The sequence below is a fragment of the Rhizophagus irregularis genome, chromosome 4, assembly GCF_026210795.1.
Source record: "Rhizophagus irregularis chromosome 4, complete sequence".
Classification (NCBI taxonomy): domain Eukaryota; kingdom Fungi; phylum Glomeromycota; class Glomeromycetes; order Glomerales; family Glomeraceae; genus Rhizophagus; species Rhizophagus irregularis.
This window is the reverse complement of record NC_089432.1, coordinates 1,632,864-1,704,952: the sequence shown is the minus strand read 5'-3', so window position 1 is coordinate 1,704,952 and position 72,089 is coordinate 1,632,864. Positions and strand designations below refer to the sequence as shown.

At 26.9% G+C, this 72,089-nt stretch overlaps 10 protein-coding genes across 10 annotated transcripts in view; 1 reads left to right on the top strand and 9 right to left on the bottom strand.

The window, feature by feature from the left end:
• Positions 1-707, bottom strand: part of OCT59_023742 (uncharacterized protein) — a gene marked incomplete at both ends in the record, with an annotated part of 1,789 nt that extends 1,082 nt beyond the window's left edge. Inside the window, 2 exons of the mRNA XM_066134925.1 lie at positions 1-479; positions 560-707. The exon at positions 1-479 is cut by the window's left edge and continues 970 nt beyond it. Coding sequence (XP_065991003.1) covers positions 1-479; positions 560-707 — 627 coding nt within the window. The remainder of the gene's footprint in view (positions 480-559) is intronic.
• Positions 708-7,849: 7,142 nt separating this feature from the next.
• Positions 7,850-8,526, bottom strand: OCT59_023741 (uncharacterized protein; the record flags this gene model as incomplete). The annotated part of the gene is made up of 2 exons (XM_066134924.1): positions 7,850-8,213; positions 8,297-8,526. 2 exons carry the CDS (start codon positions 8,524-8,526, stop codon positions 7,850-7,852), a joined length of 594 nt encoding a protein of 197 aa, XP_065991002.1.
• Positions 8,527-8,813: 287 nt separating this feature from the next.
• OCT59_023740 (uncharacterized protein) lies at positions 8,814-12,278 on the bottom strand (the record flags this gene model as incomplete). The annotated part of the gene is made up of 6 exons (XM_066134923.1): positions 8,814-9,414; positions 9,486-9,660; positions 9,727-9,858; positions 9,937-9,953; positions 10,216-12,118; positions 12,212-12,278. 6 exons carry the CDS (start codon positions 12,276-12,278, stop codon positions 8,814-8,816), a joined length of 2,895 nt encoding a protein of 964 aa, XP_065991001.1.
• A 3,571-nt stretch (positions 12,279-15,849) lies between these two features.
• On the bottom strand, positions 15,850-17,828 carry OCT59_023739 (uncharacterized protein; the record flags this gene model as incomplete). The annotated part of the gene is made up of 7 exons (XM_066134922.1): positions 15,850-15,893; positions 15,956-15,991; positions 16,059-16,097; positions 16,170-17,124; positions 17,212-17,225; positions 17,358-17,685; positions 17,775-17,828. The coding sequence occupies 7 exons, from the start codon at positions 17,826-17,828 to the stop codon at positions 15,850-15,852; spliced, it is 1,470 nt and encodes a 489-aa protein (XP_065991000.1).
• Positions 17,829-31,110: 13,282 nt separating this feature from the next.
• Positions 31,111-35,448, bottom strand: OCT59_023738 (uncharacterized protein; the record flags this gene model as incomplete). The annotated part of the gene is made up of 8 exons (XM_066134921.1): positions 31,111-31,453; positions 31,519-31,788; positions 31,868-31,992; positions 32,062-32,689; positions 32,756-32,930; positions 33,001-33,132; positions 33,193-35,208; positions 35,301-35,448. The coding sequence occupies 8 exons, from the start codon at positions 35,446-35,448 to the stop codon at positions 31,111-31,113; spliced, it is 3,837 nt and encodes a 1,278-aa protein (XP_065990999.1).
• A 10,362-nt stretch (positions 35,449-45,810) lies between these two features.
• OCT59_023737 (uncharacterized protein) lies at positions 45,811-48,087 on the bottom strand (the record flags this gene model as incomplete). The annotated part of the gene is made up of 1 exon (XM_025311430.2): positions 45,811-48,087. One exon carries the CDS (start codon positions 48,085-48,087, stop codon positions 45,811-45,813), a length of 2,277 nt encoding a protein of 758 aa, XP_025171661.2.
• Positions 48,088-50,226: 2,139 nt separating this feature from the next.
• On the bottom strand, positions 50,227-52,095 carry OCT59_023736 (uncharacterized protein; the record flags this gene model as incomplete). Its single annotated transcript, XM_066134920.1, has 5 exons — positions 50,227-50,276; positions 50,359-50,739; positions 50,964-51,025; positions 51,095-51,210; positions 51,853-52,095. The coding sequence occupies 5 exons, from the start codon at positions 52,093-52,095 to the stop codon at positions 50,227-50,229; spliced, it is 852 nt and encodes a 283-aa protein (XP_065990998.1).
• Positions 52,096-56,168: 4,073 nt separating this feature from the next.
• OCT59_023735 (uncharacterized protein) lies at positions 56,169-57,871 on the top strand. Its single transcript, XM_025320317.2, has one exon. It carries the CDS (start codon positions 56,319-56,321, stop codon positions 57,597-57,599), a length of 1,281 nt encoding a protein of 426 aa, XP_025171660.1. The 5' UTR covers positions 56,169-56,318; the 3' UTR covers positions 57,600-57,871.
• A 3,661-nt stretch (positions 57,872-61,532) lies between these two features.
• OCT59_023734 (uncharacterized protein) lies at positions 61,533-61,901 on the bottom strand (the record flags this gene model as incomplete). Its single annotated transcript, XM_025327369.2, has 1 exon — positions 61,533-61,901. The coding sequence occupies one exon, from the start codon at positions 61,899-61,901 to the stop codon at positions 61,533-61,535; it is 369 nt and encodes a 122-aa protein (XP_025171659.2).
• A 1,181-nt stretch (positions 61,902-63,082) lies between these two features.
• Positions 63,083-67,282, bottom strand: OCT59_023733 (uncharacterized protein; the record flags this gene model as incomplete). The annotated part of the gene is made up of 8 exons (XM_066134919.1): positions 63,083-63,416; positions 63,513-63,710; positions 63,786-63,910; positions 63,980-64,580; positions 64,643-64,817; positions 64,887-65,018; positions 65,086-67,056; positions 67,135-67,282. 8 exons carry the CDS (start codon positions 67,280-67,282, stop codon positions 63,083-63,085), a joined length of 3,684 nt encoding a protein of 1,227 aa, XP_065990997.1.
• Positions 67,283-72,089: the final 4,807 nt, after the last annotated feature.

Here is a 72,089-nt window from a genome sequence, read left to right as displayed (position 1 = left end):
TAATCGAAATTGTTTAATATCGGTTCCTAGAATTTTACGAATGTGAGTATATTCGTAATAGAAAAGAGTGCAAATGGTAATGATAACAAAAAACAGGTAAAAGAAAAGATTTGATTTATCAAAGGTGCTGTCAAAATTCAAAATAAAAGTAGGGATAAAAGTAGAGATAGCAATATATGAAATAAATAATAAGATTAAAAAGAGTTGGGAATCCCAGAATGATAATTGTTTTTTGATAAAAATTTGAAATGATCTATATAATTCTCGAAGACTGCCTTCCTCAATTTCTTTTAGATTTATGTCATTATTAGTTACACAAGAAATTGCAACCAAACAAGTTTCACTTTCAGTATCGATTATGTCCGAAACTGCTAAAGACCATCCAAGAATATTAGTTGGTTTTTTGAATTTATTTATATTAAATTGTTTATTTGCCTTGTAATTTGTTGCTACTTTTGCAATTGATATGGAAGTACCATCTGAAAAAAATAAGTTTAGAGGAATATAACTTCATACTTTTAATATAAAAATTGATACATAAAATAATATTATAACTTACCTGGATTAAACGTTGCTACAATCGAACCGTCTGGGCTAACTGCTATATGATTAATTTTTTCTTCATTTGTATGGTTCCCACTTTCCAGATCATCAACAGATTCACTTTCTTTTATGCGTTCGTCTATTTCAATCTCGATTTCGTCCATGTTTTCCTTTTCTTATATCACAATATAAAAAAATAAATTCACGAAGAAAATGTTGTCATACAGTATGTATAGATGGCCTTTAAATTGATTTTTGAAAAAATGTAATTTCGCAAGAATTTCGGATTTGAAATATTTTTTATATAAAAGAATTTAAAATAACTATGCAATTTAGTATATTTTAGGTTAAAGAATTCAAATAATTTTGGATATAATTTCGGCTATTAAGTAAATTAATTCATTGAAATAATTTCGGACTTCGGCGTTTCAGCAAGATACGGCTTTGTAACCATAATTGAGTTTACTTTTATAATTAACCATTAATTCTAAGAACAATTAAATACTTTGGTAATAAGTTTACCACTTTCTTAAATGGCTTTCCTTTTGTATCATCATTACGAGTTTTTTTTTTAAAAAAAGTTCGTTCTTTTTACTATTTCTATTTGATTAGGATGGACGTATATATATGGCTACACAAATTTGTTCATTATTAATTTCGGACCTGACTCTTTTCTATTGTAAAAAAAAAATCAAAGGTAACGTTGCAAAAGTATCGATCTTGATATAGTATATGCTTCTTGATAAACATATATATATATTTGATATATTAAGAACTATCCCGCGACACTTGCGACTATTTTATTTTAATTATTTATCGCAGATCATATCAGATTGACAGCAGAAATTTCCTTCTGTAATGGATTTATAAACCAGAAAAATATTAGTGGTATGATAACTTTTCAGAAATTGTCACAATATATTTATTTATTGCCTATATTGTATTTATTCAAAGGGTTTTAAATTAAAATATACAAAAAATAAATTGTAAATAATTACCATTATAATGATTCAAATAAAACTGCTAGTTTTCCAATTAACTATCAATTAAAATTTTACTTCATTTTCTTATAGTAATTAAATTTCCTCTTGTTAGTACATGTGAGATTTTAATATTTATTGGATTAATTTAATTAAATGCCAAGTTTGGAAAAATATTTAGCAATATAAATAAATCTCTTTTAGAAATCATTTAAATTATTTGTCGTACAAAATATATTTTCATGATATTAACGGTATACCTTATGGAGCACAGTCCGATGATTATCTTACATGTCAATTTTAGTGCAGTCATGTGAACTTGGGTCCGTTATTAAAATTATTTGAACTTAACTATTATGGTCACCTGATATAAAAAAATTTACACATTTATTACATTTATTATAAGGACATTTTATAAGGTATTCGAGTGAGTAAGTGACGTTACAGATTGACATCACTGAGGAAGTGTGATTTGAGTTTAATACTAATATTACTAACGGCATCGTTGAACGTATGAATGATTTGGAAACTTTAACTCCTCTTTCAATCCTTCCAAATATAAATCAGCTATACAATTTGTAGCTCATACAATAATAAAAAAAGCTAAAGAAATACATTAAGAAAGAATGAATACTCTGATAAATAAAAGAAAAATTACTAATCTTACGGAAAGGATTGAAGAAAATTTAAATTGAGTGTATTTTACAGTTTAAAAAATTATTTTTTGAAGAAGATATTGAAAGTTTTTAAACAAATAGAAAGTTTTATTGTACAATTGTATGAATAAATATTTGAATTTTAAAGAAATTTAAGAAAATAAATTCTAAGAACTGTATAATGAATATATTGCAAAAAATTTTGGTGAGATTATATAGAGAGAGTAATAACGAAAATAATTTAAAGAATATATAAACTTCTTATTTTAATTTAACAAATATTATTAGATTCCAAATTTATCTTTTTTTATAACAAAACAATGAAGTATCAAGAGGTGTCGAAACCATTCAAATTAGCTTATTATAAATCATGAAGAAAATTCCAGAGCCAATAAAGTACAAGTAATTTCAATATCTTGATCAAATGATACGATTAGGAAGGATAAAGGTTAGCAGAAGTGGATGTGCTATAGTTTCAAGAAAAAAAGCTGGTAGATTAATAATAAGTAGTACTAGTACATGATGAAACAATTCATGTAAGAGTTGAAGCATTTGAACATAGATGAATATAAAATTGAAAATTTAAAGATGATGACGATTTAAAACATCAGAATTACTTAAAAACAGAACAAAAAGAATTATATGAAGTAATGAGACGACATTTTTAATATTAAGAAATGTGGACTGTATTCTGTAGGGATATACTCATTTTAAACTCATCAAAGATTCACTTTGCTGTCTTAAGCAAAAAATAATGACCTTAATTTGAGGCGAAATTGAATGTTCAATAGTAAACATGAAATATATTTATGCCATAGGTATTTGTGTAATATTCATTTCACATTGCTTCTTTCAATATGTTTTAGAATACGTATAAGAACACAAATTTCAAAATTCTGGATAAATTAAGAGAGCGACCTCCGGAATTCAATATGCTGATTATGAGATAAATGGAAATGATGGAAATGATCGGTAATGATCGGTATATTAAATTTCCAAAAGGAGGTATCGCATGCGCGATTAATACTTTTAAAGTACCATAAATAAAAAAATTGAAAACTGAAAATTAAAAAATTAGAAAGTTAAAAATTATAAAATAAAGTTGAAAATTTTAAAAATAATTATTATATTTAAAAAAGTATACTATAATTTATTTGTTTATAAAATAGGGTTCATTATCTATTTATCTATTTTTACTATTTAATTTTAAATTTAATTACTAATAACTGTGTTATTATGCAGACGTCCAAGATCATGTTCCAATTGTTCCATAAGTAATAGTTATTTCACGGGGAGTCATGAATGTCAATGATTTTCACGGCGCACTCTTTTATCTCATTGGAGGCTACCGTCCAGTGATGAAGGAGTGGGAAAGGTATAAATAAACTATAAAAACACGTGAGCATGAAAAAAATCATCAGAAAAATTACAGGCATGAATAGATCATCAAAAAAATCACTGGCGACCAATTAGTAAACATGAGATAAAAAAAAATAATAAATGAACTATATAAGCTTATTTATTTACCTATAAAGATTAATATATGTGATATTTAATCAAATGACGTAATGCGTCAAAAATATCTACGCAATAATAATTTAATTAAGTTTCTGTAATATAAGAGTATTAGTAGTAATAATCTACTTATCTATTACATTCTTTTAAAATAATAATTTTACAATTTCTAATATAAAAATCATTTTATTATCTGTTAATATTATTTATGCATAAACAGATATCGCATGAGTAGTTATTTTACTTAATAATGCATCAATAACGTAACTTTTGCATCACCTTTCGTAATGATATATACAGTACTAATTCGGACGATTAAATATAGGTGAGACGAATAGTTGTGGAGTACGGTGACATTTGGCGGTGTGTAACATAAAGGGTGTGAAGCGTACTCAGGTGATGAATAGTATCTCGGCCACTCTGAATCACGTGTTTAGCCCATCGTGTTATTTATCACTTGAGTAAACTGTCACATAGGACCGTACTCCACTCATCATCCCCACCGGACTCCACAACTTTCCGTATCACTCATTAAATATATACTAGTATGCTTTTTATTTCTTTATTGATACTTCAATTTTTATTTTTTATTATATTAAATTAAAACAATTGTTTAATGTATGAGTAACAATACAATTTGCTTAGTATTAATATGTTAAGTTCTAGAATTTTACAAAGTCATACTGTACATAGATTTACAATTATCTGTTTTTAATGTGTATGAGATTAAAATTTGTAAATTTAGATAACAAAAATAATAATATTGCGTGCAATAATGATTAAGTCATCAAAATTAAGGATTTCCATTAATAATTCACAAAAGTTAATCGGACTTTTTTTTTAATGAACATAATTAATTTTCCTTTTATTTGTTTGTTTTAAAAATAAAATAAAAAATTTACTTAGAATAGCAATACATTAATTAATAAATAATATACAAATTTCTTAAATAAATTCTTCTAATCCATACTGGCAATATTAATGTTTATGATGAATTAAGTTTTGATGTCTGTTTAAACTTGCAGACTTTCTAAATAATTTTCCGCAATTACATTTGTATGGTCTTTCGTTCATGCGGTATGCTAACCGACATCTTTTTTGTGAACTCTCTCCTGTTGTTTCATTCAGTGATGTCCTATATGCATGTTGTTTAGTTGTAGATAATAAATCCCTACTATATTGTTCTTCATAAATATCATTTTCAAATTTCCTTTTTGAAGATTGTCGTGAAGCCGTAGAATATATATCAAAGAATGGTACATAATTCCAAAAGTGGTGATTGATTTCAAAATTGTCCATCATTTTATTGGCAATATTATTATTGCCTTCAAAACCTGAATATGCATTACCGCTATTATAATCAGGTAAATTATATTCCTTCATTTGCTTGTCTACAAAATCTGCGCAATTATCACTGCTTTCAACATTAACATAAGATAAAATGCTATCGTCAATATTTAATTCCTCACTTCTAATTAGTTTGTGTGATTTAATATTAACAGTCGCGCCGTCTCTCAAATTTTCGTTAAAAATCTTATAGTATTCACCATTGCCATTAGAAGATTCATAACTATCATCACTTAAATATTCCTCATTGTTAAAAAATTCACGTAACTCCTTTTCAGTGCTATCTACGTTGACATTGTGAAAAGATCCGTATGGCTCCATTTCAACTCCAATGATTTCATCATAACGTAAAAACTCTTCTAAACTGTCTTGAAATTCTTTTTGCTTAGTTAAATCAATTTTAGCTCGATAATTATCGCTTAAATATCTTTCGTTGGAAATAGGTTCGTATGGTTCCACCTTGATGTTAACAGTTTGGTTATTATCCCTTAACGTTAAGTTTCTTTCTGCTCCGTAAAAAGGTTCATATGGTTCCATCTTAATGTGAACAGAATTATTATTTCTTTCATTTCCATAAAAAGGTTCATATGATTGCATCTTAACGTGAACGGTTTGATTATTATCGTCTAAATTTCTTTCCTCGCCGTAAAAAGGTTCATATGGTTCCATCTTAACGTGAACAGTTTGATTATTGGAGCTTAAATTCCTTTCCTCATCGTAAAAGGATCTTCCACATGATTCCATTTTAGCTCTAATAGTTTCGTCATAACGTAAAAATTCTTCCAAGCTATCGAAAGATGGACAATACTCAGTTTGCTCCATTTTAATAATACTTTCACTAAACGGTTCATTTGAACTCATTTTAGCTCTAACAGCTTCATCATAACGTAAAAACTCTTCCAGACTTTTTAAATCTTCAAATGACTCAATTTTAATTTCGACGGATTGTTCATTTTCATGTACATCTCTTTTCTTGAAATTGGAATATTCACATGGCCTGATTTTAACTTTATGAAGTGTGTTGTCACATAAATCTTCAACGGGTCGATCATTTTCATGTACATCTCCTTTCTCACAGTTAGAGTATTTACATGATCGAATTTTAATTTTATTAATTGTGTTGTCAGGTAAATCATCTTCCAAACCGTTAAAAAATTCACGTGAATCCGTCTTGACACAAACAGTTTCATCACCACTTGTCTCCATCTTAATGCTGACAGTTTCATCACTCAACTCGCTATTAGGATTCTGAGCTTGAATTGTTCCAATGTAGTGATCAACAAAATTTGAATCCTGTTTCTCGGAGCCAAAAGGTAAAGAATTTTCCATTTTGATTATAACAGGTTCGTCGTAGATGTCAATATCGCTGTTATTATTGTCTACCATATCAAAATCATAGTTGGGAAAACTATTTCGAGCATATAAATCATCTTCAATACTTCTCTCCGAGAAATTATCATAGCTTCCTATATTGTCACTACTTGTATCAATAACTTCTTCTTTAATATAAACGTCGCTAATATCGTCTCTCTCGCTATCTTCTAAATCGTCGTCACTATATTCTCTATCAGCCTTCAAAAAATAAAAAGTATATGATAAATAAACCAAAAGAAAAGCGTAAAGATCGATTTGATCTACTTACATAATAACTAGTAGAATCACAATCACTTTCAGAGTCCATATAATCATAGTTATCGAAGTTTAACGTTCCAAAAGGTGCCATAAAAGACATATTATATTCAAATAATTTAGCAGTCATTTCGTTACCTTTTTATTTATTTATTATTATTATTTTTTTTTTATAGAAAAAAAAGAAAAGAAAAGAAACGCAATACAATAAGCTTCATTATTTGAGAGGCGACTAAAAATTTTATTTAATAAACAAACTTTACCCGATATTTCGTAAATAAACTTCGTCTTTGAATAGGAATATTTTTTTTTTGAAGAGAAAAAATATTTTTTTGAAGGATATATTTTTTGTCAAAGTATTTAAGTATTTTTTTTTTTTGATAAAAAAGTTTTCTTAAAAGATGACTTATATACTGGAAAATCTATTATAGCGTGATAACGTGAAGATATACCAATTATGGTTAACTAAATTTATAATGTTACATACGACGACTATTTAGATTATGAATTATGAGTAATAAAACGCGAAAATAGATGATATAATAAAATGATACAAAATTTAAACTCCTTATAACAGATAAATTTAATTCCAAGCCAAATTTTTAAAATTAGATAGGAAAGCATCTCATGTTATTACAATTAAGGAAGAATGAACAAATATAATAATACTGCTAATTTGGTGAAGGGTTTGAATGATTCAATATCAATATAACGAACCCTCCGGGTTCCGTTATAAGATTATTTCAAAGAATTTAAGAAATTTAATTGACCGATTCGTTATAATGAAGGCATTTGATATTTTGATTGGCTGATGTCACGTGCTAAGAAATTCGTTATAAAGCTGACTGTATTTATTATACATGTGCGTGTTATATATCATAATAATGTTTAAAATGTTGTATCTAATTACAAATTTGTCAAACTATAATCATCAAATAAAAAATTTTAAAATTTTAAGCAAAAATATGCAATAAGATCTTGGAAAATATAATGAAGTTACTGTAATAATAAACTTTTCATTCACTCATTGTATATATGAAATATACGTGTTTCAAATTAATTAAATAATGTCAAGTATCATTAATAGATTCTTTATTGAAATAAATAATTTAAAAATTAAAGATACATCAAAAGTAAATACATCCTAATATAATAAATAAGAAAAAATAAAAAAAAAAACTAGAACCAAAGTGTCTCATGATCTTCGAGTGTAGTAAAAGGAACTTGATTTTTACTACCTGAGATAAGTTCATACCAAGGTGTAAAATTAACTTTATCATAGTAAGTCCTGTTTTCTTTACTAACGTTGTCATTGTCAACACTCTCATCAAACCATGAATATAATTTTGATTCCCTAAGTTTTTGAGATTTTTCCATCCATTTTTTCATCAAGTCAGGATCTTGTAGATAACAAATATATGGTGAATTATATAACTTGAAATTAATAAATGGAATTTCAAGTCTTTCAAAATCATCAATAAGTTCTGTTCTATACATCATAAGTCCAAGATTACTATCTTCCTTAGCTTTATTAAATGTGTCGCTAAATAATTTTTTGTATAAAGGTTGAAGGTTAAATAAATATTTGTAAACAAATACATCTTAATAAATATTGCTGATACTTACTTCATTAATGCAATAATCATGTTTAATAAGACAAGAACTATAACAATATTTGCAGTAAAGACTAATAACTTGAATGGCCAATAATTACTATAATCATCCAAATTATTTGTGTTTAAATAATACATGGAAAGAACGGCATCCCATATTGTGTCAAGAGGTTTATCTTGACTCGCTTCCGTTGATGTTAAATCTTCTTTAGTAAGAAGTGATGGATACGCAAAAAAAAACATACCTATTTAAAAATATAAATAAAGTTAATTTCTTTTAACATATTTAATATATAAGAATAAAAGTAAAAACAAAATTACATTGAATAACCAAATCCGATTATAAGGATGATCATGAATGTAAAAAACGGTATGATCTTTTTAAAAATATTTCCAAAAATAAATATATTTATTGCTATTACTGAAAATAGTCGAAACAATAATAGCTTGAAGAAATAAAAAAATAGTTAGTAATATAAAATTGTTTAAAAAATTAAAGTTTATAAAGATTATTAAGCATACCATTTCAATCAAAGAATTAATGTAGTCGTTGATATTAGACCAACAATTACATCAGTATTAATTGTTACTATATTGATACTATAATTTTCAATGATGTTATTAGCTAGAATCATTGAAGCAACAATTATAGCAAAAATGATACTGCCTATATCAAATACATTAAATATCGTAATGTATTTGGTTCTATACTTTATTATTTGCCTAATTTCAATTGCTAATAAATACGTTCCAATATAATAAAACATTACCAATATGGATGCAAATAAAGGAAGATCATCACTTAAATAAAACCAAGAAATAGTGTCGAATAGAATTAAAAAAGCAACGTATAAACCTAAAGGTAACATCAAATATGTCATTGCCTGTGGCCATCTTGAATTTATAACTGCTTCCATAGCCGGAATGCTAAAAAATGCTTTTTCGCTCTTTTTAATTCGAAGAAATGGACTAAAAGATGTTTCTTCTAGGGACTTATAACCAGGTGGAAATAATATCATTCGTAATAAATGTATAATTTCTTTTTTGAATTTTACTTCGACTTTTGAATTATGATTATGAGTTGTAAAGTTTGTAATTGGAACCATATAAAGATTGTGTAATTCTTCATGTCTACATCAAAGGAAAAACATTATAAAGAAGATTTAAAATGATGAGATAGATAAAATAATGATATACTATACCTCACTTTTTTATATCGCAAAATATTTGAAAGATTTGTTGATATAAGCGCGGTGACTGGAACATATACTTTTAATGTATTTTCGCAAACTGATAATTTTTGAAATCTTTTAATCGGAAAATTATACTTCATTTCTCCAAAACAAGGTTTAAAGAGTAATGAATCCATATAATTACCTGTATAAACAAATAATAAAATTTTTTAATAAAAGTATAGTAATAACAAATTATAACTGTACATACCATAATAATCATGATTAGATAATTTTGATAAGTCTGGAAGTATTTTTGTAACATTAAGCATCCAACCTATATGAGACATAAAATTTTCAGAATAATATTCCAATAAATACGCCAACATCACAGCATCCCGATCTATAAAGAAAATTTGATTGTCATAATACAGTACACTAATTAATAAGAGTAAATAACAAAGATCTTAAAAATGTTAACCTTGACAAAATTTAAAGCTAATGTCAAATCATTAGCTGATTTTAAATAATTGTTTTGTAATTCCAAATCATTATGTAATTCCAAACCATCATAATATGGGTAAGAACTATATATACTTTGAGGTTTGTGTAATTTTCGAATAGAATGTATTTTATTAAAGGAAATGAACGTGAATAAATAAGATATGCCATTAAAGGATGTTGAACCTCCATAAGTTTCCAATTATCAGGGTATCTTTTAATAAAATCTTTGATAATATTTATGATTCCACTAACAAACTTTTGATTTTTTTTAGAATCGATACTTTTGGTACTTCTATATAGATAAGCAAGTGATTTACATGCATGAGTTATAACAGTAGTCATATCATCTTCAACTAGAAATTTAGTTTCCGCCTCCGGCCTGATATTGTCACTTATTAAAATATATACAAGATTGGAATCTTCAAAATTATGAAAATCGTTAAAATCTATAAAATATGGAGATTTGGATTTCCAGACTTGAATACTATTTTGACCAATAATAAAGAGAAATCTTCTGTCATTGTTGAGAAATCTACCATGAATAGTTCTTGTATCATTAACATTATTATTCCATGGTTCCAGATCACTTGATCTATATTTATGCTCATTATGCTCATCAGCCACAACGTCATTTTCTCTAAAGGCCGTTCTTTTTATAGGTAGTATATCTAATAGTACTTTAAATCGATCCTCATTATACTTTTCAAGAGTGACTATTTTTCCATTTGCTTTTGTTAAAGTATGATAGTATTCATCATATTTCAATAAAGTAGAAATATCATTACCTGATAATTTAATATCATCTCTAGAAACAGGAAAATCATTTTTAAAACATCCTGATATAATCCAAATGTGAAATTTCACATTATGCTCCTTGTCTTCTCCAATAATGAATAGTTTCTTATCTTTTTCAATAAATTCTAAAAATTTTATTTTATAAATTTTATCAAATCTTTTAGAAACAATTTCCAGACCATTTTCCATTAAATAAAGTGTAATAACGTTATTTCCATAATAAGAATAAGCAAATAATCTCGAATCAGTTGATATTGCAAAAATTCCAGGTTCTTTATCATTTGAGTTCAAACATTGTTCTCCACGATGCCTGTAAAAAACATTCACTAATTGTAAATTATTAACATCATATATTTCAATGTTTATTTTTTGATGGTTGCTTGTATCAATCATTAAAAATTCCTGATACCTAGATTTTAAAAGAAATTTCCAATTACGTTTTGCATCCTTGATACTCTCTAATTTTTCAAATAAATTTTCAGGTAATAGGTAGGTCCCATCTTTTGATACAGAAATATTTTTGCGGCAACCAAATTGCATCCTTTTTTGAATTGATTTTAACTTAATTTTAATCTTTTGTATTCTCATATAATCCATGCAGATAAGTGTTGCACTTTTCTTCTGGGAATTTTTAGTATATCTTAAAAAGGTAACGACTCCACCACGATGATTTATTGGAGGAATGTTTTCAACATTAATATCGTTACTATTGTCAAACGAAAATTTGAAAAGTTTTATCATTCCTCCACCAGAAGCATGAGATAGTTGAAATTGCTTAATATCGGTTACTAGAATTTTACGAGTGTAATAATATTCGTAAAATAAAAGAATACAAATGGGAATAGTAATAATTAGATAAATGTAAATATAACTACTAAGTATTATAATAATTATCGACAAATAATAAAGAAGAATCCAGTTTTGATTACTGATAAATGGTCGTAATAGAGTGAAATAAATTTGATATTTTCTTTGATTCATGTTTTTTTGATTCATTCCATCATCACCCTTTGGATCCATGCCTTCGCCCCCTTTTGGATTCATGTCTTTGTCAGTTATACAAGAAATTGCAACCAAGCCAATATTATTTTTATCGTCCACGATATCTGAAACTGCTAAAGACCATCCAATAATATTAGATGGTTTCTTGTCGAATATTTTTTTTATATCAACTTGTATTTTTGCCTTGTTATGCGTTACTGCTTTACTCGTTATCACTTTACTTGTAGCTGCCTCACTTGTTGCCACTTCATTTGTCACCACTTCAGTTGTTATTGTGTCACTTGTCACTGCCTCACTTATCACTGTTTCACTTGTTGCTGCATCATTTGTCACCACTCTTGTGATTAATATAGAAGGGTCATCTGAAAAAATAAGTTTAAAGGAATTTACCTTTTTATTTTCTTATTTTCTTTTTTTTTAAAAAATAAAAGATTGGATATATTTTTATAACTTACATGGATTGAATGTCGCTACTACCGAACCATCTGGGCTAATGGTCACATAAAGTAATATTTTCACCATATTTGTCCCCGAATTCTGGATCTTCTGTCATGTTTTTTTTCTTGTATCAAAATATAGGAAGAAATTTTTAAAATTTTCCTGAAGAGAGTATTTTTTATAAATACCAATGCCCAATATTTATAAGATAATTATGAATCAACAAATTGCATAATTATATTGCTACCCTTCTTATTATCAATGAAATCGTATACATTTCGTTTTAATCATTGTTTACGATAGATCATTCTTTACATTTTTCATTGTTATTATTATTATTGTAATTATTATTTATGGCAATCGTTATGTCACTTATGTGTTAAAAGGATCATCTTTTTGTACTCAAAACTTCAGCCACCCACCTATTTTTAACAAGTGCCCGACCCGACAGGTGATGGTATGCAAACAGATCGACATAAATTAATCGCCTACTTCTAAAAACGGGCGGGATGAAAATCTTGCAGTGCACAGTTAGTTGGTCCGAAAAAAGCTTAATATTGTTTTAAAATGCTATATTTATGTTTATAATTAAGAAGTGACGTTAAAAGTTATTCCCAATTTTCTTTTTATTTTATGTTTTCTCAATCGTAAATTTATTATATCATTTAAAACTTCCTAAATTATCTATGATTTTCACCCAGCATTGTAAAATGTAAATTTTGCGCCATGTACTTGCAGAAAATTGCAGTGGGCGGGTTTCAATATGAAAAAAATTTGATAATATTATTACAAATAGGGAAATTTTTAATAAAAAAAATTTTTGAAAAAATCTCATTTGGATCATTATGATTAGACAATAATTCTATCGTAACCTAAATAAACTGTCATTATATATCAGATTACATATGTTAATTATTTTTTAAATCTAGTAATGATAAAGGTCATACCATTAATTATTATAAACTTCAATCTCGTGGTTATATAATAATACTTAAATTGATAAAATTGGAAAAAAGTTTATATCAACCAGGATGAGAGTAAAAAAGTAATTTAAAAATTAATCCCGCGCTCATATGACTGATTTTACTTAATTTGTCTTGTGTAACTGTTACGTTTAGTATAAATAATTTTGACGTGTGATTCGTTTGCGCCTGATCTATTCCATAATTATTATCGGGTCATGTGTACGTTCCGATGGCCAATCTGAGAGATTTTCATCGCAGTTCCGGTTAATGAAATTTTAATTGGATATTTTTTTTTTTGCTATCAAAGTTAACTTTTTTTTTTTGATAAATTGGAAGTTCAAAATTAATATTATCGATGCATCAAACATAATTGCTATATAAATGAGATATTAATGTCATTTTTTAAAAGAAAAAGAGTTGGTGTACAGTTTATGCTGAATGAATAACTATTAGTCATTCCAATCTTTCAAAGGACTTTTTCTTAATATATTAAATAATGACGACGACTATAGTGTTATTATTCAAATTAAAATATTAAGGAATTTTGAACACACAGTTATTTTACGTGCTCGTTCTTATTTCAAAGGTACTCTTTAAGACGATTTGATTACAAAGAAAAAAAATATAATTTTGTTAATAAACCAAATGTTATCCTAATTATTTTGAGTGAATAATTAAAATAATTTAATATTAACATTATTTATTTAAATTATTTTAATAAAAAAAATATGTTAGTTATTTTAAAGTATATTTACGCTGATAAATTGATTTTACTGAGTAATTGGATGAAGACATTCTTAGATTATTGTTTGCTACTACTTGAATAATCATTTGGTTACGTACTGTACTTACGTTCAAGATTATTTAATTGAAGAACAAAATAGCAGGATTGATAAATTGTTCTTCTTGCTGTATTTATTCTTCCTACCTGGTTGCAAGAAATCAGTACAAGATTATTGTATTGATTCTATCTACAAAGAACCGCTACATTTATATTTTCAAAAGATTTTCTTTCTATAAATAAGGTGACCTTATCGTGAAATTCATTGTATTGCATAGACATTACATCAAATTCTGACTGTAATTACGAAAAATAAATCATGAGAAGCTTTAAGGACAAATTTCCATCATCAAAAATATGGATATAGTAATAATAAAAAAAAATAACATGAACAAATATAAAACCATTGATACAAATTAAAATAAATACTTTTTTAACCTTTTATTTTACAGCAGTTGAAATTGGTTAATTTTAATAAAGTTTTTCTTCTAAGAAGAGGGGATGTAGGATGTTTAGTTAATAACTTAAATCCGGGATCATTTTATTTCGCCATATAATAAATAATTATAAGTTCATTTTTTGATTCTATTGATACTTTTGTCTATTGATATTGATATTGACACTAATCCGATGGCTAATTCTTGACTAGTGAAATTAATTGGCCAAAAAATATTAATTATCACATAATTGATCATGTACTTAATCATAAGATTCGAGATAATTTGTATTACGAGTAGTAAACTTCGCACTATGATTAATTTCGGCCAGCATTAGGTTGATATTTAAAATTTACTAACATTGATCGATCAATTGATTGATTAAAAAATTAGTTTTCCTTTGAAATACTATTGTTTTACATAAAAAATATTGAATTAATTTCATCCACTTTCTGCTATAGTATAATTTGAACTTTGAAATATGCGTCAAATAACACAATTATTATACGACTACAAATGTTTGATTGTATGAACAAAATCTTGAAGATAACCAAAATGATTATTTTAATGTATAATGTTTATAATATCAAAAATTCCTATCGTTATCATCATGTACGGTATACACTGAGTCTATGACACTAGTATCCAAAATAATCCAATGCAATGTTCTTAATTTTCATATCCACCGATTTTAGCAAACCTATCTTTTTATATATACATACTTATATTCATGTATAATACTTTTTCCTCTGATAAAGAATTATTCACTAATAATGATGATTATGGTATTAATACTATAAATAATATTATTTGTTATTATTTACAAATTAATTTTCTAAAGGTATCTTTATTTTATTCATTCTCCTAAAAAAAAAAAATTTTTTTTGAACAAAGTTACCTTATTATGTTTAATGCAAAAGCAAAATGTGGTGGAATGATTTGAATGGAGGTAGTTGAAAGATTAGGATTTATATTACGAAATAAAATCAATTAGGTTAATTGCGGAAATCAAAAGTGAAGAAAAAAATAACATGTTTGCTTATTAACGCTTATATAATTTGATAGAATATCATGTGATTAATCGCGATATAATCCTTTTCATCTCAAAAAAAAATGAATTTTAGATAACTTGGTCTAACTACTTAAGTATTAACCAAACCCATTTATTACCCATAAAATGATATAATCAAATGAAATTTCACTAAGAATTTGTAACAATTATCATTGAGAATAAAGATACATTGAGCGGAATATTTGCAGTTGCAAATATACTTACTGTATTACAGTTTAATGTTTAAAATCTTTATTTATATAGAATATTCTTAAATATATATAGAATTCAATAAATCTATATGTACTATATATTATAAAAATTTATAAAGTATAAATGAAAGAAAATAGAAGTAAACTAACTTCAATACACGAATTAATATTTAAACTATTTAACTTTAACTTTCACATAAAAAGAAACTTCATTCAAAATTATCTTCACCATCTTGACAAATTTCATTTAGTTCTATAAAAAATAATAAATTAGATATAGAAATATCAATAAAATTACAAATAATAATAACTTACCTAATTCACTTAATTGAACATCTAAGCATTCTGAAACTGTATATTATATTTAAACGTTAATAAATTTAAATAAAATAATTATAATAATAAAGGGAATACTTACTTAGATTTGCTGATGTTGATTGAGCAGTATAACTAGTGTCTATTAAAAAATAAAAATAACATTAATAATGTAAAATGGATTATATGATAAAACAAAATTAAATTTAATTACCAGAACTGAATTGAAAAGATAATAAATCTGAAGAATTTACTGGGTTTGGAAGATTTTTGAAATTTAAAAGTCTACTAGTATAAATTGCTTGTGGATGCGTTTTGAAGCTTTTGGATTTATCTTCATTTGACCTGTTTTTGAATTTTTCTTTTCTAATTTTATCACATTCTTTTATTTGAAAATATAATTCACTTTTTTGACTATTGCTACCATTTTTACTATCTTCGTCTTCATTATCTTCACTATCTTCATTATCTTCAATATCTTCACCATCTTCACCATCTTCACTATCATCTCTATCTTCAATATCTTTAGTCTCAACATACCATTTATTTAATAGTTGATACAATTCTTTAGTGGTTGGTCTATTTTTTATTTCAGCATCCCAACATTTTATTATCAAATCTGCAAGTAACTTTGGTATGTCTTTAGAAATTGTTGGTCTAAGTCCTTTACATATTTTAATAGCTAAAAATTCATTATGAGGAATATCATTAAAAGGAATTTCTTCAGAAAGAAATTCATTCATTATTATTCCAAATGAGTAAATATCTGCTGCTTTTGTATATTGTTGTCCACGTAAAACTTCTGGTGCCATATATGGTAATACTCCATAAATTCCTTCTTCTTTAACTGTTTGCTTTATATTTGCTGGTTGACACATTCCTAAATCACTTATATATGGATCACTATGATTTATTAATAAATTGCCTGAATGAAAATCTTTGTGAACTTTTTCAGAATTATGAATATCTAAAAGTCCTCTTGCAATTTGTTGTAATTTATCAATTTTTGATTTATAATTTATATAATTTTCAGATTTATTTAAATAATTTCTCAAATTTCCATCATTACAATATTCTATAACCATCATATACTCTTTATTATTTGGATCTTGAGTAATTCCGAAACATTGAACAATATCATAAATATAAATCTGAAGATGAGATTTAATCTAATTATCATCAAAAAGGAAAAATTTTATTAATAAATAAATGCAAATAACAATCTTTATATATAAGATAAAGTAAGTTTAAATTACCTCATTTAAAAAATCTGAACATATATCAGAAGAATTATTCAAACTTTTCAATGCATATTTACTCCAACTATATCTATACCAATTTTGATTTTCAATATCCCAATAATTAATATCTCCTTCAGGCCATTCAGCTGAATAAATCTTACCAAAACCACCTTCCGCAATATAAGTGATATTTTGAAATTTTTCAAAAGGTATCCATTCAAGATATTTTTTATGATATACAGCATTAAGTTGTGATTGTTGTATAAATTCATCAATATCTTTATTTCCACTAGTCCAATTTTTAAAGTTATCTTTAAATCTTTTAGCATTACAAGATTGACACCATCGCCATCCTGTGCCAGGTTCTTTACATTCTCCACATATTCCATACGCTTGTTTTCTTTTTTCTAAATCTCCTATATAAACTACTCTTTCATCTACATTTTCTGATTCAATAGTTGAATCAATAGTAGGAATTGTAGCATGAAGCTTTTAATAGACAAAAAATTATTAATATTTTTAACTACAAAAATTCAATAAAATAATTATAATTATTAAAAATATTAAATTGCTATTACCTGATATTTATTTTCATCAGTATCCTCCCATAAATCTTTTGGGGTTTCATCCATATTAATTGAGCTGTGGATTATAATTTTAATTTTAGTTAATATAAATGTTACTCAAAAATAAATTTCAGAATTATTATGGGCAAAAGAAAAAAATTTTAAATTGAACGAAGTGCGCACATTTGTATTACTTATTTGTATTACTATTTGTACTACTATTGTATACAAAAATTGATATTTTTGTAACAAAGAAAATTCGTAAACAGCAGCTGATCATCATAAAAAATAAATCTAACCCGAAATGGTTAAAATGAAAAATGCGAAGTAAAATTATTTTTGGTAATGTAGATCATATAATTTTTTTTCTGTATTTTTCAAAAAAATAAGTCTATAATAGAAAAATCATTGCCAAATTATATATCAAAATAAATTAGTTTGGAATAAAAATTTTAATTAATATATTTTAATTAATGAAAATCAAGATACAGCAGATTATAGTTCGCACATAAGCTTTTTTTGTCTTTACGTTAGGAAGATAAATAATAATATTGTACTATGATTGGTTAAGTGAACCTTGTCTAGTAAATATGGTAAATGAAAGAAATGTAAGGTATTTCATACTATTATCCGTATGGAGATGATAATATTATGATGATGATCTAACATTGAAGTATCGAAAATTTTATTGTATATTCGTAAATCAATAATAATCTTGAAAAATTTATTACGCAATTTTAAAACAAGTAAATTTTAAAACAAAAAGAAAATTTATTTATCTTTATTCTTAAATGATATTTATTTAATTATGTATTAAGAGTATTAAGAGATATATTTTTTGAATTGAGACCATATCTTCCATATTACCTTTGCATTAATCTTACCAATCTTTGATGAGACGTAAAAAAATTGAGAATGAATAAAGTGTGAAAATTGTATTAACAAATCCATTTCTACAATAAATATATTATTAAATGTTTTTAAAAAGGACAATATAACGGACTGCAGGTTTCATAAAGATAAATACATCATTTTTTGAATATTGTATTTTATAGATAATTTTCAAAAAATGTCAAATACTTCACGCAGTACGATCAAAAGTTGGAGAATGTTGAGAATGCTAATAGAAATCCAGTTGTTTGGTAGGTGTATGTTTTAAATTTATTTACAAAACCACATTGCTATTAAACCCATATCAAGCATAAAACTATAGCTAATAACGACATAATTGAGTCACTTTTTATAGAATTCATGATAGTATGCAAATTCACCAAAATTTTAGGAAATATTTTATATTCACAATATCATAATTTGAATTTGGATTTCGCAACCTGCTAAAATTATATGGCGATCTTTCTTATGAAACACTTGTCTGAGATTTTGATTAATGTTGGTACGTCAGGTAGCTAAATACATATTTAGTATCAATTCTATTTTATTTTTTTATAGGTCTATAGAAGAATAGGTAAAATTATTTGATAAAAGATCATTACTTTTCAAAATATAAATTTGAATAATGAGTTACAATCAATTATGATTACAATTTACGGAGAAATAAATTATTTAAATTTTTATAGATGTTCAACATTTGTCTCAATTTATTTAGATATCTTATTATCATAATTTGTATAGTCTCTTTTATATACAGTACGTATAAAAAGATCAAATGTGCCAAGAGTATTATCAGTTTTTAGATTAATATAAATCAGCTTTACATTCAACTATTCAAGTGATCAATATATAAGAATTTGAATCTTTATTTATAAACATTCTTTATTTTTAATATTTCATACGCTTGTATACTTTTTATCTTATAAATACAATACATACATACATATTTATGGATTTGGGAATATTTTGATAAATAGTTAGGATAGTATAGAAAATTTTAGAAAATTTAAAAAAATTATATAATACTGTAAAATCCAAAATTGATATCCGCATAGGACAATAGATAGTGATAGTTTGTAATTATGTTTTATATTTTTATAAAAAGTTTGATTTAGTTAATCTATTTTAAACAGAAATTTAAAAATTCTAATAAAGAAAATTTTCAAAAATTCAATATTTCGTAATAAATAATCATCCTTACATATGATATAATATGATGGAGATTTTTAAGGGAATTGGTTTTGATATTGATCGTTTATACTATAAATTTGGCTTTATAATTGTATATTGTTATCCGCTTTATTTATTGAATAAAAAATAAATAAATGAATGAATGAATAAATTGAATAATATTATATACAACATAATGACGAAGATATATTTTCTTTTTCTGAAACATATGCGTAATATGATTTTTATTTGATTTTTAAGATAAACGCATCATAATACTATCATAATGTATAATATGTACTTATATTAATAATAATTTTAATGTAGTTGGATTAATTTGGCCAGGGAGCGCGAAGTAAATCCACTTTATAACGAAAAAAATAGTGTAAAAAATTAGATAATATTATATAATTACGTGAGAAAACATGATTTAATAAAATCTTTAGTATTTGTTGGTCTTTACTACCTTTAAGTTCTCTATGTACTACTCCACTGACATTAATACATTTTTTTCTTCATCTGCTGAATAAGAAAGTGGCTAAAAGTCTAGATTAAAAAGTATAGTCGATATTTACGAGAATTCAAATACTAACAATAATGGATTAATGGATAAACCAGATTTTTTGACTAAAACGATGATTAAAAAAAATTAAAAGTATTAAGTCATTTATCTAGTTAGAAAAATTATGAATTAATGTTTTTTTTATATTTCTGACTGATCCTGTAATTTTGAGATAAATCTGTATAATGGTTTAAAGTAATCTGTTCGTATTGATTTATTTTTCTTTGGTAAATACTTCAAAAAAAAAAAGAAAAAGATAAAAATTTGATCAAATTGTACGTAACTAGAAAGATCATAGTATATTTTACAACAAGTAAACATTAAATATCTTTAAGTAGTTTTATTTGAAGTGATTTTGAAGTTTTACCTTCAAAATTTCATCCAGGATCCAGTCCAGAAGAGCTCAGATCAGATCTGAAATCCGACCCAATATTTTTTTTCAGGCTATATCGGGCTACCCTGCTTGCCCCAACCTGATCTGTTTAATCCAAAAATTTTATATGAAAAATTAATAAAATAATTATAAAACAAAATGTTTCGGACGTTTTACTTGAAAAAAATGCTGAATTTAATCGTTTGTTTAAATTTTAAAAAACACTCCTTTTAAATGTTTATAAAAATATTTTTTTTATTTAACGGGTTTTTTAAGAGAAATTTTTTTTTAACAAATATATATATATAATTTGACGAATTTTATTAACAAATTTTTATTTATTGATTTTTTTTTTAAAAAAAAAGAACCGGGTTTTCTTTTTTTTTTTTAATAACGTGCATTTTTTTATTATGTTTAAATGAAAAATACAAATAAACTCATCTTACAAGAAATACACAGAAGTCCTCCCTAACCTATTATCACAATCTTCTTAATGATTGTTGTAACTTACTATAAAGCGGTTACTAAAAACGTGACTAATAAATAAAATGATATATACGAAACACCTTTAACTAAAATTACTATCTAGTAATTCAAGCCAAAAAATAAATCATTAACAAACTATAAGTGTTCAATTTTCTTTGGGATGGTTCCATAAATTCAAGAATCATAATGGAATTCCCCGCGAAAACTTGAAGGAAAAGCTTCATTTATTAAAAGAAAGTTATTCCAACTACCCTCCTGAGAGAATCTATATTATAGAATTATGAATGAAATGGAACTTTTTTATAAGTAAATTTGATAAATTTTTAATTGAAAAAAATATAATACCTCTATATATACAAATGTTTGATAATCTGTAGGTTAACCCAATCAAACAATTATCATCTTCTATACCCTTCTAGAATTTTCCTTTCTTTTTTTGGGTTACCATAACCCATTTTGATTTAAATTCTTACCATCTGTAATGTATCATATCCATAGTTTCTATCATTCTTTGGTCAAAATAAATTGTTTTTTTAAAACCGTTTATATACATATTTATTTATTTTTTTAATTTTTCTTTAAAGGTAACCTTTGACCTGACTTGGTATTCTGGTTTAAAGTCCAGTCCAAGAGCCGTTCCTAAAAAAAAAAAAATTAAAAGGAGCATTAGTAACATTCCTCAAATTAAAGAAACAGCAATTCCCCCTCCTCAACTTACAATTCCAGTATTCCGCTAGTTTGAAGTTCAAGCCTGAAGCTGTCCCTAAAGAAAAGAAAGAAAGAAATAATAATATATACGTTTTTTTTTAAAAAAAAGTTATTCAGTTTAAAAAACTGAAAAAAAGTAAAAATAAAACAAATTACATTATATTTATTTAAATATGATTCATATTTTAAAGATATGTCCTGATAAACAATTATTAGATTTATCAAACAAATATGAAGATACTAATTTTTCCATTTATAATGTTAACAACGTACTTTTGTTGAAGTCTTCTATGTAAAACAACGTAAATTTTTAGTATTAGCTACTAATGTATATTCTTTGTAAAAAAGCTGAAAACCATGTTTTTCAAAAAAAAAATAATAATAATAAATTGTTTGGTTTAGAAGAATAAAAATAAATAAATAAAAAAATAAATAATTTTTTTGCCAATTTATTCAAAAAAAAAAATAAAAAATAAAATTTTTTTTTCGTTTAAAAAAAGATTATCTACTGATTGGATAGGTATATCATCAGATCACTGAGATCAGAAAGTCATATGACCAAAACGTTTACCATTACGATCGTAAAAAAATGCTCTAGCGTTTTTCCATATAAATTTTGTAAAAAAAAGAATATTTAATATAAGAAAATTTTGGGTCAATGGGTCAATCGGGTCAGGTCAAAACTGTAACCTGACCTGATTCGGGTCATGAATTTGATGTGCCAACCCATCAACCTTGATGGGTCACCTGAATTGACCCTTACCCATTTGGAGTCTATTTAGAAGACTTTTGTACAAAGTATTTTTAAATCAGCAATTTTGGAGATTATCATAAAATTTTTATTATCTTTAAAGAAAATTTGATAAATCGCAATTGCAGTATTGCGCAAATTTTTGTCAAAAATTGCATAAAAGTAAGCAGTGATCGATTTGTTGATCATTTTTGGCTTAACGTACTTTGAAAAAGATTTTTTTTTTTGTGTTATAAAATATGATGATAACAAAAAAAAAATTAATATCTATTCATTTGGCTTAATTAATTTCAAAAAAAAAAATCTTTGTAATAATAATTAACTATAAATAACAATACAATAATAAAAAACAAATGGTTTATTACTTGATAAAGTATTGATTAAAATTTATCATCCAATTGTTGAACATCTTTGGTTTAATTGTTTCTAATGAAATAAACAATTATTAGTAATTCAATTGATAACTTTATTATAATCTTAAAATCTTGCATTATCCAATAATTTCCAATAAAAAAATTATTGTATAAGTACTCCCTTGCTCGCTTGGGTTTTGGCTAAGAATTGTTTCATGAGATACGAAATGAAACGTAATGTTAACGTTAACATTAACGTTAAAGTTAACTTTTTTTAACATAACAGATAAGATTATTTCGGATCCCCCATATTTGATACGATCGGCATCCAACAAATCTGTGTTTAACGAAAAAAAAGCTTAATTTGTCTTACTAAACACGTTTCATTTTCGGCCATTCAGGATAGGACCCAGAAATATATATAAAAGGGTCAGGTTTGAGTTTGCGTATTTTGAACTAAAAAAATCATGAAAATCTTTCCTTTTTGAGATAATTTTTGATAATGCCAGTCAGAATTTTATTTCCTATTATAGTAACCGACTGACATTATCATAATTCCGGCCCTGAAAAAATGCGTACAAATTTTTTCATCACCTGACCCCTATATATATTTATTTCTGGGTCCTTTCAGGATGATGCAATCTGCCACAGCAGATCGATTATTATCGTAGCTATTACCGTAGCTATTTGTAAAACCTTTTTTCAGTCTCTTTTTTTAGACTGGATCTTTAATATTTTTTTTTTCGGTTTTTAAAAACCGAGATTTTAATAATTTTTCTTTCCAATTTTTTTAAAACTGAATTTTTAAAATTTTTCATTCCGATTTTCTTTTTATAATAATCTATTAATATTTTTTTTTATGTAATTATATACAATCGGATTGATGCTACGGTACTACGGTAAGCGAGATTTTTTATTTTTATTAATATTTTCTTATTATTTCACTAATTTTTATTTCTATTTTTTTCTTTTTTCGTTCTTCAGTCTTCACCTCTTAGGTTTGCATCAACGATATAATCAAAATAAAATATTTTTTTTATTGAATAAATATGCTTGGTATAGTTTTTACGCTAGAATAAGTATTTTTTTACTTAAAGATAGAAAAACATGTTAATATTATATGATTTTAACTCATTTAATCCTGTTGCAACGCAAAAGGCTACAGTTAGTATATAACTAAATTTATTGATAAGCTTAGAGTTTTTTACATTAAGATATTTTAATGGTTCATCATAAAGAATTTTAATAGTAGACCAGAAATAAACTTAGTAAGTTAAATTTAGACATTTGTGCTTAATCTTTTTTGTCAGGTTTTGGTTTCATCAGATTTCCGAATTTCCAAATCTTAAACTTTTCACTTAATAAAGGTTTATTTACTAACAAAATTTTAAACAAATTGTATACATAATTTGATAATAAATAATTTAGTCAAATTAATACTTTTCGCCAGATTTGATAAGTTTCATCAATGTTGGCATGTTTTGGAAAATTAATGAAACGATTATATTACATATTAACTAGAGTCATACCCTAGGGCCAGTGTTGTCATAGGGACGGGACAATGTCCGGGACATTAAAATTTTGGCGGGACATGTACCATGTACAACACTGCCTAGGGCCGGTGACCGGCCCTTACTAAGAGTAGGATATATACCATAAATTTTAACACTTATTTGCAGAAACAATAATATTGGTAATAAATACAGTATATAATTTAATTTTTATTTGAAATAAATAAATAATTTATTTCATTTTTTTTTCTTCTAAAATAGTTTAATTTATTGTTTTTTTGCATTTTGATTTGTAATTGGCTTTAAAAGAAGAAATATTATGAATTTTTTTAATTTATAAAAAACATTTAACAATTTTTTTTAAAAAAATTTTTTCAGTTTCTAACCATGCTGTAGTAAACTTTTTAAAAATTTTATATAAAACGTATATTATAATTTATATTCATATTCAAAATAAAATTATTCAATAAAATTTATTTCACACGAATCAAATTTGGACGATTCCTATGTCCACATTTTTTTTTTATTTGTGTAATATTCATAATTTTTTTTAATAAATCAATTCATGTAATATATATTTTAATAAGTAAATTCATATAATTTTTTTTTGATAATTAAATTCATATAATGTTTTTTAATAATTACTAAATTTGTATCATATAATGCTTTTTAATTTTTATTTATTTTAATAAATAAATTCATATAATGTTTTTTTTTAATAAATAAATTCATGTAATGTTTTTTTTAAAATAAATTTGTATAATATTTTTTTAGTAAAAAAATTCAATAAATTCGGGTATAATTTTTTTAATAAATCAATTCATGTAATATATATTTTAATAAGTAAACTCGTTAATTTTTTTTAATAATTAAATTTGTATAATGTTTTTAAATAACCACTAAATTTGTATAATGCTTTTTTTTTAATAAATAAATTCATGTAATGTTTTTTTTAAAATAAATTTGTATAATATTTTTTTAGTAAAAAAATTCAATAAATTCGGGTATAATTTTTTTAATAAATCAATTCATGTAATATATATTTTAATAAGTAAACTCGTTAATTTTTTTTAATAATTAAATTTGTATAATGTTTTTAAATAACCACTAAATTTGTATAATGCTTTTTTTTTAATAAATAAACTCGTATAATGTTTTTTAATAAATAAATTCATATAATTTTTTTTTAATATATAATGCTTTTGTTCTTTAATAAATAAATTTATATAATGTTTTTTTTTAAAATAAATTTGTATAATATTTTTTTAATAAATAAATTTAATAAATTCGGGTATATGTATTTTTTTTAACAAAATAAAATTCGGATATATATTTTTAACAAAATTCGGATATATTAATAAAATTTGGATATATATATATATATATTAATAAAATTCAAATATATTTATTTTTAATTTGGATATATATATTTGGGTAACATTATTTGACGACCTCGCCATGGTGACCATATCACATGACTTAATAAAAATTTTAATTGGCTGATTTTCATTTTTGATCGGTTAATTTTTAAAGAATATTTTATTTACAGTAAAATTTCATTTGTTAAATACAATAAAAACTATAAAATTATACACTTAGTGGATTATATTTTATTGATTAGAGAAATAAAAACTAACAATAATGGTAAATAGTGATAAAAAAAAACATACAATGATAAAATGAAAAAAATGCTAATAAATAAGCAAAAAAAGGAAATAGAAGATATAACGTTAATAATTATAAAAGAAAAAAGGAAACAAAAAGAAATGACGTGAAATGAAAAGAAAGAAATGAAAAAAAGTGTAAAAAGGATAATAAGGACAAAAGAAAGTGTAATAAGGTGATAAGGATGAAAGGGAAGTGAAAGGGAAATGTAAAAGAAGTGAAAAGGGTGTTAGAAGATGAAAAGAGAGTGGAAAAGATGATAGTGAGCGAAAATGAAGTGAGAAGGAAGTAAAAAGGATGATAGGAGATGAAAAGGAAGTGAGAAAGATGATAGTAAACGAAAATGAAGTGAGAAGGAAGTAAAAGGGTGATAGGAGATGAAAAGGAAGTGAGAAAGATGATGGTGAACAAAAATGAAGTGGGAAGGGAGTAAAAAAGGATGATAGAAGATGAAAAAGAAGTGAGAAAGATGATGGTGAACGAAAATGGAGTGAAAAGAAAGTGTAAAGGGTGATAGGAAAAGAAAAGAAAGCAAAAATAATAATGATAAATAAAAGAAATAAAAAGATGATGGAGAATAAAAAAGAAGTAAAAAGGAGAAAGAAATAAAATAATAAAGGGTAAAAAAAAAGTGAAAAGAACGATAGAAAGACGAAAAAAAGTGAAGAAAAAATAATCAAAAACACCACCCATAAAAAAAGGAACAAAGAAATGACTGGTTAGTATTATTTCAAATAAAATGAAAAAGTAATAAAAACAGAAAGATATAAAAGTTAATAAAGCAAGAAAGACATACATTAAATAAAAAGAAGCCATCTCATTATCTAAAGAAAAAAATAAAGTTAGCGTTAATAATAAAGTAAAGAGTCATTAAATACAATAAAATAATGAAAAAAAACAAAAAAAAATTGCCTTAAAAAAAAGTCATTTTCAAGCCAAAATAGCACTGCAATAAAAAATAAGGAAAAAAAAAATTATCATTATCTAATAAACAAATTAACATTTATCAGATGACGCGATGATCATGTTTGTGTAGCCAATAAAAAATATAAATTTATTACATAATCAGGGGCCACCATGGCGACCCAGGTCGCCAATTACATTTTCCCTATATATTTTTCATAAAATTAAGATATATTTTTTTTTATATACAGTATATTTATTTTGACATTCAATTCCTATTATAATCACAAGAATTAGCCTCTTGGACAATGTATACGAATAATAAATATATCCTTGATGTTAATATATAGTTAGCTCTTAGATATTTGGCCAGTCAATTCATAATTCCTTGATGTCAATATATGGTTAGCTCTTGGATTTTGATCAACCAATTTCATGCTGCAGATCATGATCAATTTTTTTTTTTTATATAAACGACCATTGTTCGTAATATTGAACTCAATATCAACTCAATATCAATATCAATATCAATTCAATATCAATTCAATTTCAATTCAATCAATATCAATATATATCAATAATATAAAAAACGTACCCTATACTTAGCGCATAAGAGCTAACCAAATTAGTAAAATTTTCCTTCCTTTCCAGGATAGCACAATTAGCAGAACAACCAATTACAAGGAATATCACTATTAAAATGAAGATCACCTGATATCATTAACTATATAGCGTGATCTGTATATGGTGTCCATTATACTGAAATTGAAGACTTTTAAAATTGCTGGTGTATTGATTACAATAAGAATCAGGACGCTAGCTTGTCATTTTATTTCTTTTTAAAATGAACGTGTCAATATTTAGCAAAGACTTCCGCCGCCAAGCAAAATTTGTGCCGCCATATCCAACGTATTGAGTTTTAACAGTAAAATTATGTCACATGATTGTAACTCAAGTAACGGCTATTATATTACGTTTCACTTGAATCAACTTTGAATTTTTAAAAAAAAACCCAAAAATCTGGAACAAAAATTTTAATGTAGTTGGACGTTTATTTTTTTTATAAATACAATAAAAAACTTTCGTTTCCACTTGAACATATACCCCCGAAAGATTTTGCCAACACCCAAACCCTTTTTTTTCGCCATACTAACACTTTATAACAAAACTAGGAACAAACTTATAATAACACGGTACTATCAATATAGAACCAACTTACTATCCTAGTACTTCCATGGAGTCTTCTCAAAAAAAAAAAGTAACAAAATGAAAAAGCGTTTACCATCTTTACCACCTAATTTATACGACTTTATTATTACAACATTTACAATATAAACCTCTTTGATTACAAAGTTAGACGACGTTTTGACGTCAGTTAAATGCCCAATACAATTCAGGCTATGATAGAGTTATTCAACTTTACCGACAATTTCAACAAAGACGTTCTCGCCCTATATATTGAAGACGTTAGTTCGAAAGCGAATAACTCAGGATTTTTCGCCATATTGCAACAAGACCGAGAAATTATTAACAACCCTTCAATTTTTTTCAAAAGATTAACACCCCCTCGTGATGACAACGAAATGTCCGTCAACTCACAACACCCTCAAGCTTCAACCTCAACACTTACACATAACACCCCACCGGTTACCCCGGCACACGAATAGAAAAATTACATCCTTTAAAAACAATTATGGACCTATAACTGTACGCACCATTCTATACTTGAACAGTATTTACGTATAGTAACTATGTTAGTTAAAAGAAAGATACGGATGAATTGGCTTGAATTCTTTTTTTGAATTTTTATGTTCGCCCGGGTTTCATTGCACCCACATCTTATATATATAATATAGTGAAACCTTTCCTTTTTAATAATAGTACTATTCAATAATTGTATTAATCCTTTTCTTTCTTTTTTTTTAGAGTAGTTCTCAATTCCTTTTCTTTTTTGTATCTAGTGCTATTGTTGTTCCGTAATGGTTGTATTATGGTTTCCTTTTCGTACAAGTGTGGGTCTGGCTGTAACTAGATGTTAGCTGCCCTAATGTAGCGCTATACTTTCTTTGATTGTATTTTAGTTTTACTTTAACTGCTTCCTACTTGACATAAAATAAATAAATAATAAATAAATCGACTTTGAATTTTTAATTTTACTTACAACATTATCACTTACCTTTCAAATGAATCAAAGAATGGTCTAAGTGTAACCTAAAGTGTGATTTCTAGTAAATAAATTTTATTAGACGTTTCAATCTTATTCATTATTAATTTATAAAGTCCATATATTAAAGTGGTTTTATTGAATAAACTTTTGCATAAAGATATTAATTATAGGTAATTATCCTTAAAAGTTTAGTTAAATTTATCTTACAATGTTCTGTCACTTCTTTTGCTCAATTGTAATTGGAATAAAAACCTACTCAAAATTTACAGTTTTATACAAAAAAGGAATTCATTTAAAATAAATATCTCTTGATATAAAAATTTTTTAGACTTTAAGACCTTCATAAAAATTTCTGTAAACTAAATAAAAAAAAAGTAAAGAGCAAAAAAAAAACATAAAAATATTCTTATTCTTGACGAAAGATTGAATTTTTTATAGTTAAATTTATTTTTTAATATTTGTATTTATACCAATTACTTATTAATTATTTATACATGTCTGTTATTAATAATTTTAACTGATATAAATTTTTCAAATCATAATAATAATAACATAAAAATTGAAAAAAATATAATGCGATATGTATTAAAAAAAATGAAGTTTATAATAAAAAACCATACCTTATTTGTTCATTCCCCATGAAATTTATTGTACTTAAAATATTAAATTTATTAAAATATACTCAAAATAGGTGACAGAGAGTTAAAAATTAGTTTTTAAATGCCGGGTTTATATTTTTAAGAACAAAAATTTTTTATCATCTAATTATAAAATTTCACACGTTAAAATTTGTACTAATAAATATATACTATTTGGTTACAGTACATTTTATCGAAATCCATTTCACCAAAACACATTTCGCCGAAGCCGAAGGGACGTTTCGCCGAATCGTCCATTTCGCCAAATGGACATTTCACCGAAATGGTATCGATTAACATTTCAATAAAAAATATTCATCGCGCAAAATTAAATTATTTTTAGAGATTTTTTTTTCAGGATATTATAACTTTAACATTCAAGCAACTGATATTAATTGTTAAGAAATTAATGAATAACTTTATTTTCCTAAAAACATTTATTCCCGAAAAAGTTAGTAAAAAAGACTATTAATATACTATTATAAACAACGAGATAAATTTAATAAAAATCAGCTAATTCAAAAATTTTTCTAGAAAACATTTCTTCATGTATTTAGTATAAAAACAATAAAATAACCAAATGGAATAAATAATTTTTCGGTGAAATGTTCATTCGATAAAATGGCTTCGGTGAAATGGATTTTGGTGAAAAGTCCGGATACCATACTAATTAATAAAACTTATTAATAATCTTTTAACGATACAACAATTAGTATGTCACGTGATGTAATTTGGAGAAATTTGATTGGTTAAACATAAAAAAATAAAATTCGCTCCGTTGACGACCTGGCCGGGTATGATTTAATCTTATGTCGTCAAATAATTAAAAGCATACTTAATTAAAATTTAAGTACATTATAAATATATTTTTCTATATTCTAAAAATATACTTAAAATATACTATAGTTGTATATTAAAGTATATTTTGAAAGTACATTATATGTACTGCATATCGCAAATTTTAAAATAAGTATATTTCAAATATATCTTAAAATTATGTTTACTTTCATATATAGCAATATAGGAATTGAACAATAAAAGATCATTTATTTTATAAATTAATCAAATAATATCAAATAAGTAATATCAAAATAAAAAGTACATCAAAATAAAAATAAATAAATACAATATAATCTAAATATAAAATAAAAGTAATAGAAAATAAAAGAACTAGAACCAAAGTGTCATATGATCAGGAGTTGATATAGAATCTTGATTCTCATTACTTGAAATAAGTTCATACCAAGGTGTAATGTCAACTCCATCATAAGTTATATTTTCTTTATCAACACTCTCTTTAAACCATGAATATAATTTTGTTTCTCTAAGCTCTTGAGATTTTTTCATCCATTTTTTCATCAAGTCAGGATCTTGAAGATAACAAATATATGGTGAATCATGTAGTTGAAGATCATTAAGGGGAATATCAAGTCTTTCAAAATCATCAATAAGTTCTTTTCTATACATCAAAAGTCCAAGATTACCATCATTTTTGGCTTTTTTAAATATATCACTAAACAAAATTAAAGGTCAGATAAGCATTTAAACAAATACATTCTTAATAAATATATTACTTACTTCATCAATGCAATAATCATATTAAATAGAACAAGAACTATAACAACATTAGCAACAAAAGCAAATAACTTTAATGGCAAATTATCACTATAATTATTCAAATTAATTGTACCCAAATAGTACATGGAAAGTATAGCATTCCATATTGTATCAGCAGGATTTTCTTGAGTTGGACCTGTTAAATTATATTCTGCATCTTCATCTTTTAATTTATAAGTTGAACTTGATGAGGCTATAGCACTATATGACGCGTTTCCAAGAAGAAAAATTCTGCAAATAAATATAAAATAAAGTTAATTTTCTTTTAATATCATGCTTAATATATCAATAATAACAAGAACAATATTACATTGAATTCCCAAATCCAATTATTAAAATAAACATAAATGTAAAAAATGGTATGATCTTTTTTAAAATATTGCCAAAAATAAATATATTTATGGCTATTACTGAAAATATTCGAAGCCATAAGAGCTTTAGAAAGTAAAAGGTAAATTAATATAAAACTATTGAAAATTAGTATCTAAAAGTCATAAAACATACCATTTCAATCCAAAGTATTAATGTAACTATTGTATATATAATGCTTATTGCCTCATTACTGATTTGGTATACATTTGTATAATTTAACAAAGAAAAAGCAATTATACCCAAAATAATACTGCTTAGATCAAATAAATTAAACATTGTAATGTATTTGATCTTATACTTCCTTATTTGCATAAATTCATTTATTAATAAATATAACCCAATGTAATAAAATATTCCAATTCCGATTTGCTCAAGTGAGTAAGTTGTTGTATCAATTGTAAGTATAATTGTATCACCAGTTGTATCTACTGCAACTACTGGTTTAAACTGAGGAATAATGGCAAACAAAATTAAAAATATAGCATATAAACCTAATGGTCTTATCCAATATGCCATTGCTTGATACCATCTTGAATTTATAGCTGCTTCTATAGATGGAATAGTAAAAAATGCATTTTCATTCTTTTTAATTCGAAGAAATGAACTAAAATTTCCATCCTCTAAGTTCTTATAGCCAGGTGGAAATAATGTCTTTCTCAAAAAAGGTATAATTCCTTTTTTGATCTTTCCTTCAACTTTTGTATCATGTGTTGTAAAATTCGGAAGTGGAACCATATAAGTGTTAGGTGATATATCCTCTCTAAAATTAAGAAATAACATCAGTAAAAGATCTAAAATAGGAATTAATAGATTGAGTAATTTATACCTCATTTTATAATATAAAAAAATATCCGAAGTATTTGTTGATAAAAGATTAGTAAGAGGCACATATACTTCTAATGTATCTTGACAAACTGATAATGCTCGGAATTTTTTAATTGGAAAATTGTACTTCATTTCTCCAAAACAAGGTTTATATAGTAACAAATCCATATAATTACCTGTATGGATAAATATTAACTGAATATCTTTTAATAAGTGAATAGCAAATACATTTATTATTATATATACCATAATAATCATGATTAGATAATTTTGATAAGTCCGGAAGTATTTTTGTAACATTAATCATCCAACCAATATGAGTCATAGAATTTTCAGAGTAATATTCTAATAAATATGCTAACATAACAGCATCTCGATCTAATAATGAAATTGGTTGTCAAAATATATAGTAAATAACAAAGAAATTAAAAATGTTACCTTGACAAAATTTTAAAGCTAATGTCAAATCATTGGCCGATTTTAGATACGTGTCTTCTAATTCCAAGTCATCACATAACTCCAAATCATTATAGTATGGATAAGAAACGTATTTATTTTGAGGTTTATGTAAATTTTCAGTAACTTGACCATTAACATCAAACAGAATGTATTTGATTAAAGAAAACGAACGTGAATAAATTAGATATGACATTAAAGGATATTGAATCTCCATGAGTTTCCAATTATCAGGATATCTTTTAATAAAGTCTTTGATAATATTTGTGATTCCACTAACAAAATTTTGATGTTTTTCTTTAGAGTTGATTCTTTTTGTATGTTTATACAGGTAGGCGAGTGATTTACATGCGTGAGTTATTACAGTAGTCATATCATCATCAATTAGAAATTTAGTTTTTGTTTCTGGTTTGATTTTGTCGCTTATCAAAATATAAACAAGGTTCGAATTTTCAAAATTTCTGAAATTGTTAAAATCTACAAAATTTATGGATTTAGATTTCCATAATTGAATACTATTTTGACCAATTATAAGGAGAAGTTTTCTGTCATTATTAAGAAATCTACCACGAATAGCCTTTGTACTATTATTCCATGGTTCTAGATCACATGACTTATATTCATGCTCATCAGTCGATTCAGTCGCATTGTCGTTCTCTCCAAAAGTTGTTCTTTTTAAAGTTATCTCTTGTACAACTTTAAACTGATCCTCAAAAAATTTATTATGAAATACTACTTTTCCGTTTGCTTTTGTTAAAGTATTAAAGTGCCCATCATATTTTGACGGAGTAAGAATATTACTATCTGATAAGCCAATATCATCTTTAGAAATAGAAAAATAATCATTTAAACATCCTGATATAATCCAAACATAAAATTTCATATTATTTTCTTTGTCTTCTTCAATTATGAATAATTTTTTATCTTTTTCAATAAATTCTAAAAATTTAATTTTATAAATATTATCAAATTTTTTTGAAACAACTTCAAGACCACTTTCCATTAAATAAAGAGTAATAGTGTTATTTCCATAAGAATAAGCAAATAATCTTGAATCTGTCGATATCGCAAATATTCCAGGTTCAATTAAACAGTCTTCTTCACAATGCTTATAAAAAACATTCACTAATTGTAAATTATTAACATCATATATTTCAATATTTATTTTTTGATGACCTCTTGTATCAACCATTAAATATTCTTGAAATTTAGATTTTAAAAGATACTTCCAATTGCATCTTGAATCCTCAAAACTTTCTAATTTTTTAAATAAATTTTCAGGTAGTAAATATGTACTGCCTTCTTTTGGTATAGAAATGTTTTTGTTCAATTTAATATTAATCTTTTGTATTTTTACACAGTTCATACAAATAAGTGTTACACGATTCTTCAAAGAATTTTTGGAATTTTTTAAAAATGTAAGTACTCCACCATGATGTTGTATCAAATAGTTGTTATCTTTGTTGTTATCATTATCATTATTAAATGAAAATTTAATAAGTTTTATCATCCCTTCACCAGAAGTACAGGATAATCGAAATTGTTTAACATCCTTTATTAAAATTTTACGAGTGTGAATGTATTCATAATAGAAAAGAATGCAAATGGGAATGATAATAAAAAACAGGTAAAAAAAAAGATTTGAATCATCAAATTTGCTGACAAAATCAGAAACGAAAGTAAGGATAAAAGTAGAGATAGCAATATATGAAATAAATAATAAGATTAAAAAGAGTTGAGAATCCCAGAATGATAATTGTTTTTTGATAAAAAGTTTAAAAAGTTTTCGAAGACCGCCTTCCTCAATTTCTTTTGGATTTATGTCTTTGTCAGTTACACAAGAAATTGCGACCAAACAAGTATCATATTCGGTATTAATTATGTCCGAAACTGCTAAAGACCATCCAAGAATGTTAGACTTTTTGAATTTATTTATATCAAATGGTATTTTCGCCTTTTCATTTGTTGTTAATTTTGTAATTGATATGGAAGAGCCATCTGAAAAATTAAGTTAAATTTAGAGGAATTTATTTTCATATTTTTTTTTTCTAGTATAAAAATTGGATTTACAGCATAATATAATAACTTACATGGATTAAACGTCGCTACTATCGAACCATCTGGGCTAATTGCCACATAAGTAATGTTTTCTCCATATGTACGGTTCCCATTTTCTAGATCGTCAACGTATTCTTTTTCATACATGTATTTGTCTGTTTCGATTTCGATTTCGTCCATTTTTTCTTTTTTCTTGTATCAAAGTATGAGAAAAAGAATTAAATAAAAATTCCGAAGAAATTTTTTTTTTTGCCAAAAAACCACGTCTAAGATTTATAATAATTGCATATGTCGATCCCTTTTCATTCCATATACTGAAACACGTTACTCATTCACTCGGTACAACTGAGAATCCATAACAAATATATAATATCCATTTTGTGCTGTTTTATATTTATAAGGATTAACCGAGATATCCGAATAATATATAGTCAAATACAAAACTTGATTCAAATAAATAATGTCACAATCGAGTGTAACGAATAGATCTGGAATTTAGACTTGTACTACTATTTTTTAATATTCTACTATAATATCAACATTTTTTATAAGTAAACTTATCCAAAATTGGAATTTTTTGTTTTTAAGCTTGGAACACTAAATTTCAAATCTTTTTCCATATAAACACCGGGATTTCCGAGGATTCACAATATTCAAAAAAACATTAGATTTTTTTGTAATACATCCCTTGAACACAATTTTAAAAATGGCGATAATCGAAATTTAACGAGTGATTCTGTTATCATATTAATTCGAGAGCCTTACATGTAACAAAAGTAAATTAAAACACTACAGAAAATAAAGTGCAATTTTAATTGATAAGAAGATTAATTGGAGAGTGTTACATGGTAGAATTGGAATTTACTAGTTAAAGATTTTTCTCTTTGCTCCTTTATTTAATTAGTTTGTACATAATCAGATTATGTTATTATAGAACCCATTTGCCTTTGTATAACTAGGAGGATGATAAGACGAACAAAACAAGAATTTTTTTGTTGATAATATTGTGTACAATCTTGAAACTATCTAAATTTACACAAAAGTTATCCCGATACCTATGAGCTAAAGTAAATTTTGACACAAAATTTCAAATACCTAAATAGAAAAAGGTAACTAATCGGTATTATCCGCTTATACCATATATAATAAAAATAATATTCGGGTATATGATATATCCGAAGTACAATGTGAAGTTTTTTTAAAAATCTTTAAACGCTTTATTATTACAAATAATTTGAAATGATTGTATTGACATTTAAGGTTAATACTTTTTCAAATAAGATTTTCAAATAAATAAAGTTTTTACTACAGGAAGCAGATTACGATAAACAAAAACACTTTTATCTACCACAGACTAAAGATTTTTTTTTTTTTGCGACTTTCAAAATTAAAAAAATTGGAACCTAAATTTTTTTTATTGTCACAAATGTCACAATGATGCATCACTGAAAAACAAAATAAAATATATTATATTTTTGGCTTAATTAATGTCGTACAAATAGTCTCCTGATGTTATTATTCGTGAACTTAATGTATTCAATATAATTTTTTTTTACATTATCAATTCAAATACCAATAAGTTTCCTGTTGTTAGTGTTACTAAACATGTAAAAAATCTGAAATAGTGACACATGAAATATTAACCAAATTTTAATTATAATTTTCCGCTTGGTATTACAAAGCTGATCTATGTTATGTGACTAATAAATTCAAATCGGGAAATTTACAATAAGAAAATCTGAATAGTACAAAATCTAAATGTCTTCTATCAATCGTCCTGCATACCTTCCAAAATGTCCTGTTATAATGAGAAAGAACAAAAATTCACTAAATTATTGTGTGCATATTGTCGATCGAGTTTATGAAAATTTTTCATAAAAAAAATTTCGTCAAACTCTTTGGCTTTTATTAACTTCATAACCAAAGTATTTAAACTTTAAATGGCTTTATATATGAAATCAAAAGTAAAATTGATTAAGAATTAGATCCTCAACAATTTTTTACATATAGACCCATTTGGCTCTAAAAGCGCACCAAGCAAGTGCTGATCATTTTTGACGTCATCTACGAAAAATCTCGAGATTCCAACCCTATTTGTGGCTTCGCAAATGATTCCCAAAACTATAGTGATGCCTGGTGATTCCTGGAAATTTCTCGAGATTATGAGGAATTTTATTACAGAAAATCGTGAATACACTTTCTTATTATTGATTGTCCGATGTTCGCCTTACGTAATCAATGATGTGCCCACACACGTGATCGGTTTTAACATGATATTTGTTATGCATCAAACACCCAAGAATCGGAAAGTTAATAGGTTATGCCATGGTTTGTTTTTTTAGGGTGCGGTTGGGAAGACGATGTAGAAAAAAAGCCATTGAAGCAACGAGCGACGATTAGATATTCATCAATTAGCTTTTACCATTAGCTTTTTTAGACTTTAAATTAAACTCTCTTGATTGAGTTTAAAAAATATAATTATTTATTTGTATGATTTATTGACTGCGATGAATCATTAACGGTTAAATAAAATTTTATAAAAACGTAACAAAAGAAACATTATAGAAATTTATAGATATCCCCCCTACCTAAAATGAAAATAATAGTCTTTTTTATCGTTATCAAATTTATAATATAATATTAGAAATATTTCGTGCTTCAATTATTAAAGAAAACATCAAATTTATTTATTTATTTATTTAATTTTTTTGATGAGCTAACGAAAATAAATAAGAATTTTTTGTTATATAATTTTCTAATAAATAAAATTACCCATGATAATAAGCGGTTGGTTTATATCGTGGGTTTTTTTTAATTGATCGATAAATCACCTGATTCAATAAAAAAATTTATTTTATTTTTATTTTATTTCGAGAAGAGTAGTGGACGCGAGTCCATAACTGATAAAAGTAACTCGGTACGTGAGTACAAAAAACTAATATATCACGAATCCTCATCCCACACAGGACCTCACCCTTCGAAGAAGAGGAGAGCTAACCTAGGAGAAACTACGCCGCCTAAGATAACCTGATCAATAAAGCGTAAATGTGTCTGATATTTCACGTGAACGATGGTCAGCAACTGCTGACCACGCACGTGATCAGTCATCTTGGTTGAACCAATGCCCTATAAAAAAATTGGATACGTTTTTTATAAAGTTTTTATACGATTTTTTTCCTTAGAAATAACGTATCATAATAGGATACGGAAAAATGCACAATTCCGTATCACTAAAAATATGGTTTGGATACGGAATTTGCACGGAATTCATATGGAATTTACATGATTTGATCACTGATTTTATCACGAAATTTATACGATTTCACTGAATTTACTATTTGTATTACAGTTTACTATAATTATATTTACATAAATCTAATTTTACTTTATTAAATTAGATAAAAAATAAAAAATAAACAAAATACAAATACATTATGAAAATTCCTCCTTATTAAAACCACCTATTGCAACCAAAATTATCTATAAGTTCAGGTTCATTTGGAGTCAAACAACCTAAAAAAACAAAAAAAGAAACATAAGAACGTCTAACTTAATTGGAACAAAACCCCCCTTCATATAGTATCTGCAATCGTCCAAGTCACCAAAGGTCAGTATTCCTACAAAAAAAGAAAGAGAACTCCAGAATGTCTGACCTACATAAATGAAAAGAATTATGAAGCATCTGATGAAAAAGAAACCAAAACAACAAAATAAATCCAAAACTGACCTACAAAAAAAGAAGACTCTGAAGCAACAAAACCGAAACAACCTACAAAAAGAAAAGAATCTGAACCCAACTTACAAAAAAAAAAGAAAATTTGAACTGACCTAAAAAAAGAAAAAAATCCTGAACAATCCTACAAAAAGGAAAGGACTCCCAAACTGATCTACAAAAAAGAAAAAAGAAACTGAGTCTTCTCACAAAAAAAAATCTGCTGGCCTATGAAATAAAAAAAGAGATAAATATAAATAAAAAAGAAAGGGGAATAAAGAATAAATCAAAAAAAATATTTTTTTAAAAAGAGAGTAACGAAGTTAGGAAAGTTAAAAAAAATTTTTTTTTAAAGGAGGACGTCAAAGTTAGAAAAATAAAAATTTTTTATAAAGAGGAAATAGAAATAGAAAGAAGAAAATTTTTTTAAAAAAAAAGAAGAGTGGGAATAAAAGAATAAAATCAAAAAAAAAATTTTTTTTTAAAGGAGAGAGTGATGAAAAAAAAAAATTTAAAGTGAGGTACGAAAAAAAAATTTTTTTTTAAAAGAGGGGTGACGAAAAAAGAAGAAAAATTTAGAAAAAATAACAAAAATAAGACAAGAGAAAAGAGAAGGAAGGGAAAGACAGAAAGGAAGATCGGAAGATCAAACTCATCAAAGTAAGGGTTTATATTTATTTATTTATTTTATTTTAAGGCTAGCCAGGAGAAAACATTGAACATAATACAAACTAATAAAAACAATTATAAAATAACACAATGTCGAATCATCGCCCAAATAAATCGGGCCCTAACTAGATTATAAGAAATACTATCTAAAAACCCGACCGAATAAAGATAGTTAAAATATATATAAAAAGCACATAATCTAGCAGTAGGTAACTAAACCATTAAAATACGGGAATAATGAGGAGAAGAATAATAGGAAATATCATCTGATAAATCATAAGTTAATTGATTAAAAAAAACACTACTATGTAAAAAATTTGAAGATGCTAATATAATAAAAATGAGATCAGAACGATTATAATTATTATAACGATACTGTTTGAGGGCAAATATAGCCAATGTTACGACGTCTGGGCGCTCTGGTAGTCTTCATACGAGGATCACGTTGATAATTTTTAAAACTCTTTTTCGTTATCTGTAACCTACGTTTTTTATCTTTCCACGCGGCAGATCGAACTTTCCAAATATTACGTTTAATTAAACGTGTCGCTGTTTCCATAAATTTAAGTATGGCTTTAATCGTCGCTCCTTGTGTAAGAAAGTGGGTTCTAAATGTACGAAATAGGTCTTCTGATACATAAGATCGTAAAAGTAAGGTTGCATTATCCGTGATTGGTGCATCGTTGTAAAAGGACCAACAAAAAGTGTTGGAGTATTTGATAGAGTCAGTAATACATAGATTCAATTTATCTGCATATTTTTGAAGGAACGTCTGAGCTTGATCAGCTAGAAGTCTGAAAGTCGAACGAATATGTGGTAATAGGGTTGGACATTTCCAAATATGATCGTTACTCTCTTCTGCTGAGTTACAGAGCATACACTTGGTGTCATCTTTGATTAATTTTGGAAAGTTCCGATTTAAAAAGTCGAGGGTTGGTAACGTACCAGTTGACGATTTAATAATCCAACTAATATCTTTACTATGTTTGTCATCGGTATATGTGTCTCTTGAATTATGATGAAAAAATTTTGATGTCAAAGACCAATTGATCATATTATGTTGTGTGAACTTGTATATGTCTGATAAATTATTGTGATTCATGTGGTTATCTAACCATCTATAATCTATGATCTTGCCAACCGTCTTCCTAATATCTTTATCTATCGTGATCTCATTATTCCATTCCAAGGAAATATTTAAATTAGGGATACCATGGAGAGTAATTGACGTGGGAGGAGTTTTAAAATGACCCATTTTAGCTAGAGCATCCGCTTTGTCATTATCAGCTGAAGACGAATGTGCTTTAACTTTAATCAGTTTAACATTAAGCGATAATTTTTTAATAATGTGATGAATCGCAGACCAAAGAGACATATAATTAATTTTGTTGAATCGGCGTGGAGAAACATATTGTAAATGTGCAGATTTCTGGAAATTGGAAATCGCAGCTTGAGAGTCAGTGAAAATCGTGACGTCCGAACCACCAGGTAAAATAATTAGAGCGGTTAAAATGGCCATGATTTCAGCTTTTGTCGCTGAAGGAAAGTGTTCAATAGAACCACAATATGAGAAATCTTGATTTTGTATATTAGATATATGCCAACCATAGCCCATGTGAAATTCATTGATACCAGGGGTATTATTAAAGGATCCATCCGTATATAATTCAAAAAACGGGTAGTGATGAACTTGTTGTGCCAAACTCCATAGATTAGCTTGAATTAAACGATCTTTAATTAAAACTGTAAGTAGTTGGTAATTAAGATTTCCGGGAATAGCATTATCTAACGAATCAGCTTGGATAGAATCAGCTGTTATTAAACCCCCGCGGATTAAGTAATCATTATACGCTACGACCTTATAATATTCATGATTGTGTTTAAGAACTTTGGCTATCTTGAGTAGACGGGTAGGTAACCAGGAAGAGTACAAGTCTATATTAGATTTTTGTAGGATATATGCACGGATAATTTTGGAGTAAGGAATTTTTAGGATACATGAGATTCTATTATCACCAATATAATAAGGAAAGTGTAATTGACAACCTGGACATGGTTGGATAATGTTTGGACGTGAACGAGGTGTTGAAGTCGAAGCGTTTAGAGGAACTTTAATCCAATGTTCAGCATATAAGAAAGGGACGATATGTTCAAAATTGGTAGAAGTAATGGCTTTTCCATATACAACGTCAATGATATTAGGTGACCAGGTTGTAACCCATTTACTAGGTCCTTTGTGATGAAAAGCGTCGCGTGATATATTAGGTGGTTTGAGACGTTCCACATTATGACTTTTTATTATAGGTTGATCTAGTTCAATATTCAATCTATTATTGCTATTTATCGTTAAATTATCCTTAAGAAAGGTATACCATCTCGGAATTCTACCTTTTTTGCATTGCAGAGATTTTTTAATATCTTTGTAATCCTTTAAATAAGCTGACTCTTCAGTGATTATCTGATCCAAGAACATAATACCTTTAGTACGTAAACTCATCAAATGACTATATAAGAACGATTGATCAATCACATAGTGAGAAATAGGGTACACACCACCTCTAACCTTAAAATTAAAATGGGAAGTTACCGAAATATTATAAAATTTAAAAAAAAACAAATAAACTTTCTAATCTAGTGAAACGTCGTAATGGGGAATCAAATAAAGTAAAAAAATCAAATGGATTAAAAGGTAAATTATATTTTTGTTGTGTTAATAATAAAAGAAATTTAATAATATCACTGGTAAATGGACAGTTAGCTTGTGCGAAAAATAACGCTGATTGTGCTTTTAGTTGATTGTCGAAGATATTCACAATGTGAGGGTAAATCCTACTATGGATAACTGAGTTATAAGTGTTGCGTGGTAATTGTAAGGAATTTTTGAATAAAGAGCGTAATCGTGAGTTAAGTTTTGCACAATAAGAGGCTGGAAGAAAATATGTTGGGATAAATATTCTATCCGTGGAATGATCACTTTGTTAATAACATAGATCACGTGATCATGAGTGAGTTTCTTCCGTCTAATAAGGAATGATGTATAATTAACCATACTATTAATTTTTGAAAGAGTGGTGGCGTTGGTTCCATCAGCATGTAAGTGAACTCCAAGAATGCGTGTACCTTTACCCATCGGTTGTAATTTCACATTAATTGAGTCATTACCAAAGGAAATGTTGATAATATCCGATTGTTCTTTTTTATCGTTGGATAAAATTACCGTCTTGTCCTTATTAATTTTAATGTTGGCTAATTGATAAAAACTATCTGCAATTTCCAAATTCTTTTGTAGACAATTAAGGTCACTAGTCAACCAAGTGGTATCGTCTAAATATCCCAGAACCTTTGCTGAAAATTTTTCAATATGCCGATCATCTATATCAAAACGATGAATATTTCTAGGCAACGAAGTCTCAAATTCTATACCCATGTATTCCTTATCTGTCGTTTCATTAATTAATTGAAACATGGGATCATAATAAATGACCCATAAGAGCGGACAAATAGATTCGCCTTGATCTATACCATTAAGTACGTCATATTGGTCTCCAATAAAGTTTTCAAAAAGTACTGAATTCTTTCGATCAGTAAAGAGATTAATAATGAAGTCTATTAGATTATCAGGTATACATATACGTAAAAGGGCGCGTCTTAGTAAAGGAATATTAACCCGGTCATAAGCCTTTGAGAGATCTTGAATCATGATATAGAGCTTTTTGTTGAGTTGTTTAGCCGCAGTAATAGCGCTTTGAATCGTGAAAATGATTTCCATGCAGGATGATCCTTGAGTACCTGCTCTATTGTTAGGTTGTAGAATCTTATTTGAACTTAAGTAATAATTAAGACGTGCGTTAATAATTTTCACAAGTAATTTTCTAAAGGTGTCTAATAAAACGATAGGACGTGTATGTTTAATATCATTATCCCACCAAATTGGTTTTGGGATTGGATATAAAAGTGCATCTTGCCATGAATCCGGTAAGATACCAGTAGAAAGTATGTGATTATAAAAGTCTACAAGTTCTTTCAAGAACGATGATGGTAGTTTTTTTATCAATTCATATGATATGCCTGAAGGTCCTGGAGCTTTATGATTCGGTAACGTTTTGATCATTAATTGAAGTTCATCAACGGTAATTGGATCTATGAGTTTTTTGATGGCGTCCAGATCATTGATTGTCTTCGGTGAGTAAACGGAACGCCAGGGATGTGGCATTTCTATTAAAGGATTGTATACATTAGGTGATGTGTCTGAGGAACCTATATTTTGAAAGTGTGAGTTAACTTTCTCGTTAATGATCTGATGGTCTGTCATATATTGAATATCGCCATTTTCATAAAATTTAAGACGATCAAGGATAATCTTTCTGGGATTTCTTTCTAAAATAGAATTTAATGCTCTTTTCTGATTAGTTTTTAAGTCTTCGTTTCATCTATTAATGAAATATTCGATTTGCTGGACATCCCAAGCGTTTCGTTCTTTGACGATTTCATTGTTGATATGATCGATTAGATTAACAATATTGATATGGACACTCTCTAACTCTTCGACCGAATTTAAAGTTTGACTATATAGTGCAATCCCATTTCGTACATTATATTGGCGGAATAATTTGATAAGCCAATTTGATTTTCGTCTCCAATGGCGGTCAAAATTATTTTTTAATCCTTTATGTTGTTCAGCACTAGAGGGAATTTTTAATTTAAATTGATCTGATTCTATATATAACGCTTCTTTTACTGTAGCTTGTATAGAGTTGAGTTGGTGAATATGATTATATTTTTTACGTAAAGCCAGTGGTAAATTATTGCGCCTTGGAGTTACTTTAATTTTAGCGACCTTCATTTCGTTCAAGGAATCTGTGATGATGGAGTTGAAAATATTCATCGCTGCTGATACTTGAGTTTTAGTTGAATAATGTGGTATATCCTGCAACCTTATGAGTTTTTCATTAACTATATTATTAAATGTGACCCAGTCCTCTTTTTGAATGCTATTAAGGTTATATCTATTGTTGAAGGATTTTCCTGTATCACGTGACTTGTTGAAATTCTTTAAGTTAACAAAAGAATTGTTTGGATGTTCAAAAGTGAACATCAACATGGCGTGGTCTGAAGAGTAAGTTGTTCTTGTTAAATTAAAGTCAATGATAATATCATTAAGATTGTTAGATGCCCAGATATAATCAACAGTAGTGAAGGAAGCTGAACTAGTACAAGAAGAAAACCATGTTTTCTCCGATTCTTTTTTGAAGGTTGTCGCTATATTGGTAAAATTTAATAGTTTTAATATTTTGTAACACATCCATTGTTCTAGTTGGTTGTTTTTGATTTTGTCCATGGCGTCAATATATGAAATTGATTTTCCTTTTTTAAGGATCTCTTTGGAATAATTAATATTAAAATCCCCCATTATCGTGGTATAATTGTGGTCACGTGATTTTGTTTTAGCGATATCATCAAAAAGAATTTTGCAGATGTTATTAAGTCTCATTTTTTTAATGTGTTCATTTGACTTATCTTTACCACTTGGTAAATAAATTCCATAGATGTTGAATATTTTGTGATTTTTGAAATTAAGCGTAATCTTTATACAACGACCATGATCCAATATCTTTGTTGTTTGTAGATGTTTATGTAATTTCTCTGTCAGTATGAAAGTACTACCTGAACCTCTGTGTTCCAGATCTGGATTGTTAATAAAATAAAAGGTATTATTAGAATTATTATGTATTGGTGCTATAATTTTTTGCCACGCAGTTTTAAGTGTGGGTGAAAAATTTGGGTCTACAATGTTGGTCTCGCAAACGAAGAGACAGTCAATGTCATGTTCCATCATATATAATAACAAATCGTCTCTTTTTTGATTGAGGGAACCTTGAATGTTATGGGTAGCGAAAATTAAAGTGGGATAAGAATGTTGTTCAATTTGAGGGGTATCTGTATTGTCAATATTATTAATGTTATTTTTTTGATTTTGTAATTTTGAAGTTTTTTTAGTATTTTTAAAAGGATTATTTGAAGAAATAAGATGTTTAATTTTAGAAAAAGGAGAAAATTTCTGGTTTTCGACGCCAGAAGTGTGTGTATTATTACTGTTGTTAATCATTAATCCACCCTGATAGTTGAGAGATAATACTTGTGTATAGGGCAATAATCAATGATTATTGTTGTCTCTGGTTGAGACCGAGGAAACCACCTACTCTTGATGTTATAGAGGGGAATGAAGATGATGTGGGATGTGATGATGTATAATTATCATCATCAGGAAATATGCGGGTATTAATTGTATCTGAAGATTCGTAGCCATTATTAGAATCCTCGTATTCACTATAGATCTCTTCTTGTTGATGTACGTGTTCCTCGACGTATAAATTGTGAGGTGGATGGGCGTAATTATGTGTACCATATGCCTCTTGTTGTGGTTGGTAATGTGTTAATATCCCTGAGTTGTTAATGTTTCTCAGGATTGATGCCATTTCTGGGATGTCACTAATGATCTCTGACTGTTTAGTAATGGTTGTATTGGTTTTCTCACATTCCACTCTAATTTTTTCGATGTCCTCTGCATGACGACGTTCTTGTTCTTGTAATAATTTAATATCTTTATTATGGGTTTTTTGAGTAATATCTAGGCCTTTAATTTGTGAACTAAGGTCTTTGATAATAGTGTTGAGATGTGTGATTTGTTTTTTAAGTTCTTCGATATCGTTGTCCTGTTTGCGTCCTTTACCTTTATTTGAAGAATTATACCTAGATTCTTCGGTAGGATGTGACCATGATCCATGTGGGATTGATTGTGTATTATTGATACTTTTACCATATCTTGGTTGTTGATACTGTGTTTGATTATGATTATAATTGGTATTGTTAGGGTATTTTGGTTTTGAATGTAACGATTGATTAGGACCATTATGGTTGGGATTATGCTCATTGGGCGTAGATCTGGTGATTATTCTAATACGATTATATACGGATTTATTTGAATCATCCATCGTAAATTTGTTGGGTCTGGCCAGAAATTTTTTCCTAAAACGTCGGCCACGATTGTTTGGTAGTAGTACATAGTCTGTTTCTTTACAATCATTAATCGTGTGATTATCGTCACCACAATATCCACAAGTGTCTGTATACTTTTTCTGTGATGCCGGAAAAATAAAGAGTTTGGCTCCGTTAAATGGTGTGTCAAATTTTTTAATAATGCTAGATTGATCATCTATTTTACAATCCGTATAAATATATGCTACTTTGTGTAATGAATTCGGGTTGGTTGGAACGAATGCCAAGGATCTACCTTTGACGTGGTTAATTAGGGGTTCTAGGTCCAAAATATTGGCGTTAAGTGGTATACCTGTGACTACATATGTGGGAGTGTTTCGCTGTTTGTAAATTTGAGAATTTACATCTATTGGTAAAGTACGAACTAGAAAGTTTTCTATAAGTATTCCCCATTTATGTTGGGCGAATAAATATTCAACAGCTGATCTCTTGTCAAAAGTGATAATCACTTGTTTATAGGTAGGTGATTGAGTGCGTTGGGTATTCCTGTTGTCTAGTGGTCTTCTTCTTTTAAGATTAGGTTTGATTTCTTTAAAACTGGCAATAGACTGTTTTGTAAAATTAGCAAAGTGTTTGATGAGAAGGTTTACGTCATAGTTGAATGGGACGTTTGCCAATTTAACGGTACATTCTTCAATTTTATTAAGTTTGGTAGCGATCAATTGATCGATTAAATCTTTTGAGTATGGACGAGGGGTAATATTGTTAAGGAGTGCTATCGGTTTGTCAACTATATTGTTATAACATTCTTCGTTATTAATTTGCACCGTGAAAAATTCCAGGGTAGCTTTCTTTTGGTATTTGTAACCAATAGCGTGATGTATTGTAAGAAATGCATTTTTGATTGAATTTATAATTTCATTGTTAGATTTGTTGGCGTCAAATTGTTCCTTCGTGAAAAAAATAAAATATTGGCAATTTGTGGTGGAGGGATTTTCTTTAAAAATAAGAATGCTCCGTGTAATTTCGTCATTGTTTTGTTGTTGTGTATTTTGTGTATTGGATGATCCGGGAGCAAAAGCTCCATTAGTATCTTTGTTTGGAAGATCTGTGATCATGTCATCCGATTCTGTGTTGATTGGTGTTTGTTTATTTGCACTAATGGGATCACGTGATTCGGTGTCAGAATTCGGGGAAACAACAATTTCTTTTTCTAAGTTTTTGTCAATATCCATATCATTATTGACTTTGGGTTCAGAGTAAGTATCGTCTGATACTGTATCTGTTTTTGTTCGTTTTGTTAGCCCTTGATCAAGGGGTGAGTTTGAGTCGTCACTATAGGTCTCAGCGACTATTGCTTCATCAGTAAGACTAGTATGAGTTTCTAGTTGAGCCTTATGAGAGAATTTTCTTGAATTTTTTGAGCGAGTGTTTTGCGCCATCTATTATATGCTTTTCACGTTGGGAAGTCTAAAAATTTAATAATTTTTGTATGTTAATAAGTAGGAAAAATATTTTTCTATGTAGTGTTCTTTAGCTAATTTTTGGACAGAAGATCGACGTGGAAAAGCTCATATATTAAAAAAAAAAAGTAAGGGTTTATATAAAAACAAAAAACGTATCATAACAAAACAATAAACAATCACGTGATCTCGTGTTATGATACGAGATTTTTGTAAAATTATTTTCTAAAAATATTAAGTTTAAAAATTCCGTATACATTCCGTATGATTGATTTTTTCCGTATACATTTCGTATACATCAGTTTTTTTTAAAAAATGTTCAAAAATGAATTGCTTATTGGAATTTGTATACGGAATCTATTTTTTTTTTTTTTTTTTTTTCCCTGGCTAACAAACGAACTTTTATTAATTAAATTGATCAACGAAATTACAATTATGTCTTTAGTTTGATAACAGTTATAGTAAAAAAACTATCTAATCAATAATACTAAACTAAATATCTAGAATGAAATAATAAATTAAATCACCCCTAACAAACCAGATTAAATGAAAATAGAACTATATAAAATAAGAACCAAAATAAAACTCACCCTATCGGGCGAACAAAATAGAAAATAATAAAAAAATTAAAAAAAACTAAACATAATCCGGTTCACAAAAACTGTAAAATCCAAAGGCTTTTTATTAAAATAAATCCCAGCAAGCAAACCCTCAGCCCTATTATATAGTGGCGTGGTTAACCCGTCAAGCCTATTTTTATATTCGGGATCGTAACTTTTCGTTGACATTTTTTTCGCTCTATTAATTCGAAAAGCTTTTTCTTTCTTAATTTCTACTTCACATCTGTCCTCCCAAATCTTAAAGGTTTCATCGTAAACATATTCTAAAAATGAGACACTTAACGCCATTCGATGATCCTTATTTATCTTAATATCTATTAAGAACTTCGTAATATCTAAAGGAAATAACCCTTTAATAACATCTATAAACGTTAAATTATCTGTATCCTCTGATAATATACAATAAGTTTTCTCTTGAAAAAATTTAAGAAATTCTTCCTTTTTAATCTCATAACAATTTAAATCTGAAATTTCTTTGAAAAGAAATTCAAAAGAATTTTTTGTAATTAACATCATCATCTTTTTTTGAGATTTACATCTCCAAACATGGTTAAAAGTTTCTTTTTTCTTTTCACATCGTGGACATTTCCAATCTTTAAATAAATCAAATAGGGACTTTTTACAATGTTCAATTGTAGGTATTTCTTCTATCAGTTTTTGCATTTTCTTACGACGCCTTTTAGATGTCCACAAACTAGTCACTAAAGCGCCTTCTTTTTCTTTCAAATATTCAAATGTAATATACCAATCAATTTGATTCTTTCTGTATTTCGCATTTCGTTGTAAGTTTAAAAATTGTTCAAAATTCCGTACATCTGTATATTGACGAATAAAATGTCGCAGTCGTTTTTCTATCACAATATTATTCCAGATAACAACATAATTAATGTCATCAATATTACTATAATTAACATTAATCGAATAAACCCTATCAAGATCTCCATATTTTTCTTTAATATTTTTATCTAATAAATTATGATAAACATTATCGGCATGCGCTTTTATCTTGATTAGCGTTGGCACTATAATCTTATCTTTAACTAACATTTGTCTTATAAGTGCCCACATATATATATTATTTTCTTCTTTTAATATTTTCCTAGCACCGTAAATCGAATTTTCTTTAACGATATTATAATATTTTCTATAAACATTTTCGCTATCGGTAAAAATTTTAACGTTTTCAACGTTGAACGCAATAATTAACGCTATTAAAAATGCAGCCGTTTCCGCCTTGATTGGTGATATCCAATTTTCAATCGAAAAATACATTTCATCAATGAAATTATGCTCATTATCATAAATATTAATACCTGCTAACCCTTCTATATTCTCGGTCCCACTATTAATAACGGACCCGTCTATATAAATATATACCTTCTCTAAACTTTTTATCTTTAAATTGATACTCAATATTTTTTCTATACTTATATTATTATTCGATTTTTCTTTAAAAATATATTTTCTATCACATTATTAAACTCATAATTATTTTCGATTAATATAGCATCATCCCACCCGTGTAAATACGGATTACAAGAAAAGATACTATCATGTAATAAAAAACCTTCGAAATGTTCTTGTATAAATTCTGTTATTATATAAGACTCACTCGATTTCATTAAAATACCTTTCGAATTTTTTATATTTTCTAAATAAAATGTACAATCAGTTCTCGACGCTAATAAACAAGACGAATTCTTGTATAAATATTCGTTCGATAATTTATCTCTCTCATTCAAAGCACAACCTTCACATTTCCTCATCACTATGGACATATCCATTGGATTACTTAATACTTCAAAATGTTCCATTATTATCCATCCATTCATCGTATTATATTTTTTCCCATAAATAACTTTTGAGTTACTTCCTACTACAGCTACAAAGGATTTCCACGATAATGGATCAACTGCTACTGGTTTAATATCCGTTCCCTTTAAATTTTTTGCTAAACCATGCGAAAGTTTGTCATAAATTTCTTTTTTAATTTTTCTATTATTTTCAGAGTCTATTAAAATTCTATTTTCTAATTCTTCCCAAGATTTTTAATTAAACTCTTATTCCGCGATCCAAATGTATTAAATTTTTTATCAAATACTTCTTTAAATATTAACATATTTTTTCCATCTAAAGTCAAAATTTGATCCAAAAAAACGACATTCAATTTTTTCAAAGATAAAATATTTTTAAAAAATAATCTTTCACCGATAATATCTTTAATTCTAACGTTACCTCCTGGTACTTTCATTAAATTTTTTGTTGAATTATTATTATTTTTAACATCAAATCCATGGCTTTTCATTAAAAGAATATTTTCGATCAGAAAGGAATTTCTTAATTGTGCCCTAAATATCTTCTTATACCTTATGATATCGTTCACGGTTAAAGATGATAATGGATCATCTACTAGTAAAAGTAACTCTTGTAAATTATAAAGCCTTATTCTAGTAACTTGTCCTAACTCGTTATTGTCGTTAATCTGTATTATAAAATTCGTAATTTTAGCTTGTAATTGATTATCGGAAAAATTTTTTAAATTGTAGAATTCCCTCGTATGCATTAAAGCATTAGGAGCTGTTCTTGCTAATCCTATCTTATTCTTGTAAAGCATCCTAAAAGGGGCGATCAAGGAATTACATTCTTCTTCGGTCAATATAATCATTTGCGCATGATATTCTATTTTGGGTATTATCAGTACATTGAAAATAAAACTCATCTGTTTATCCGATAACTTTTTTCTTAATATCATTGTCTCGCAACAATTTCTAACTTCTTCACGTATTTGTGCGATCACGTGTTCTCGTCGATTATATGCATTGAACCATACTCCCAATATTCGGACTGATCCTTTCTTGTCTGCTGGTTTAATTATCAAATCTTTATTTCCAAACTTGATCTTTACAATTTCAGACATATTATGACCCTTTTTTGTTTTCCAAAGTAATTCTGATTTTTCTTTATTGATCTTAATATCATTTATATTATAAAAGGAATCAGCTATCTCCAATATTTTTTCTAAATCAGCCTTATTTTCAGATAAGAAATTTGTATCGTCCATATAGGACAAACCCGGGAAATTCAATTCTACTTTTTCATCAATGTTTTCATATAAATTTAATACCCTTTTACCGTCTATATTATATCCTAAACCAGAATTTTTAATTTTTGACAACAGAGGGTCGTAGTAAATTATCCATAACAACGGCGAGATAATTTCCCCCTGATCAATTCCACATTGAACATCGTATTCTTCTGTTAAACCACCAGGAGTAAACACCTTATTTTTCCTTTCCAAAAATAATTCGGTTAATAAATTCACAAGTTCATCTGGGAATTTGTATACGGAATCTATAGAAACGTACATAAAATGTATACAAAACGTATCCTTTCCGTATACATATTTCTTATAGGGATGGACTTTGTTTTCTTTGTTTTCGGTGCACTAAGAATATAAAGATGATCCAAAATTATGTACCTTAACAGAAATTTTTTCATTTTAATCATCAGTTTCGTATTCGATTCTATAAAATTTAATCAATTATATTAATATTATAATAAATTGTTCTTCAAACCTTCTATCGATACCATCACTAATAATAGTTGAAATTTGTTTTTTTGTAAATTTTATAGTATATATTTGAGAATTTTATATACTAATATGAAATTTTTAATTTATAGCAATAAATTAATCAAAATAGTTATTTTATTGTTCTTTTGTTATCTTTGTCAAATTTATATATATTATTAAAATATATTTTGTGCTCAATTACTAAAGGAAATATCATATTTTTTATTTAGTATTTATTTATTTATTTATTTAGTAAGAATTTTGATATATAATTTTTTAATTAATATAAATTGTTTATGATCATTATAAACGGTAGGTTTGCATTGTAAATTGTTGGTTTGTATTTTAGTAAAATTTTTTATTGTCTTTTTTCGACTTTTTTTGTGTTTTTTTATTTTTTTTATTTATTTTATTTTAAGGATGAGACCCGTACTAACTTTGTGTAGAATGCTAATTAGAGGTATAAATACATAGTAAGAAAAAGTAAGTTGACGAGCACGTACTAAAGGGAGTTTAGGCGCCACAAATTTCTGAGGAATATGTTGTATAGTTTTAATGAACTTGCCTTTAACAAGTATTTGACGAGTACATCGGGCGTGATCTTCATTGTTAGTGTTACAGTGAAACATTAACCCGAGTAATACGGTTCCCAACGTTCTTAGATTCTTTGTACGTACAAAATCATATGTGAAGGAACGGTAGAGTTTAAAAAAAGTAGCTTTCCGATAGGTTTCCTTTTCATAATTTCTAGATTGGTGATCCGTGTATCTTTTGATAGTGCAACTGTGCAAGTGTAATTAATACCTAAACGGTTGTTGTGAATTATTTTCTTCTTGTTTAAATTATTTTGTAAATAATTTTTATAAAATTTGTGATCGCGTAGAATATGTTCCCTAACGTAAGTTGAAAGAATGAAACTATGGTTTTTAGTACAGCGCCATCGTTTTTTCGACATAGTATAAGCCGCAGGTTGAGGACATTTGACTGTAAATATATGACGTAAGTCTTGAATGAAAATCTTACAAAAGTTTTTGTTTTTCTAATACGATCACGTAATGCAACCAGTTTGTCTTTTAATAGTCAGTGAAACCGTTTAAAGTATTTGCTCACTATTTTCTTCGAAAATTGGTGATTATCATCGTTATGATAAAATTCATATTTGGTCGTGCAGAAGTCGATGAAGAATACTGTAGCATCATTTGACGGTAAAGCTTCATGATGTAATATTGATTGTCATAAGGGTAAGCGTAGCCGGATTAATCGTAAAAGGTAATATCGCCCAATATTGCGTTCGTACAACATTTCACTTCCTCGGCGATCACAACCTGCAGCTATAGGAAGTACGAAAATTGAAAGTGGGTGGGATTTTAAAGGTTTGTAAAAACGCAAAATAGCCTTGGTGGCCTCTGTGTGTGTAATTGTAAATATAAATATTTACGCAGTACGTTATAAAAAATAATTGTACTAAAAATTACGAGAAAGAGTCACTGGCTTTTTTGTTTTCAAATCACCTGATCACGCTATTTCAAAACCGGCGACAGTTTCTCGTTATGTAAAATATTTATTATATAAACAATAATATTATATAATACAAAATCTATACAGTTATATTCCAAATAAACTTTTAATTTTACTTAAGTACTATTTAGTATAATTATGAAAAAAAGTTTGATTATATCGATCCGAAATAGTGATTTATTAAACAAAATTCAAATCAAATTTCTGCTGTTTTCAGTTTATAAAAATTTTAAAATAAATAATCATTTCTGAAAGAACTCAGACATAAGATCGAATTTTCTTAGAAACTTTTATAGAGCATAGTTTATGTAATTTTTGAAATAAATTATGATGGTAAGTTTCACCATTTCAAAAATTATCACAAAAAGAATTTATTATTTTTATTCATCCAAAAATTTTCTTTAAGATAATTCAAATTTTATAAGCGTTAAAGGTATTAATAAGTTACTCATCAATTTAAATAAAAAGTGAAAATGAAATAAATACTGTATATATTTTTAGATAAGAAGCGTTATCAATATGGTCAATAGGGATTATATTAACACAAATATTCTCATGATAATGTGATTTTTTTGTATCATTGTAAAAGTATCATTTTTAAAATATATTTATCACATTTTACAATAAGGTATATTTTTTTCACTAAGACGAAAATATTCAAAAAATTAAGTTTGTATTGCTTTGTAAGTAATTTATTCGCTAATTTGTGTTAACAACCCTAAGAGTCACCCGTGAAAAATTTATTTCGACGGGTTATGACGTTATGTGGGTTTGGATAACACGACTTAAATTTCACCGCATTAGAGAATTTTGGCCAGAATCATGGTTTAATCGATTAACTGATTAACCGTCTTAATAGGATAATTAATTAACCAATTAATGCTAATCGGTTTCAACTTCTGAAAGATGGCATTGATTAATGATTTTATCTTTAAATAAAAATTTAACTTCATCCAATAAACTTTTTTTTCAATTCTGGAATTCTAATCAATCGACGCACCTGGCAGCTGACACTTCGTTTGCCATAGACCGGTCTAGGCCTTTCTTTTTTTGATATAAAGATATATGTAGATCACTGGCTAAATATATGTCGCACTTATCACCTTTGGTCAATTGGGCATTATCCTATGTGTGACAGGTTTAAATACTTTTTTGGAATGATCGACAAATGTGCCACAGACAGTTTTTTACAAAATCTTTTCTTTTAAAAAAAAAAAAACCTTAATGAACTTGTGTTCAAAACCTTAAAATTATATGTAGAGGTGTAATTTTGTCTGCTCAGAAATTCCATTTAGAACGACAAACGAGGTTTTGGCTGAAAAATTTGAAACGCGATTTTATTAAAAAAATACGCCACATACTTTAAACAACATATTCGGCGTAACCTGTCACACATTTAGGACGTGCGTCAATTGCAAAAATGGCTGATAACTCGTTTATTACTAGCATTTTTCTTTAATATTATGTAAAAATATAAAATAATAAAAAACGAGAACCCGTGTAACTAAACAGAGTGGACATACTTTTTATCACCTTGTCGGTCACATATAACAATTTATTAAACGGATGGGCGAAGGTGAATGCGCGTGGGCGAAACTTGAAACTTTGCATAAATATTCTCTATATTATATACAATCTATAGTAAAAATAATACAGACAAATACAGTAATCCGTTACAAAATACAGGTTTTTAATTATTGGAGAATTTTTTGAATTAAATATGAAATTAATAGGTTGTACCATAAAATTTAATAAATTAATGCCACAAATTAATATACAAATTGTGCCACAAAATTTTTTGAATTTAATTCCGTTAAATTTCTAACATTTAACAGAAATTAATGATATGAAATTTTTAATAAATAATGTTAAATCATTATTTATATCAGTAAATTTTCAATAATATTTCGATTTTGCAAATACATATACATATATATATATCACATTTTGGAATAATATCTGTAGAATTTTTCTGAAAATGTTTCCATTAATATAAAAAATAGACATTTCTTTTTTCTAATGTGACATCATCATAAATAAATGATCGGCAAATGATCTGCAAATTCGAGGGACGTCCGCCCTGTTGTGTGTGTGCAACATAACAATTTTGGTAAATAAGTATAAAATTTGAAACAAACTTACAGTACATTAAAACCGAACAAGGATCTACGGCCGAGTTTAATATTGCTTGAAAATCTTCACTAAAAACGTAATCGTTAACAACAATGCGTAAGTAAAATTTATTTTCCAAATTTGAGAAATTTTTGTATATAAATACAAACCAGTTTTGCTTTACAATTTTCTTCATCCGAAAAATCAAAAATCAAAATAATAATAAAAAATCCTAACCAGAGTCTAATCTCTCCTTCCCCTCATTTTATAATACAAATTCTTTATCCACCGTGTGGATAGAATAAATCATTAAATCATCACCCTCCTCTTTTATTATATTTTACCTAAAATTCTTACCTAAAAAACTATTAATTATCAAAAAAAAAAAAATGGTTGCTCCACGCTTCACTAAAATATTCTCTATCGCTGTAATTGTTACTTTCTTGCTTTCCTCGGTTGAATCAGCAAAAAATGAAACTGATTGCCCTAAAACATTATCAATCAATGCCAAGTCTGATGGTAAAGGGAAAAAAGTTATCGTTGTCTTTAAAGACGAGCAAGCTGCTAAAAGACAACATGAGTTGTTTAAAAATTGTTTTGATGCAGAAATTGATAGTTTCGAAAAAATTAAATCTCTTAGCAATAAAGGAAAACCCACTTTCGCTAGTTTCGGAATTGTTAATCTTTTTGGACTTACTGGAGAAATGACACTACAATTTGCAAAGGAACTTGAAAAAATGGATGATGTTGATTATATTGAAGAAGATGGTATTGTTAAGACACAATATGTAATACCATCTCAACTTACTAGACGTGCAGTAGACAATAAACCAACTTTCAACATTGATCGTATTGATCAAGCTAAACGACCTATAGATGGAAAATATACTTTCCCCGATTCTGCTGGAGAAGACGTAAACGTTTTTGTTGTCGATACTGGTATTCGAATTACACATGAAGAATTCGGTGGTCGTGCCAAATTCGGAGGATCTTTCTGTGATGGATGCAATGAAGAAGATGAAAATGGTCATGGTACCCATGTTGCTAGCATTTCATGTGGAGAAACTTTAGGAGTAGCAAGAAAAGCCACACCAGTTGCTGTTAGAGTTTTGGACGCTGATGGTTCTGGATCAAATAGTGGAGTTATCGCTGGATTGAACTTTGTAGGAGAAACCCACAGTAAGAGTAAAAATAAGAATTCAGTTGTCAACATGTCTCTTGGAGGTACTCAATCAAAAGCTGTAAACGATGCTGTCAAACAACTTACCGATGCTGGTGTTCACGTAGTTGTTGCCGCAGGTAACGAAAGTCAGGATGCTTGTAATACATCACCTGCATCTGAACCTAGCGCTATCACGGTCGGTGCTACCGAAAAAGATAGTGACGCAATCACAGATTTCTCAAACTTTGGAAAATGTGTTGACATTTTCGCTCCAGGTCGGGACATTCAAGGTGCTAGTTTTAAAGACGATAATGGTAGTGTAGTATTTTCCGGCACCTCTCAAGCCACCCCACATGTTGCTGGTACTGTAGCTCTTCTAATTGCCAAGGATGGTAACAAATCACCAGCTGAAATGGCAACGGCACTTAAAAATTTATCAACAAAGGGAGTCGTCGAAGGTCTTAAGAATGGATCTCCAGACAGCTTTTTACGTACTCCAAGCGCATAAAATATGTAGAATACTTTAAATAGACATATAGTAAAATTGTATTTAATCACTTTATCTTTTTTTTTTTATTTAATTTTTAATTTTTGACTCTGGTTAGGTGTATTTTAATTAGAAATTCTAAACACTTTCTTTCAAAATCCGCTTAAAATCCGCTTAAAAAAAAAAATAAGCGGTTAATAATTGTAATAATTGTAAAGAATATAATAACTAATACATAAATAAATAAAATAATTTTTCAAAAAAAAATAATGTCTTTAATTTATTTTTAATTCAATAAATTAAAGCGGCTGTTATACGTATCCCCTCCCCAATGTGATTGATGATCTACGTTAAACATAAGGTTATATTATATAAGCATAATTTATTTCTACAAGTACATAAAACGAAATGTCAAAGAATATACATTTCTTACTCTTTGATCTACCAACTCAAATCCAGAAGGATCTTTTCTGGTTGTGCTAGTTTGTCACAATAAAATTAATAAACCGACCGCATAACAATCTTAACATGTAGATCGACATAAATTAACCATTTGATTAACTTTTTAATTTTAATTAAATTAACTGTTAATTAAATTAACTTTTAATTCAATTTACCTTTAATTCAATCGGCTTTTAATTTTTTAATTCAATTTACTTTTAATTATTAATTCATTCATAATAAATCGTTACGACGTTACTTGATAAAATTTCATTTGATATTTCACCTATCATAAAGATAACGGATTGTCATAATTATGTCATTATTTAAAGTAAACACACCTCCGTTTTTGTGGGCGTGATTTTTTGGGGTGACAAATAGGCATCAGACCACTCAAAAAACATATAAAGTCGCTTAGATCAATATATACTTTACTATTAAAAATTATTAATAGGATGTAGTTATTTTATCTAATAGTATTTATTTTTTTATAACATGTAAAGTTGTAAACTGATACAAAATTTTAATTTCTTGATGTGTGATCAGATAATAAAAATTTTTGTTCTTAAAAAATAAAACCCATGTGGCTAGGTCAAATTAATGTAAGTTTTGAAGAGAACTAATTTTTTTTACTTTACATTTTGGGAAAAAATTTGAGAAAAATGAATTCAAAACTTTTTAAATTTTATTTTTCATTATATAAGAACAAAAGGTTGAATTATTTTAACAATTTCCAAGTTTGCCTCGATCCACTAGTGATATTGTGTAATGTTGTGCTTGCAACGTGCCATGCTTGCTCTCAGTACTTCACTTTTTTGGCAAGGGAGGATTCATAGTTCACTAAAGATGTATTAATAGATTCTTGGCGCGACGAAATCATCTTTTTTTATTAGTGATACCAAGTCTTCTTTCCACTTCTATGAGCTTGACGCAGCGAACTTTCCAAACACGTTTCTTGAAAGATCAATGGAAATGTTTAATGACCTTTCCTGCAATAAGATTGAAAGTTTTCTAGAAGTTAATTTTCGCATTTTCGTGACTATAGTATTGGAAATTAATCCGCAAGTTAATTCCAAATGGTTGCATGTCTTGGAAGATGATTTTTTCGAGTTTAGTAAAATGTGTAGGACCCAGATATATATATATAGGGTCAGGTGATGAAAAAAATTTTTTTATTATTAGCCGTACGCATTTTTTCAGGGCCGGAATTATGATAATGTCAGTCGGTTACTATAATAGGAAATAAAGTTCTGACTGCCATTATCAAAAATTATCTAAAAAAGGAAAGATTCTCATGATTTTTTTAGTTCAAAATACGCAAATTCAAATCTGACCCTTTTATATATATTTCTGGGTCCTAAATGTGTAATGTCTTTAGGATTCAATTTTTTGATGTATTTGAGGACTTTGTTGGTAACTTCTCTTTCTATTTGTTTGAATCCTGATTCCGAACCTGGACACGTCACAAGATGCGTAATGTTTTCGTCTTCAAGTGAACATTGCAGACATTTAACTTGATCATAGTTTTCGTTGCGAATCCTAAGATTATCAATCGTTGGTAAAAGATTTTTCGAGCATTTGATAAAATGAATTAAATGATCGTTAGTGGCGAAGGTATCGCACCGGTGTCTATTGAAGCTGTTTAAATATTGCCAGAAAGAGTTCCAGTTCTATCCAGAACCCTCTGCCCATCTTCGAAATAATTCGACTAACATTTGTTAAAAGACTTAAAAGTCCACGTTACTTCTTCAAGCGAATATGAGACAAATCTAGTAAATTTCTAATGTTTTTATCTATAATAATGTTATTCCATAGTGGTAAAAAATTAAAAGGAAACTAAAACTACATAAATATTTTAAATCTATAATTCTATTATTATCTATACTAGCTATATCTTTTCCTTGCTTCGCGATAGTATCAGCTGCATCATTCCATCGACAACCTGAATGTCCTTTGACTTTAACGATGTTGATCAAATTTTTCGTTGTTTTAAGGTCGTAAATAGTGAATAGCGGGATGTAATTATTAAGTTTCATGAAGCTTCTACCCATTCGATTATGTGGTTGTATGATATACTTAATACCATCTATAGCCGCCTGACTCTCTGTATGTATTGTAATATTACTCTTATATAGCATAGCGGACATGCTCATATCACCTTGCCGATCATTTGCTGATCACTAATTCCAGATTTTAAAAACTTATTGCAAAATCACAAATATTTTTCAAATAATGTGGCAAAAAAATAATGGAAATCTAAGTAAAAACACTAAATTATCATATGACTTTAATTATGTAATTATTAGCACAATTTTTAATAATATCATAAATATATTATTTGTATATGATAATTCACTAATTATTGCCGATCATCAGACAAAAATTGAAGTGCGAAGATGAATTTGCGAGTGCGAAACTTAAGAATTTGCACAAATATTCTTTATATTATGTAGAATCTATAAAAAAAATAATGCAGTGATCTGATTCATAATGCAGGTTTTTTATTAGTAACATAATTAGTGAATAATTTCGTAAAATGAATAAATATATGCCAAATAATAATAAAAGCTAATAAAATTTAATACACAATAAATTAAAACTAAATTTAAGTTATTTGTGAAATTTGAGCATATATTATTATGTAAATTTTTTTAGCAACGGTATTTATATTATGTGATAATTGAATAAATGATCAGCAAATGATCGACAAATGATCAGTCAGTATTGTGATAAAATAGGGATGTCCGCTATGCTCTCTTATATGGAATTGCTGAAAGGGCAGTCATGATTGCTAGCAATTCTGGACGTGTAGAGGACGGGTGATGTTTCATCCCACATGAGAATCTAATTTCCTGATGTTTGATAATCCATCCGGCACCCATTATAACCTCGTTATCAGATATAAATTAAATTTTGCACCAACTCTGATGAATTAAACAACCTTGAAATTAAGTTATGATCTAATATTGGGATATCTACTGAAATAAGCGTATTCTCATTATTCTGGGCCGAAAGTGAGATCAAAATGCAAGTTTTTACTAATTCTGTTGAAGTGATGATTTTGTACGAGGCGCCGCTAATGGTACGAATTAAAATTTCTACTCTAATGACTGTAGCTTTACTATGCAGAGCTCTTTTGATGCAAGTCCCACTGTTCGTATTATTGCCATTTGAGGAATTATCACATCCTGTACATTTGACAAGTAAATCTGAGCCATCCAATTTGTTTCAATGCTGATATGTGAAGCATCGTAAGGATATCTTTTTCAATATTTTTCCATATCGAATAGTTCCATCAGATCTTATTATCACCCATTCTTTATTGCATCCGTCAATGGAAGGGTGTGTAGGTTTTATGGAGAGAATCTTTTCGTTGGTGTATGGATGTGTGATGGCAGGATACGTCGATCTGTGGTACAGCTTGATTCTCATATTAGTTTTTCTATGTATCTATAGAATAGAGGTCTAGGTCCTTTTAGAGAAAGGTTTTCGAGTGTTTGATTTGAACCTATGTTAGCAAACTGTTTCCTTAGTTGTTCGTACACTAATTGTTTCAAAAAAATGAGGTTCAGGTACGGCCTCCGGTCTATTAATAAAGTTATCTATTGCTTTTTTCCTATCTTGGTCCACTATTATATGGTTCGGTTTCGTTACGTCAACCTGTTGTTGTAGTAAATCCATAATCGATGGGCCTTCCATGTTGAGTTTCCAATCAGAGATTTCTATAGCTTCAAAATTGAATAATTGATCTTTCATATCTTTAAGCACGTTGAAGTTAAATTTGTGATCTACAGCAATTGTGTTGGATTCATTGTAGGTATGCATCCCGTTAATATTTCTCAAAACTGGATTTGCGGAGAGATATTCGTGTGTTGATGCCATCCCAATCTTTAGAGTTAATCCTAATGATGATTCTGCGAATTGCGCATTTCCTAGGTGTTGTGATAGGGTGACCAATCCTACGATTCCCTGATGTGTGAAAATATTATAATTTGCTGAAAGACTTTCCTCATTTTTTCTTTTAGCGCGTCAAGATACAATTATGAAGATGATTACATTGTGTAGTACTATTGCACGAAGTTTTCATTCTATATTCCAATCTAGCCATTAGTACTTTGTTGTTTATGTATGTGATTTGAGACATTGTAATTTTCTTATGTCTTAATATATTAGCTATCGATTTGATGTCCTAATTGAGCTCTTTTAACGACATGTGCGTAACTCGCTCTACTTTTTATGTATATACCCAGATTTTGATTCTTTGGCACGTTCCAAACTAACAACTCAGATTCATCGCCGTTGAATTTTATATCGTTCAGTTTGTAGAAAGAACCCGAGATTTTGATGATCCTAGACATTTCAGGCAGTATCATCTGTGTAAGCCGTACAAGCTATCTTCAATTCATGTTGTTGTTGAACCGGCTTGTGTATTTTTCATTGATGGCTAATTTGTTGTCAAGTGTTAACCAACGGTTTTGTCTTCATTGATTCTCATTAGTAGAGGGTCATAGAAAATTCTCCAGATTAGAAGTGAAATAGTTTCCTCTTGGTATATGTCATCACCCGCTTGGAATAATCTTGATAGACCAAAAACGGTGATGACTCAAGTTTTCTATTTTTAAAAAGATTGATAATAAAATTAATTAAAGTGGGTGGACCATAACGGATATTGTCAATATTATCAAAATCATATTTATTATATTTTTGGCTTAAAAGAAGTATTTATCAAATTATTGTATAGTAAAACCAAATAAAATTTTTTTTTAATGATCTTACTACGCCTTATGTAATGCTTTGTGTAACAAAAATATAACACGTTGATTATAGGATAATCTGGCAATATTATAAGAATTAAAAAAAAAACGAAGTTAATAATAAAGAGATCACTCTAGCTATTCATTCAGTTGAACAATATAAAAACATTTACTTCATTGATTAATCAAATAACATTGTGTTAACTAAGTCTTTACCACTATTGATGAATAATATCAAAGAAAAAGAACATCAAAAGAAAAATAAATAAATATAATCTAAATATAAAAAAATAATAAAAAATAAAAGGTCTAGAACCAAAGTGACATCATATTGTCAGATGTAAGATCTCCATTGCTTGAAATAAGTTCGTACCAAGATATAATGTCAACTCCATCATAAGTAATAATTTCTTCATCAACATTCTCTTTAAACCATGAATATAATTTTGTTTCTCTAAGTTCTTGAGATTTTTTCATCCATTTTTTCATTAAGTCAGGATCTCGAAGATAACAAATATATGGTGAATCATTAAGTTGAAATTTATTAAAGGGAATATCAAGTCTTTCAAAATCATCAATTAGTTCTGTTCTATACATCAAAAGTCCAAGATTACTATCCTCTCTAGCCTTATTAAATGTGTCACTAATAATTTTTTTTTTTACAAATTTTAAATATTAAATAAATATTTATAATAGATGACAATCATAGTATCTAATAAGTGATATTATTAATACTTACTTCATTAATGCAATAATCATGTTTATTAAAACAAGAACTATAATAATATTAGCTATGAAAGAGAAAAATTTTAATGGTATATAATTGTAAGTACTTAAACTAATTGAATTCAAAAAGTACATGGAAAGTATAGATTCCCATATTGTATGAAAAGGATAATCTTCAATTTTGCGCAATGAAATTGGTACCATCATATGTCTATTATAAATATAAATAAAAGTTAATTTCTTTAACATGCTTTAATGTAAGAATAAAAATAAGGAAAAAATTTACAATGAATGTGCAAATGCAATTATTAGAATAAACATAAAAGCAAAAAATGGTATAATCGTTTTTAAAATATTTCCAAAAATAAATATATTTATGGCTATTACTGAAAATATTCGAAGCCATAAGAGCTTTAGGAAGTAAATGATAAATTAATACAAAATTATTAAATTAAAATTTAAAAATATCATCAAGCATACCAGTTCAATCCAAAGTGTTAATGTAGTTATTGATCTTAAAATAAGATTTATATCTTCTCCAATTGCAACAATAAATCCAGCATAAAACATAACACATAAAGAAAAAACAATTATACCCAAAATAATACTGCTTAAATTAAAAATATTAAATATCGTAATATATTTGATTTTATACTTTCTTATTTGCATAAATTCAATCATTAATAAATATATTCCAATATAATAAAAGATTGCAAATCCGATTATCTCGGATATCTTATACATTTCAGTCTTATTATTAATAAACACAGGAAGAGATGCAAATAGAATAAAAAATATAGTATATAAACTTAAAGGTCCTATCCAATATGCCATTGCTTGATACCATCTTGAATTTATAACTGCTTCTATAGCTGGAATAGTAAAAAATGCTTCATTACTCTTGTTAATTTGAAGAAATGGACTGAGATATTTATCTTCTAAATTCTTATAACCAGGTGGAAATAATGTCTTTCTCAAAAAATGTACAATTCCTTTCTTTTTGGATTTTCCTTCAATTTTTGTATCACGAGTTGTAAAATTTGGAAATGGAACCATATAAATATCAGGTAATATATCCCCTCTATATTAAGATATAGTATTAGTTAAAGAATTAATATAAGAGTCAGATTGAGAAAATTTTACCTCATTTTATTATATGAAAAGAAGTCCGAGGAATTTGTTGATATAAGATTAATAAGTGGTACAAATACTTTTAATGTACCCTGGCACACTGATAATGCTCGGAATCTTTTAATTGGGAAATTGTATTTCATTTCTCCAAAACAAGGTTTATAAAATAATAAATCCATATAATTACCTTATAGTTAATTATTAGCATCTTTAATAAAAAAGTATAAATAATTTAATGAAAAATAAAAATATATACCGTAATAATCATGATTAGATAATTTTGACAAGTCTGGAAGTATATTTGTAACATTAATCATCCAACCAATATGAATCATAGAATTTTCAGAATAATATTCCAGTAAATATGCTAACATAACAGAATCTCGATCTATTAATAAAACTGTTTGTTAGAATATTAATTAATAATAAAATAACAGAGAACTTAAAATGCTAACCTTGATGAAATTTTAAAGCTAATGTCAAATCGTTAGCCGATTTTAAATATATGTCATTTAATTCCAAATCATCACATAATTCCAAATCATTATAATAAGGATAAGAAGCATAATCATTTTGAGGTTTATGTAACTTTTCAGTGGTTTGACCATTAACGCCAAACAGAATATATTTAATTAAAGAAAATGAATGGGAACAAATAAGGTATGACATTAAAGGGTATTGAACCTCCATAAGTTTCCAATTATCAGGATATCTTTTAATAAAATCTTTGATAATATTTGTGATTCCACTAACAAACTTTTGATATTTTTCGATACTTCTTACATGTTTATGATTATAAAGATAAACAAGTGACTTGCATGCATGAATTATCACAGTAGTAATATCATCTTCAATTAAGAATTTAACTTTGGTTTCTGGTTTGATTTTATCGCTTATTAAAATATAAACAAGATTCGAATTTTCAAAATTTTTAAAATTATTAAAATCCATAAAATTTATAGCTTTAGATTTCCATAATTGAATACTATTTTGACCAATTAATAGAAGAAATCTTTTGTCATTATTAAGAAATCTACCGTGAATAATCTTTTCATTATTATTCCATGGTTCTAGATCACATGATTGATATTCATGCTCATCAGTCATCACGGGGTCATTTTCTCCAAAAGTTGTCCTTTTTATTGATACCTCGTGTACAATACTGAACTGTTTCTCATCAACTTTATTATAAAAAATTACTCTTCCATTTGCCTTTGTCAAAGTATTATGATGCTCATCATATTTCGACAGAATAGAAATATTACTATCTGATAAACCAATGTCATCTTTAGAAATAGAAAAATAATCATTTAAACATCCTGATATAATCCAAATATGAAATTTCACATCATGTTCTTTATCCTCTTCAATAATGAATAATTTTTTATCTTTTTCAATAAATTCTATAAATTTAATTTTATAAATGTTGTCAAATATTTTTGAAACAACTTCAAGACCACTTTCCATTAAATAAAGTGTAATAATTTTATCACCATAAGAATAAACAAATAATCTTGAATCAGTTGATATCGCAAAAATTCCAGGTTCGTTATTATTTGTAATAAAAAAATTTTCTTCACGATGTCTATAAAAAACATTCACTAATTGTAAATTATTAATATCATATATTTCAATGCTTATTTTTTGATGATTGCTTGTATCTACCATTAAATAATTCTGAAATCTAGATTTTAAAAGATATTTCCAACTGCATTTTAAATACTCAAAACTTTCCAGTTTTTTAAATAAATTTTCAGGCAATAAATAAGTACCTTCTTTTGATACAGAAATATTTTTATCTAGATTAATATTAATCTTTTGTATCTTTACACAGTTCATGCAGATAAGAGTTGCACTATCCTTTGAGGAATCTTTTAAAAAAGTAACAACTCCACCAAGATGATATATTATTGAATTATTGTTATCATTATTATTATTAAATGAAAATTTAAAAAGTTTTATCATTCCTTCACTAGGGGTGAGGGATAATCGAAATTGTTTAATATCAGTTACTAAAATTTTACGAGTATTGTTATATTCATAAAAGAGAGCAATATAAACGGGAATAACAATAAAGGATAGGTAAAAGAAAAAATCTGAATTATCAGTGCTAAAAATAGCAAAAATATAATATAAAATAAATAATAATATTAAGATGATTTGAGAATTCCAGAATGATAATTGTTTTTTGATATAAATTTGAAATAATTTTCGAAGACCACCTTTCTCTATTTCTTTTGGGTTTGTGTCTTTATTAGTTACACAAGAAATTGCAATCAAGCAAGTATCATTTTCGGTATCAATTATATTCGAAACTGCTAAAGACCATCCAAGAATATTAGATGGCTTTTTGGAAGTATTTATATCAAAGTGTATTTTTGCCTTGTCATTTGTTGCTACTTTTGCAATTGATATGGAAGTGCCATCTGAAAGAAATAAGCTTAGAGAAATATAACTTTATATTTTTTAATATAAAATTGATACATAATAATATTATAACTTACATAGATTGAACGTTGCTACAATCGAACCATCTGGGCTAACAGCTACATAATCAATTTTTTCTCCATATGTATGGTTCCCACTTTCCAAATCATCAACGTAATTTTTTTCATCCACGCGATTTTCTGCTTCTATTTCGATACCATCCATGTTTTTTTCTTTTTTTTTATATCAAGGTTGTAAAAAAGGTAAATTTCCAATTTTTTTCGTACAAAACCAGCTTTTATATGTTTAGGATCGGCAAATTGTATATTTATTAGTTTTATTAGTTGCAAAAAGAATGCCGAAGTACTTGTGTCAATGTGTCATCATATTACAGTAATTATTGATGCCATAATTGTAACATAATAGGATCCTAGCATTATATAAATAGGAAACAAATCATTTACTATTAACTCTACGGGCCAGAATTATGTAATGGCACCGGTATTATCCAAAAAGGAAGGATATACGGGTTCATTCTATCCTACCATAATTGGTTTATACTTTCCAAATATGGTTTAGTTCTTTACGGCCTGACTTCATCAAAAATGTTTTAATTTTCATTTTTTCATGTTATTATTATTAGTATTATAATAAGGTTAAAATAAATGATAAAAATATTATTTCTAATTACATCACACGATCAATAATGACATTCCAAGAAATTTTTTATAGATTGAAATAATAATTAATATATTTTTGTTATTGTTTCTTACATCAATTAAGTTGAAACAGGAGTAGAGTAACAATCCTTTGTTTCATTAAATGAAAGAAAAAAATTTGTCATCATAAGTTAATTTGTAGTACAAAAATAAAAATAATTTAACAATCATTATATTCACTTATTTAGCGATAGTATGCTTTTGGATGATAAATTTCTGACGATCATCTTCCAAATTTATTCACTTTTTCGCTTAATTTGTAGTTTGTCATACGATCTACATGCATTTTTTCATAATTTCGGAAATGCTCAATGTGAACTTTTTTGATTCAATTTTATATAGCTATATATATTGCTAATTGCAATTGCAATAGCTATATAGCTATAGACGTTGTTATTGCAATATTGCTTCTTTGATATCATTAGAATAAAATTACAAAATATTCATTTTTGTGCCACTTTCGCTACATATTAACTTGAGGCATCAAACAATAAGTTTTATATTTGTATTTGATTTTGTTGATCTTTATTGATTTTCAATAAAAATAGATTCAAATATATTTCTTTTTCGTTAAAAAAATTGAAACGTGTAGATGATCATGTAGATCTTGTGATAATCAAAATAAAAAAGTGTTAGACGAAAATTTTTTTCAAAAATTTTTCTTTTTTTATAAATTTTTTTACATTTTTTTCTATTTGTAAGATTAAATATTTGGATATTACATAATCACAAATTAAATTTATAAGTGTATTTAAGTGTATTTCTTTTAGAAAATAATGTGATATTTCATAAAAAATATTTTTTCTTACTATTTTTATTTTTAAACTACTTGAATTTATAATTAATGAAAGAATTAATTCAAAATTCATGTCAGGTCATTTTCAAATTTTTATCATCTCAGTTCTTAATTTTTATATTACATTTATTTTTTATATAAAATTTTTTTAAATTAAACTTCTTTTTCCAAATATACTATAATCTCCACTTTGGCCAAATGAAATCAACTTCATTTATTAATTAAAAGTTGTTCAGGCATGTTGAAACCACTTGAATATTAATTTTCATGAATATAGGTATAGTGCTTAGAGAAAATTGCATTTCTTGATGATATTAACTCTCTTTTCTGTTTTTTAATTTAGAGCGTAATATTTCCACTTTGGGCAAATGAAATCAACTTTATTTATTAAATGAAAGTTGTTCAGGCAGGTTGAAACTACTTGAATATTAATTTTCATGAATGTAGGTGTGGTGCTCATTTTTCTTGATGATATTAATTCTGTTTTCTGTTTTTTAACTTAGAGCGTAATATTTCCACTTTAGACAAATGAAATCAACTTTATTTATTAATTGAAAGTTGTTCAGGCAGGTTAAAACAACTTGAACATTAATTTTCATGAATGTAAGTGTAGTGCTTAGAGAAAATTGCATTTTTCTTGATGATATTAACTCTCTTTTCTCTTTTTTTAATTTAGAGCGTAATATTTCCACTTTAGACAAATGAAATCAACTTTATTTATTAATTGAAAGTTGTTCAGGCAGGTTGAAAATACTTGAATATTAATTTTCATGAATGTAGGTGTAGTGCTCAGAGAAAATTGCATTTTTCTTGATGATATTAACTCTCTTTTCTGTTTTTTAACTTAGAGCGTAATATTTCCACTTTAGACAAATGAAATCAACTTTATTTATTAATTGAAAGTTGTTCAGGCAGGTTGAAACCATTTGAATATTAATTTTCATGAATGTAGAGAGAAAATTGCATTTTTCTTGATGATATTAACTCTCTTTTTTGTGTTTTAATTTAGAGCGTAATATTTCCACTTTAGACAAATGAAATCAACTTTATTTATTAATTGAAAGTTGTTCAGGCAGGTTGAAACTACTTGAATATTAATTTTCATGAATGTAGGTGTAGTGCTTAGAGAAAATTGCATTTTTCTTGATGATATTAACTCTCTTTTCTGTTTTTTAATTTAGAGCGTAATATTTCCACTTTAGACAAATGAAATCAACTTTATTTATTAAATGAAAGTTGTTCAGGCAGGCTGAAACCACTTGAATATTAATTTTCATGAATGTAGGTGTAGTGCTCAGAGAAAATTGCATTTTTCTTGATGATATTAACTCTCTTTTCTGTTTTTTAATTTATAGCGTAATATTTTTACTTTATACAAATGAAATCAACTTTATTTATTAATTGAAAGCTGTTCAGGCAGGTTGAAACCACTTGAATATTAATTTTTATGAATGTAGGTGTAGTGCTTAGAGAAAATTGCATTTTTCTTGATGATATTAACTCTCTTTTCTGTTTTTTAATTTATAGCGTAATATTTCCACTTTGGGCAAATGAAATCAACTTTATTTATTAAATGAAAGTTGTTCAGGCAGGTTGAAACCACTTGAATATTAATTTTCATGAATGTAGGTGTAGTGCTTAGAGAAAATTGCATTTTTCTTGATGATATTAACTCTCTTTTTTGTGTTTTAATTTAGAGCGTAATATTTCCACTTTAGACAAATGAAATCAACTTTATTTATTAATTGAAAGTTGTTCAGGCAGGTTGAAACCACTTGAATATTAATTTTCATGAATGTAGGTGTAGTGCTTAGAGAAAATTGCATTTTTCTTGATGATATTAACTCTCTTTTCTGTTTTTTAATTTAGAGCGTAATATTTCCACTTTAGACAAATGAAATCAACTTTATTTATTAAATGAAAGTTGTTCAGGCAGGCTGAAACCACTTGAATATTAATTTTCATGAATGTAGGTGTAGTGCTCAGAGAAAATTGCATTTTTCTTGATGATATTAACTCTCTTTTCTGTTTTTTAATTTATAGCGTAATATTTTTACTTTATACAAATGAAATCAACTTTATTTATTAATTGAAAGTTGTTCAGGCAGGTTGAAACCACTTGAATATTAATTTTTATGAATGTAGGTGTAGTGCTTAGAGAAAATTGCATTTTTCTTGATGATATTAACTCTCTTTTCTGTTTTTTAATTTATAGCGTAATATTTCCACTTTGGGCAAATGAAATCAACTTTATTTATTAAATGAAAGTTGTTCAGGCAGGTTGAAACCACTTGAATATTAATTTTCATGAATGTAGGTGTAGTGCTTAGAGAAAATTGCATTTTTCTTGATGATATTAACTCTCTTTTCTGTTTTTTAATTTATAGCGTAATATTTCCACTTTGGGCAAATGAAATCAACTTTATTTATTAATTGAAAGTTGTTCAGGCAGGTTGAAACTACTTGAATATTAATTTTCATGAATGTAGGTGTAGTGCTCAGAGAAAATTGCATTTTTCTTGATGATATTAACTCTCTTTTCTGTTTTTATTTAGAGCGTAATATTTCCACTTTGAACAAATGAAATCAACTTTATTTATTAATTGAAAGTTGTTCAGGCAGGTTGAAACCACTTGAATATTAATTTTCATGAATGTAGATGTAGTGCTTAGAGAAAATTGCATTTTTCTTGGTGATATTAACTCTCTTTTCTGTTTTTTAATTTAGAGCATAACATCTTCACTTTGGGCAAATTAAATTAACTTTATTTATTAATTGAAAGTTGTTCAGGTAGATTGAAACCACTTCAATATTAATTTTCATGAATGTAGATGTAGTGCTTAGAGAAAATTGCATTTTTCTTGATGATATTAACTCTCTTTTCTGTTTTTTAATTTAGAGCATAATATTTCCACTTTGGGCAAATGAAATCAACTTTATTTATTGATTGAAAATTGTTCAGGTAAGTTGAAACTACTTGAATATTAGTTTTCATAAGATTTCATTTTTTTGTAGCTGTATTAACTTTAGAACACTTATTACAGCTTATGTCATTATTTTAAATTATAAAAATTAATTTATATTATTGGCTAATTATAATCACATGATACTATTTGATTTAATAATTTAATAAAATATTATTATTTAAAATTAAATTCATATAAATGCAACTAATATTAATAATTATAATTTAAGCAGTAAATTTATTGACCAATTCTTGTAAATTCTATGCTCAAATTATGTAATTTCTTTGATCAAATCAATATAAATTCAGTATAAATTATGGGTAATCATACAAATGGTGCATTTTTGCGATATGGAATTGTGCATTTTCCTGTATCCTTATATATAGTTTAGATACATTATTTTTAAGAAAAAATTGTATAAATCTTATTAAAACATGATTTTTTATAGGGTCTAATTATAATAAAATTTTATTATTCAGTAACAATTCAATTTATTTATATCAAAGAATTTTTTTAATTATAAATGTTATATTTGGGGGATGAAGTCCCCC

What these genes read in the sequence shown, in the direction of transcription:
- OCT59_023735 (XM_025320317.2), top strand. Translation starts at nt 56,319, where the DNA reads ATGGTTGCTCCACGCTTCACTAAAATATTCTCTATCGCTGTAATTGTT.